This window comes from Lactuca virosa, chromosome 1, assembly GCF_052849685.1.
Source record: "Lactuca virosa cultivar CGN04683 chromosome 1, Lactuca_virosa_CGN04683_v6, whole genome shotgun sequence".
NCBI classification, from domain to species: domain Eukaryota; kingdom Viridiplantae; phylum Streptophyta; class Magnoliopsida; order Asterales; family Asteraceae; genus Lactuca; species Lactuca virosa.
This window is the reverse complement of record NC_136426.1, coordinates 119,105,902-119,177,990: the sequence shown is the minus strand read 5'-3', so window position 1 is coordinate 119,177,990 and position 72,089 is coordinate 119,105,902. Positions and strand designations below refer to the sequence as shown.

Here is a 72,089-nt window from a genome sequence, read left to right as displayed (position 1 = left end):
TACATGTTATATACACAAAAACCACATCAAGAATTGTTCACGTGGAAGATCGATTATTTATGTCTTGTACTGTTTATGAACCCTGGTAGAAGGTTTTTTTGGATGCCCTAATTTCAATGTTTGCATTTTAAATGTCTAGGTAGGAAGTGGAGCATAATAAAAAAATTCAACTACGTTTATATGATATTTTGACAGGAAGGACTGTATATATTTTCAGATGAATAGACGATGAATTAACTCTATAAGGATGTAAAAGCTTCTTAAAATTCATGGGGAGTTAAAGGATATAGCTGGAGTTAAATGATATATAATTAGAGTACAAGAAGAAAAAAATGATAGTATGGAGTTGGAAGAATATAAGTTTACAAATGTGATATAACTTAGAGTTGTTTGTCCGTTATAACTATTATTAACTTTTCACATTGTTCATTGTAATATGTATTTTGTTTGTGGAAATACATGTAATGACTTTGCCATAACCCACCACCCAATTTGGGAATTGGGATATGTCGAGATTTTCAATATATTTACTTAAATAAGTTAACCCGTTTAACTGTTTTAATTAAATGGGTTGCTTAGGCCGAAATAATCAACACAATACAACACGCCACCATGTTTAATAATTATTTTTATTAAATATTAATATATTAATTATTTTCTTATAGTGTCTGTGGGTATATTTAAAAAAAATGAACTTCTATGGTAAATTTGAGTATATACTAAAAAATCATGAAAATTTACCAAGATTCTTTAACATATAGAAAAAATAATATCGTATATCCACAATGTTTAATTCGCGTAATTATGTTACGGATCGTTTGAGAGTTGCTAACTGGGTTATAAGTTTTGACTGAGTTAACTTCTAACTGAAACTTGTTGTTTGATTTTGCATTTGACTAACTGTGCAAAATGAATATATTACCCTCAAACAACATTTTTTATAATAATTCCTTTACGATTTACCATTTAATTTATAACATTATATTTGTTATAACAACTTACATTATGTTTAAGTTGCTTAACAATATGTATGAGAGATATAAATATGAAATCCATGTTGAAGAGTCAACCTATCCATGCAACTAAAATCACTTAGATAGAACTGAAAATCAAAAAAATTTACCGTTGAAAAACGATCACCAAATTTTCAAATTTGCATATTAAAAATTATGTTCGAATAATTGAACTCATAATAATGTTGATTTATGATATTACTGTTTTGCCTTCAGTTTATCAGATCAATATAATCTCCCTCCATGTTCACATTTAAATATCATGTTCTTCACAAAGAAAGAGATACTCGTCAACAATGAATTATACCTATCAACTCTAAACTTCGTAATGCTCATATAAAAATCCCTAAATTTGAGAATAAATTCAATCAATTTGGAAAGCCGGTTAATGAACCAATTTCAGTTTTCTATTATGAGAATCAAGGCTACAAACCATTCGCCAGGTTTTATTAACTAATTTCAAGGGTATAAACCATTCAAATAAAATCATAATGGTTCAAGCAGGAAAACAAAAAATGGAAATATATAGCTTACCGGTGTTGGAGGAGGAAGACGATGCAAGAAATGACAGGGACGAGGGTGGGGACGACGACACTTCAGGGGGCGGTGATGAAGGTGGTGTCGCGGGAGAAAGTATGGAGAAAGGTGTGAGAAGCATTTTTGGGTAAAGAGAAGAAGGGAAAATAAGGGAGAAGGGGGTTTAGTTCTCGGTCAAGGATGTTCTTTTGAAGGATCGAGACAGACTATATGGACTGAGTAAGAGACAGTAATCGGTGTTATCAAACATGAGGACTGGACTGGGTCAGATAAAAAACTTCTAACCGGACCGAATAAAACTTAAATCAAACAGACCCTTAGTTTTCAGATATAATTAGGATTTTATATGCCTTGTGTTGGGGCGGTAGTAATAAATTTAAAAAGATGAATTCTTTTAGTAGCAATAGAAACTTAGGAGGACTTAAGTTGTCAAACCACAAAATTCATGAACCAAAGTCATGCATAGAAACTTAGGATGAATTAAGTTTCTAAAGCATAAAAGTCAAGGACCAAAGTCACCTAAAGAAAATCTATATCCTAATAAATAAAAATGTTTTTGCCACTTGTCATATTCTTATTTAATATGACACATGTAATTTTGTAGTATTTTTTAAATTAAATTAAATCCACATGTCAATTTATTGTTTTATTCAATTTTCATAAAAAACTAATTTATATATGAAATATATTCATTGTATTAAATGTGATAATAAATGCCAAAAACATATGTATCTTACTTTAGTTATTTTTATTACACAATGCTAAATTATAATATTAACATTTTTATGAATATCCAATAAATTTATGTTTGGTTCGAATTAGTTGTTATTCTTTATATATAATTTTAAACATTTATTAGTATAATATATTTTCTATTATATATATATATATATATATATATATATATATATATATATATATATATATATATAATAAACAATATATTTACTTTTGAGCACTTGTATTCTTTTGAATTTGAATAAGTCATATTTTTTTATTTATCCAATATCTTTATTACCAATGATTTATTACTTTTAGAAACCAAATTTTCGGTCCTTTATAAACCACTTAATTTTCGAAGATCTTAACAATGACATACAAATCGATTTGTAAGTGTAAGACGAAAATACAACAATTGAGTTTGAAATTTGTGATTTAGATGTCTATGAAAATTTGTGATTAAAAACAATTATTTAAAATATGTTAATAATTTTTTTATATTAATATAGATTTAATTATCTGTTCATCATTTCGTTTCTATTTATTTCTAAATTTTTATTTTAAAAAATGTTTTAACTTTTACATATTGATATTCTACACAATTATTTAAAATATGTCAATAATTTTTTTAATAGTATAGATTGAATTACTTACTTATTCATTATTGCGTTTGTATTTATTTCAAACTCTACTTGCAAAAAATATTTAATGTTTATACTTTTATATTTAATTTTTTTAATCAATATGTTTAATACACAGGTCTCACACCTAGTGTTTTAAAATAAGCATGAAAACGTAAAAAAAAAATAATGACGAAACGTAGACAGACCCGAATTTATACGACGCATACATAAAAAAGGAAGTTTTTTTTGAAAAAAAATTAACAAACGAAAATTTTAAATTTACGTCAAAACGTTGACCACCTCGAATTTATACCGACGCATATATAAAAATAAACACGTTATAAATTAGTTTTTTTAACTTAAAGAATTTTACAAAATTCAAAGTCGAGGAGTCAATGTGACATTTTACAAAGTCGAGGGGTGATATCAATAAGTGAATCAAACTATGTATACTACAGGGGTAGAACGAAAGTTTAGAAAATGGTGGGATGAAAGTGACATTTTGGAACGTTCAAAGTTGAAGGGGGGTAAAAACGACATTTTAAAAAAGGAGAGGGGTGAAAATGGAGACGATTAAATTTAGAAAGTTCAAAGTTAAGGGTAAAAATGACATTTTACAAAATATAGGGGTGAAAAATGTCATTTTACATAGTAGAAGGGTTAACCAAAATTGGTGAAAAACTTCATCGACTTTGGTCTTTAGAATAAACTAGTAATTGAGCTCATGTTTTTTCACGAGTTTTTACGTGTTTTTGTTGCGTATTAGAAAACATATAGGAGGGAAAATCATATATATATATATATATATATATATATATATATATATATATATATATATACACACTACTAGGACAGGGGATAAACACGAAAATTTAGAAAATACAAGGGTGAAAGTGATATTTTAAAAAGTAAATGGATGAAATATATCATTTTAAAAAACAGAGGGGTTGCAAGTGAAAGATTATACAAAGTTGATGGATAAAAGATGAAGGGTAAAAGTGAAATTTTACAAAGTTAAAGGTGGATGTGTGAAAGTGATATTTTTAAAAGTATAAGGATAAAAAATATTATTTTACATAATTCAGAGGTACCAAGTGATGGATTATACAAAGTTGAAGGACTAAAGTTACAATTTACGCATTGATATAGTTGTACCTTGTGCATTAAAAGTTGTATGATTAAGTGTAACTCCTCTCACAAACAAAAGGTTACATTTGTATATAGGGAAATTGAGTAATCTAACCCTTATAATCAACCATTTTAATAAAAAATAACCAACATTTTTTTTGTAAAATGACCACATGCTCCGGAACATAGCATTTTAGAGTGGTGGTCTTTGTTTCGGACTTCGGAGTTCCTGTTCTAGATTATAACCTCAATTTTCGTCTCATATATATATATATATATATATATATATATATATATATATATATATATATATGTGTGTTTGTGTGTGTGTGTGTGTGTCCGCATGTGCTTAGAACCTTACCGTCAACCAAGTAATTCGTAATTATCTCTTATAACTGCTTCAAAATGAGTTTCTCAGAGAGTGAGCACGAAGAAAGCTTTAACAACCTGAATGTTTACCTTCACAACCTTAGGTGAACCAACCAACATAGTTACACTCACATCAAAACTGATTTGATGTATCGTTTCGAATCTTGTTTTGTGGCTATTGGATGAGTGGTATATTTGTGTTTTGCACTTTTCTATTGTTTCTTTAAAACTGGTAATATTTTTATATATAAATTAATTCGTTTTTCTTCCCAAAAAAAATACAGGTCCATGAATTCATAGGTTGCTTCTTGCCTATCATCTTCATAGGTAGTGTCCCTCTTAGAGGGAACTACCTAAAACAATGTTTTGTAGCGGTTGCTATTGACGGGAACAACAAGACTCTCCCTATAGCATTTGGTCTGGCCGTGGAAAATAATCTCTATTGTTGTTGTCGGTTCCTCATGAGGTTAAAAGAAGCTCTCAGGCAGGGTATGGAAGTATCGTTCATAACAAATATGGACGATGTCGTTAGTTCTTACATAGAGCATGTATTCCCTGATTCTTTTCATGGGTATACTTCTAAAAGTGTGTTGAAGTATATGCACACAAGAGGAGTCTCTGGAAGAACATTACAACCTTTGTTCTAGATGATATCCAACTCATATACTGTGTCTTATTTTGAAGAAAACTTCCATCGGCTGACCCTTAATGCTCATGAAGTGCTTGCCAACATTAGTCATGCGAAATGGGAAATAGCTTATTTCCCTAACATCCGTTGAATTGTAGTCAACATTGATGTTCTCCATTTTTTTGGTGTTATCGGTAAATCAACGCAATGTACCGATAATAACGCTTACCGAGGCAATTCATGACTACATTCAACGGACTTTCGTTGAATGCAGTTTAATGGTAGGTAAAATACTAGGTGTAATATTAAATTATTTAATTACTTGTACAAGAACCTTATTTGATTATATTTACTTTTCAGGGAGGTTGACTAACGTACTCACCTCGTATGCTGAAATGGTGCTTCATAAAAGGATGCAAAAGTCTGTTCGGTGGCAAGAAACCAAGATCCAACCAGAGATCCCTTCCCCGCTCCCATCTGACATTTATCGAGTTTTTGATTTAAAAAAAACTTGTGTGGTTGATAGCCCGAGCTATGTGTTGTCATCCGGAACATTAATTGTCATATATTCCTGACATATGTGTAGTCATTCCCAACAGTAAAAGTCATCGATTCCTGACAGTATGTATTGTCATTCCGAACAGTAAATGTCATAGATTCCTGACAGTATTTCGGACCCTCATTCTGAAACCCCATTCCGAATCCACTTTCTGAATGGCTATTTCGGACACTTGTTCTGAACATTGCTTTTGGACCTTAAAATGCTCCTACCATGCATCCTCAACGTAGAAAAATATTTGGAATGAGTTCATCTCACCATGGTGTTTGGCATTCTGAAGAAGAAGATTGTTATTTTTATTCAGATAATAACCCGTTTCCGGAAGGCCAAGATTTCCTGCTCCTAGATAAAATGTCTGATGACGTTTTCCAAGCTATGAAGGCTGCTGGAGAAGCAAACGAAAGGGACTATGAAAGAAGTCACACACTAAATCAACGTGTTGACAATCTAGCGGAACAAGTAAATGAAAAAGAAAAATGGGTTGTTGAAGCTATGAAAGAAGTGAAACAAGCTAACAAGTTGACTGAAAATGCATATGTGGAGATCAATAAGCTTCGTGCAGAACGGTATCATCTAACAGATGTTGTTAGAACTAGAGGAGATTTTATTGAATTGGAACAAAATATGTATCCCTTACAAGTTCCAGTAATGTATTAGGATTTATAAAGCTCGTTGCAGTAATGTTAATGAAAAAAGGATAATTGTCATTTTGGATAATCATACCGTTCTTTTTACAAAATTCAGTTTCAAAAGACATTACAATATCCATATTTAAAATTAGATTACATTTCTGACCGATAATTGGGAAATTGCATCTGATGCAAACTAGCCGTGTCTACATGATTTTCAAACAATTCCATGTAGGTCTCAGTTAGTTTGAAACCATTATCAGACAATTCGACTTGATCTTCTATTGTTGGAGTTGTCCTACGTGTTTCTTTGATGATGTCCATTGTGTTTACAAATTGTCATATATCTTCAAACATGGTAATGATGAGCATTTTCATGTTATACAATGCTACTTTTCTCCGCTCCTCAGTCGGTGAAGGCGATAATGGTATTTCCAGTATTACCATTAATTGTTTCGCTCGTTGATAATCACGAATCATTTCTAATGCAGTCGTATCAAGAAGATGCCATTGCTCGTCTTCAAGACGTGATATAGCATACTCTATAGGAAACTCATCCTCATCGTTCGAGTCACTAGATGTTGGAGAATGAAAATAAAATATACCTAAATTATATTAATATACTATTTAAAAACAAACGTGCATAAAAATATTTAATAATAGTAAAAAACACTTGGTGAAACATATCCCTAACAAAAATAAATAAATAAATAAATAAATAAATAATTGCAACTAGTCTATCATAACAGGTTTGTCTGCACTTGCTCTGGTCTCATCTTTCGGAAATTCATCTGCTTTCAATTTAAGTTTTAACACCCTTTCTGATTTCTTTCTTAATTTTATAGGTGCCTTTGCTGGTTTATATTTTATCTTATTTTGAAACTCAACATCTTTGTTTTTTATCTACAAAAAAAAATTTTCAAGAGCATTTTAATACATTACTGTAAAAATAAATTAAAATTATAAATTATTGTTTTTCGATTTTACCTTTATCGGGCTCAATTTCGAAAGCTCCTGTAAGTGGAATACAACTTCGTCGTCCGTAAAACCCACTTTTTTTTAACAAAATCCACGCAAACTCGTCTTTGGACTAACATGGGTTATTAAACAAAACTTAGAAAAAAAAATTATAAGTACAGTTATTCTGGATTGATATTTCGTAACATCATTCTAGAATAGTTCATCGGGTTCTGGATCACGTTCTTCGTGTTCCGGACCTACATTACCATTCCGGAACCCCTACAATACCTAATTCCTGACTAAAACAAGCGATTCGAAACACACTACAAAGTACTTACATGAGATTGATACACGTACAATGAGAAAAACATAAAAAAAGGATAATCCAGTTTTGATCATAATATTCCGGAGTTGTTCCTCGTATTTCGGACCATTCCGGAATACGTAAATCATTTTATAAAATCAAATGCAAAGTAACTTAAAGTGTAGAACTTAATTGGATTGACGAATCTATGCTAAAAATCTAGTCCAAAATGCGTGTAGATCGTGCTTCGGATCTGCAAATTCCGGAACGCGTATTCCAGATTTTTTTTATGTGTGGGACCCATATATATATATATATATATATATATATATATATATATATATATATATATAGCATTGAGCTACAGTATTGGGCTTAGACCGGTTTCGGGTCTGGAATAACCCATTCCGGACCAAATGGTTAGTTTTCAAAAAAAAAGTTGGTTATATTTAAAAAAACCCAAAAAATGGTTAGATTACTCAATTTCCCTTATATATATTTATAATAAATTCATTTTCTTGAAAGGATTAATTATATAGAATACCTTATATACATTAAACCTAAATTTTATTTTGTTTAAAATTTCTTATATTTTTTAGATTTGACTATTTTAGTAAGTTTACTGATAATCTACCGAATTTACCCAATATTTTTTGCAAAAACACCTCAACTTTACTTTTTGAAAAAAGTCTTAACTTTTTTTTCTTCAAAAAAGATCTCACATTGTAACATTTGGTTTTGAAGAACTTCCATTGTTGATTCTTATAATGAGGTGTATTGCGTTTTGGTCCTTAAGTTCAAGAAAGTATGCAAATGAGCCCTAGTGGCATTGTTGTAATAAAAGGTCTTCGGAGTACGCCATGCTTACGTGTTGTACACTGAGCATACTAGGATGCGCCCTAGTACGCTGGGCGTACATCAGTATACGTGGGGCGTACCTGCTAAATGAGGAAACCCTGGTTTTTAGGGTTTGGTTGGTATTTAAGCACTCTTATGGCCTTATTTCACCCACCTTAGCTGCCTCCATCCCTCCCATACGATTGTTCAAAGCTTAGAAGTATGTTTTTGGTGCTTAGAAGAAGAAGGAAGGAAGCCAAGCTCATCTTGAAGGAGTGGAACACTTAGATCTGAGATTTCTACTTCATTTGTAACCATTAAAAGGTAAAAAAGCTTGTAACTTGATCCCTCTATATCATAGATCTAGTTTTGGTTGTTTTATGGATTTTTTGGGTCCTAAAATGTTAGATCTTGAATATGGCATGTTCATGAACTTTGAGTTGTCCTCTCAGACCCTAGGAGGGGTCTTAAGTCATAAAAATGGGTTCCGAGTGGTTAGTTTTGCTTCATACATCTTGTAAAATGTCTTAATGGAATAAGACATTGTGTTAAGCACTTATTGGACATGCTAGGTCATAAAGTTGGAGACTTAATGACTCCTACGGGTATTTTGTCCATGGATCTGAAGTTTGGACGTAAGAGCTTAAGCTATTAAGATCTTAAAATGGATTTTGGGCTTACGAGGGTACGCCCTGCATACGAGGTCAACGACCCCGATGGTGTTCAACCTGCGAGGCTTCGTATACGCCCAACGTACCTCCGGAGTACGCCCTGCGTACGCAGTATGGTTTCTCTCGGTTGAGTTTACTCGGTTGGGTTGACTCAGTTGACTTATGGACTTTGACCAAGTTTCACCTCAAGGGTAATTTGGGTATTTTGGGATTTTGGTTGTGATTGGTTGCTTGGAATGGATAGGTGTCAGTTGGAGCTGAGATTCGGAGTTGGGACCTCATCAGTTTTTTTCCGTTTTGAGAGGTGAGTTCTCCTTACTATACTTTGGGGTCGAAGGCACCAAGGTCGGCCCATTGGATTGTTATCCTGGTTTATCGTACGTTGGTACGCTATAGTGATCTGTTAGATCGGTATCATGGTATATAGGATGATGCTATGCTTTGTAATCTGTAAGATCTAGCTGATTGTCTGTTGACTGGTTATATGTCTATCTCTGCATATGTTGACGTAGTGTGGTTGGGTTGAGACTGTACTGCTTTGTGCTGCCAGTCAACAAACTCGGTAATGTTTATATCGATATGTTGTTATGTTATGATATGTGTGGATATGTTTTTGTTATTGGGTTGAGGTGGACTAGCTGGGACTGAAGGCCAAGAAACTGAGGGCGTCCCGGATAGACTGCAGGCCCGAGGGGCGTACCAGTCAGGACGAAGGCCCGGAGAACGTTCCAGATAGGCTGAAGGCCTGACGAGGTGTTCAAGTCATGTTGAAGGTTCTATGAGCGTTCCAGATAGTCTGTAGGCCTGGGAGGTGTTCCAGTCATGCTGAAGGCTTTGTGAGCGTTCCAGATAGTCTGTAGGCCGATGAGGCGTTCCATTCAGGCTGAAGGCTCTGTATACATGCTGTTGTTTGTTATTATGCTTATGTGGTGGTAATTTGGGGGAACTCACTAAGCTTCGTGCTTACAATTTTGGTTTATGGTTCCAGTTACTTTAGTGGACCGTGGCAAGGCGAAGGCGTGACCGTACACATCCTTGGTTTTACAACTTATTGGATCTTGGGAGACTCTAATTTTAAATAATGATTCGAAAACAATGGTTTTGTAACACTTCTAATAATAAAAGGGTTGTTTTGAAAAGTTTAAATTTGTTGAAATTTTTGGGATGTTACAAGTTGGTATCAGAGCCTTGGTTTGAGTGAATTTGAGGAACACTTCTGTGAAGCCAGTCTCAAACTAAGGAAAAAGGGTTTTAAAAATGATTTCAAATTGTTTTCAAAATTATCAAAGAGGATGAGATGTGTACGATCAGCCGGAACTAGTAAGATGACCCCAAGTTACCACACTATTATTTGATATTGCGATATGTTATAGCATCATACTAGTGATAGGCTAGGGATTTTCAAGTACTGCATGATAGAATTGTCTGATTATATGATGCCTAATAGCCTAGGATCTTCCTTTTTGAATTTGACATCATTATTGTAGATGCTTAGTGTATGCATCATAGTTGTACATAACTAAGATTCTATAGCCTGGGAATGTTTGGTTTGGTCTTATTTCTTGTTCTTGTTTGATGAAGGGCTTAGGGTAGGATCAGGTATTCGATTGTCTATAGGATCCAGTGTTCCATATGACTAGCATACACATGTGTTGCAGGGTTGGTGGAAGTTTCATGAGTAGGGTGCAGTGCATAGCGAGTCAGCGCAAGGAATGGTTAGCCACTCTTGAGAGAGTGAGGGCAGGTCGAAGGTGTATCTGAGATGCTGGGAGATGGAGGTCGAGAATTTGGTATGAGGATCTGTCTGATTTTATGGTGTCTTAGTGCCAGTGGACTCCACTGCTCGAATGTTGCTTGCTTTGTGATTTGTGGAACTCACATTGATGTGAGCTGACCATCAAATGAATACACTAAGTTACATGCTATGAAGGTTAAATAATCTTAGAGTGAAGGATTTGGCCCGATTGTACAGCTCTCGTTTGAGTCTAACCGTTGTAAGATTGGGTCCTTTAGTCAAAAGATTATTTAAGTTTTGTTGGATGTAATTGTATTCATGAAGTGGTTGGCTGACATTGATTGGAGCTCGTCAGCAGCTGATGGCAGGGGAGGCGGGGGAATCCTAGGAGAGCCTAGGAATTATTTTAGTGTGATTGTTTCGCTGTTGAGCGGGTATTGTAAGTATTATTATGAGTAGGTCTTGGAGGACTCGGGATGATCATTGAGGAAAGTATGGATAGGTGGGGAGGGTAGTATTGGGCCCATACTACTGGAAGCATAGGATCCATACTCGAATGAAGGAAAGTTTCAGGGATTCTTAAGGCTATCGGGGAGGATAGCCTGGTTGGATACCATGATTCGTGGCAGTAGCTCCGTATCTGTCGATCTTTAGTTATGTTTGCTCGGGCATGAGGTCGGTTCTGGTAATTGTTTTGGTCCCCAATGACGAGATAGATTTGGGTTGATTGGTGAAGGCATAGATGAGCTTGTTGGTTTTGAGGTCTCGAGGGTTTCGCTCGAGGCTGTGTATTCGATTCGCGGGACTCAATAATGGAAAGGCCATTATGATCGGCTTGGGAATTGCAGTTGGGAGTAGAATGGTTGATTGATGGTTTAGTATGTCGCTATCTATGGTGGGGATTTTTCCCTTTCAGTTTTCCGAGTTTGGGGAATGAGTGAGCAGGCTTGTGACCTTCAAGTTGGGATGTAATCCCAGCTTGGGTATGTTGGTCACAAGGTTTGGCAATAGTATGTCAGCGCAGGAGTGAGCTGGTGGTGTGATGTGTTATAGATGCTTTGTGATGTGATTAAGGGTCCGTGTTCTTGGGTCATAACAGGATAGGTATCGGATCGTCGGTTGGGATTGTAGGCAAGGAGGGTACGTTTTGGATCGTAAGTAGGTAGTTGCTTATGCTTTTGTGTGAAATCCTTAATGTTCAAGTGGTCATGATTGGAAAATTTTCAAAGGTCTCCAGTTGAAATTTAGGATTCTCTTAGGATTGGTTTGATCCCTATCTGGAAGGTCATCCTACGTGTGTTATACATTCCACGGTCAGGAATGGTTGTACCAGTTTGAGCCGGTTTGAGTTATGGTTTGGTTTTAACACCAGTGGAGGGGGGTAGTTTGAACCCTAAGTGGGGGAGAACTAGGTAATATGCTTGGAGGATCATCGATCTGTTCGGGTTCATGGTATTAGGAGAATGGCTTTAGGGATCGGCGGTGCGAGTTTATGGGATCTCGGTTCAGGGTTTGGGCTAGGAAGGGGTATATAGTAGGTGGTGATTGTGTGCATGGGACACATGGGTTTTCACTCATCAAGAAGTGGGTAATCAAGGAGCTCGTTGTAGCTATTGGTCCCTTTGGGGGGGGTGCCAATGAATAGATGCAGACTGAAATTGTCAGCTGGTGGTATGGATTTCTAATTATAATCTAGCTTGGGCAGAGATCGATCAAGGAATCAGTTTCAAAATTTGGTACGTTCAGCTACGCGAGGGTTTTGGTTCATTAGATTTAATGGCAATGCGTCCTCGATTATTGGTCGCATCGTTTGTCACTCAGCAAGGGTTCTCTGAAGGTTTTGAGTTGTGACAGTTGAAGTTCTATGGATGTGTCAACCTATCATCAAGTTTAATATGTTTTATGTTCTGTTGGTCTATGTGTATGGTCACCCTCAGTGGTGATGCGAAAGTTTGGTTCATAGCAGGTTTAGGATTTGGTGGCATTCAGGGTCACTTTGGAGGTTTTCTCGAACTAGTTATGCATGGGTCGAATCTATTCAGTCTCAATCAAGTATGTGAACTTGTTCCGATCGTTCATGAGGATGTCTTCTGATTATGTTTGAGAGTTGTCGTTTTGTTGGAACTCTGGTATTCTTTCCTTTTTGGGATGAGTTTATGGGCTCCCTATGGGTATTCATTGTGGTAAATTCATTATATATTGCCGAGAGGGAAGTATATGGTCTGGTCAAGATAGCTTTGGTAGCAGCTTGTTCTGTGAAAGGATTTGTGTGTGGTAAGATTTTGCTATTGTTGTGCTCAGTTCGTGTTGAGAGGAGAATTGATTAGGTCCCTGCCAGGCGAATGAGGTAATGTCGACAAGATCGAGGTAATATCGGGAGTATTCCATATATAGGTTGTGGGCTCGGTATTCATGATTGATTCATTTCTTTTGATTATGGTAATTTCGGTATTGGTCCATTGATGAAAGTCGGGAGGCTCACAAATCAGCGGGTTTGGATAGAAGGAATAGTTAAAGGTTGTTGGGAGTATGGGCCGTATAACAGAAAGTCTCTGCGGAATGGTTGCATTATAACTCCTGCTTGTTCGCAAGCTGTTTTAGGGGTTGATCATCAAGGTTGGGAGTTGGTCATGAAGTCTCGAATCAAAAGTTCTTCGTTGATGTCCCGGGTGTGTTGCCAAATGGGGGTACACCTGAGTTGTTAAGGATCGGAGGTAAATATGGAGTTCTTGGAATTCTCATCTTTACTCATAAGATCAGTGGTTGGAATGGCGTGACAGGGAGTCACAGGTTAATTAGAGGCTTTTGGGTGTATCTTATGGTTTTGGGGATTAGTGGAAAGTTCGTGATTTATGTGTTTGGGTTCTTTTCTAGCATGGTTGGTAGTGATCATTTTCTCAGGAAAAAGGGCGAATGCAATGAATGGGTAAATATCAGTCATGGATTATGGTTTCTCGGTCTCGGGACGCATATTGATAGAGTTGATTCGGTATTGTAGCCTTGAGAGTGTTTTCGGCTTTGTGGATCTCTCTCTAGACATTCGGTCTTAGCCAGGAGGTTGTGGGTTATGCTGGCATTGGTGATACCTCTTTGTAGAGGTTATCTAGTTGGGGCTCGTGTTTAGAGCCACCTTGTTTTCGGATGGAGGGTTAAACAACAGAGGATGGTCAAGGTTCCTGAATCCCTAGTGGATTTAGCAAGGTAAGTCATGATCGGAAGGGTTCCGTGTGGTTCGGATTGTGAGGGATATCATATCATATGCGTTCCGAGGTGGTTGTGTTTGCTTAAGAATCAGTTGAAGCAGTGTATGTCTGAATTGTATGAGGGTGGTGATAGTTCTCCAATAAGGAAAGTTAGCAAGTCAAAGATGGTATGAGTAGGCAGTCGCATGAATGAGCCGACCTTTAGTTCAGATCGGGTCCTGGGGGAGGACCATCTGACTAACTTGTGGTGGAGATGTGGAAGCACTACCCTGGGCTAGTTACTGCAGCAGACTTCGAGGACGAAGTCTAATTCAAGTGGGGGAGAATTGTAACATCTGGTTTTGAAGAACTTCCATTTTTGATTCTTATAATGAGGTGTATTGTTTTTTGGTCCTTAAGTTCAAGAAAATATGCAAAAGGAGCCCTGGTGGCATTGTTGTAATAAAGGGTATTCAGAGTACGCCATGCGTACGTGGTGTATGTTGAGCGTACTAGGGCGCATCCTAGTACGATGGGTGTACATCAGTGTACGCGGGGCGTACTTGCTAAATGAGGAAACCCTAATTTTTAGGGTTTGGCTGGTATTTAAGCACTCTTATGGCCTCATTTCACCCACCTTAGATGCGTCCATCCCTCCCATTCGATTGTGAAACCCTAGAACCAACTTGAGGAGCCTTTTCAAGATTATAAGTATGTTTTTGGTGCCTTAGAAGAAGAAGGAAGGAAGCCAAGCTCATCTTGAAGGAGTGGAACACTTAGATCTGGGATTTCTACTTCATTTGCAACCATTAAAAGGTAAAAAGCTTGTAACTTGATCCCTCTATCTCACAGATCTAGTTTTGGTTGTTTTATGAAGCTTTTTGGGTCCTAAAATGTTAGATCTTGAATATGGCATGTTCTTGAACTTTGAGTTGTCCTTTCAGACCCTATGAGGGGTCTTAAGTCATTAAAATGGGTTCCAAGTGGCTAGTTTTGCTTCATGCATCTTGTAGAATGTCTTAATGGAATAAGACCTTGTGTTAATGAAAGAACCCCTTTCTAAACTTTCATATTTCTGAAAGACCCAAACTTTCATACTTGACAATATAGTTACTCCAAAACATGCTACTTGCATATTCATAAAAACAATATTTTACATTGATAAAGTGATTACAAACGATTGGATACAAACCGACTATTACAAAATGTTATATATTACACAACTACACAGGATACTATATTTTTATACATACATGATCCCTAAATACAAAAGTAATATTACAACTATTCTAAACCTTCCAACAGTATACAACTATACTGGTTACTTATCTCCTGCAAATTTGTTAAACATTGAGAGGGTAAGCGGTGACGCTTAGTGAGTTCAATAATAGATACAATATAACGTTATGCCATATATATACTTCAATATGGCAGAAGCAAAGAGGAACAAAGAACAACAAAGACATGTGTGAATCATGTGACAAACTTTCCATATCAATCAATGAGACATAACAATTTCCATACTTGATATACATTAATAAAGCTTCGGCCCAAATGGTACAGAAGACATACACTTTCTGATTAAATATTTTGGTAGATTTCAGGCTTTCAACCCTGTCTAACCTTCTGCCAATGCCATAGAATAGAAGTCATTCTCTTACGGAGACATGCTCTACATGGCCAGAGGCTACATACCAGTACCAATGTGAATCTAAGTCCTTTCAGTGATCACATGGTCAAATGTATAACTTTGCTATTAAAAATAGCGAATAAAAATAACACGGGAAAATAACCCGGAATAATAACACTGAAAAGCACATAGCACATATAACACATAACATACAACTGTTCCTATATATTAAACTCACCTTAAAATAACCGGGGGTCAAAATAATAATTTGTGCAACATTTTGGCTCTAAATATGACTTTATTCGTTGAAAACCGGGAGATTTATTGAAAAACCAGGCCTTGCGAAGGTAGAGCTTCAAACCGAAAAGATAAATTTCTCGGGCTCTCCGGGCACTTCGGAACGTATCTCGGGCTTTAAAAATGATACTGAGGCTTCGGGGGATGTCAAAATAGTAAAAATATGAATTTAGGGGTGAAAAATGGCAAAAATCCCATTTTACCCTGGTGTCAGCAGCAGCGAAGGGCACGCGGCAGCAGCAGCGAAGGGCACGCGGCAGCAGCAGAGCGAAGTAGGTGGCGCGCATGCGAGGGGCCGGGTGCGAGGCTCGGAAGTGTGACACGGGGCGAGGAGCGTCGGATGCGCATTGGACCGAAGCTCTGGGCGAACCGGACTGCGACGCGTGTCGGACACGAGGTATGATCTCGCGAGGGTGACGTGGCCGACTCCAATCCATGCAAATTTCTCGGAAATTGCACCCAAACCTTCTAAAATCCATAACTTTCGCATACGGGCTCCGTTTTTGACGTTCTTTATATGCACGCGTAGGGAAAATTATGCTCTACCACTTTCGTTTAGACTTCATCGGCTAATTTTGACTTTATTTTTAATATTATTATTTTTAACAGACCGGGACAGGAAAAACCGTTAAAAATTCATAACTTCTTCATCCGACGTCCGTTTTCGTCAGACTTTTTACCGTTGTACAACTATTGACGAGACCTTCGATTCTCGTTTAGGTTGTGTCGGCTAAAAATCACTCGATCTAAAATTCGAGTTTTTAGCTGTCTACTGCTAAGTTGAAACTTAGAAAAATCATAACTTCCTCATACGAAGTCAGATTTTGGCGTTCTTTTTATGAAAATTCTCGATTTAACAAATACTACGACTTTCATTTAGATCACCAAGGCTAAAAAGTAGTTTATCAAAAACTCACTTTTTACGTCATTTGGTGTCGTGCCGGTTTTGTCGCGGATTTTCGATTGGTCATAACTTCTTCGTTATAACTCGGATTTCGACGAGGTTTCGCCTAAATGTTTCTAACGAGATTCTTTACAACTTTAAATAATAAAATTTTACTTATTTCAAATTTTATATTTTCGCTAAATTTCACTATTTGGCTTTTAATTGGAATCTCATAAGACTTCCAATATTTTATGAGTGATTCTAAACATAGTTTTACTTCATTTCTAGTAAAAACTATCTGTTAGAACTCAACACTAAATTTCACATAATATTTCATAATATTATTAACTTTTCAAATTACATAACACGATTTCAAAACGTGTATGTTACAAATACCTCCTCCTTTTGAGGATTTCGTCACCGAAATCACAACGATTTAGACAAATGAGGATATTTCGCTCTTATCTCATTCTTGTTTTCCCTAAGTATAATTTGGGCCTCGATGGTGTTTCCACTTGACAAGCACCAACTTCACTTCTTTATTACGTAGATTAGTCGTTCTTTCATTTACGATCTCTTCTACTTAATTTATTATCCTGTTTCACCTCGGATAATGGAACCGTTTCATCATATACGCTCAAGAATTTACGTAGATATATTACATGAAATACATCATGAATACCTGCCAAATCTTCAGGCAATTCCAAGCGGTATGCTTGTTGACCAATTCTCTAGATAATTTTGAAAAGTCCAACAAATCTAGGACTCAATCTCCTTTTCTTCTCAAATTTCATAATACCTTTCCACGGGGATACCTTCAGTATCACCCACTTGGAATTCTATGGGTCATCTTCTCTTTTCTGCATAGAACTTTTGTCGATCCTGGGTCACTTTCATTCTTTCTTATACCAATTGAATCTTATCAGTGGTATATTAAATCAATCCAGGGCCTCCAAGTATTTTCTGTCCTACATTATGCCAACATAATGGTGTTCACAGTTACTACCGAACTCTAAGACACATGCACGAAGCATATCTTTTACTGTTTGGATTGTTCTCTCCGTCTACCCATCTGTCTAGGGATGATAAGCTGTGTTGAGAGCAACTCGAGATCCCAATTCACATTTCATACTCGCCCAAAAGTGAGAAGTGAAGCGAGTATCACGATCGGAAATAATCTTTAGTGGCACACCGTGTCTCGCCACAATTTCGTCTAAGTAAACTTGTGCGTATTTCTCCATTAGAACCGTTGTACGTATGGCGAGAAAATATGCATTCTTAGTTAGTTGGTCGACAATTACCCAAATGTTATCATTTTATATAGCAGTCTTTGGCAATTAGAATAGCACCAGGCATAAGGTCAATTCGGAATTCTACTTGCCTATTCGGGGTAGTCCAGGCAATTTATCGGGAAGATCATCAAGATTTTCATTAATAATGGAAACATCATTTACAGTTTTCTTCCCCTCTTTTGAGATATCAACTGCATTAGCTGGATAAGTAGAATATCCCTTCGATATAAATTTACGAGTTTTTAAGAAAGAAGTTATTATTTCAACGTAGACATAAATAGAATCCTCTTCTTCGATAGGGATGCATACTATCTCTTTGTAGCACAAGAGTTTTGCGTGGTTCTTTGACAACCAATCCATGCCGAGAATAATATCAAAGTTGGGCAAGGAGATAGGAATTAGGTTAGCAAGAAGATTATAACCTTCAATTCCTATGACACTATCTCTATAGACTTTATCAGCAAGTAATGATATATTTCCTATGTTATCTATATGAAATGATTGGACAATTGCGTAACAAGCAATTTGAAAAGAATGTGCGAATTTATAAGGCACGAAAGAATCTGAGGCATCACAATCAAATAAGATGTGAGCAGATCTAAAGTTTATGAGAAAATTACTAGTCACAACATTCGATTCCTAACTTACTTCCTCTGTGGTAATCTAAAATGTACGATATTTAACTTTTGGTTTGCCAAACGATTGTCAAACTCTTCAAACTTCTTAATTACTAGCGGTGCTCAAACCTGCACCCGCTCATCATTCTCTATTGGGCCTTCAATCCTAATCTTTGAGTTAAAACTCAATTCTCATTGCAGACTCCTGCTCCTTCTTGGTTTATAGACTAAACCCAAGATAAGGTCTTTACTTTTGCTATAACAACAACTCGAATGGTCATATTCTAATGACATTTGATTTTATAATGCACAAGACACATAACGAACTAGACTCTTGTATTAGAATCAGATCGAATAAATCGAGCTGATGGAATAGAGAAAACAAAAAGAGTTTGATCAACACGTGGATGCTTCGAAACAGAAAGAATAGCACCACGTATCTCTAATTCGTGCTTTGGGACATACACATCAATTTTGTCAAATGACAGAATATTTCGATTGATTATGAAATCACGGATTTCATACTGTAATCCTTCCATGAATAACTAAATTCTTCATCGCCTTCATAACAGGTGACATCTCTAGTTAATGGTTGCTCAATTCTTTAATGAAGATCGTTATATTTCTATCGACCATCTCCTTCTTGACTGAAGTTTCGTCATTACTCAATACATGGCTTTCTAAACCAATCAACTTTATCTTTGTAGATTTATATTAATCGGACTCCACTCTTTATGACATTAAGATTTGAACGATAATTATCTTCTTATTCATTACCGAAACGAAGGTAACTACACACATGAATAAAATGGAATCATTTACTAGCTTCTTGGTAACCTTGTGACTTTCCCTGATCCAAGCGTGAGTCCTGTGCTTCTGATAGTATAGGCCTCTACTATCATTCACACCTACTCATACTCGTCCCAAGTATTGTCTCGCAGTTTTCCAAGTCACCATTCAAAATCACAAAACAATTTATTACACATGAATGTGTTCAAACAAATACATACAACAATTTCTCCTAGACTCAACTAGGGTTTTCGCGTTTCTATCAAACATATCTTGGATTACTTATACTCGCCTTCTAAGATTCTTCTCATGCATTTGCTCGATCTAGCATATTCTAATACTTTTTCATAGGTCGATAGAATTTTACTTCCAATTCTTCATATAAATTCTTTCTCGGGTAGTGTCTACTCTGCAAGACATACTACACCCAAAATTTACTCTAGCAGTGTAGAGACAAACGGTTTCCAACTACTTGCATCATCTTCTAACTTATGTAATTCACCATGCACATTTGTTCATTTCATTATCCTTCCATGACATCGTTATTCTTGTATCTGAGTAAGTCTAAGTCTACTTCATAGGAGTCTATCCTAGGAAGTCTACATTATAGTTGTATCTCAGCAAGCTCTACTAGCTTCAACTTGGTTCACTGTCATTGCTAACTACAACATTTCTTCTCATACAATACTATGGGTGTATTGCTTCTTCAACTAAGCATTCTACCTTACTTAGACAAGTAAGTTACTTAGCCTTTTCACAACCAAATAACCTATTTCACCATCCTAATTCTGTATGTTAAAGTCGGCTTAACACACAATGGAACTTCCATAAGGATGTGATAGAAGTCAACCGTCACTCAGTATTATTAAATACTAAGTCTGAGCATCCTGTATAGGGTTACTACTCGAACTACATACTACATCACAAAGTCTTGGCCTATTGAGTCTGAAAACTTCATTAGCCTTTCCTTTGATCTAATTTAATTCTTCTAAATCTTGTACCACATAAATTTCAATACTGTCGAAGTATTTATCACCAGCTTCGGTTCTTCCAACTCTATAAACAATCACTGCTTCAATCTGGACAGCGATGGAACAACTTCATGGATTTGTACCAACACATTTATCTCACCCAAACGTGTTTCAAACGCACATCTTTCTTCCAAAGATGTTATTATATATTAAGCATACTTTAAATGTATATTACCACTCTATTGGTATTAATACACTATTTACGATAACATTTCATATTTATTATTTTACGATATCCCGCGATCGTTTATTTATAAACTTATCGATGTCAACTATCATAAGTCTCTTTATCACTTCGAAAAGTTTCATGTAAATTCTATTACGAAAATTCTTAGAATTCTGAACATAAAATTTTCTAAACCAAGGTCGGCAACAGACCTTAAACTTTCTCAAATAATAGCAATATAGGTATGAAACCTAAAGCATGCTATATTTACTTATCATTTAGCACTTAATAGAATATAAGGCATATCTCCTCTTAATATTCTAGTGCTTGTCCCCATTAGGTATTAAACCTAAAGTATACTAGATACATATCGTATCATCTTTACTTAACAATCCATGTTTAAATCTAGAAATTCTCAAAATTCCTAGTTCACATAAACTAATTCTCTAAAATTTATGAAGTAACTTAATATCTTAGAATACTAGGGTTTATCACTACCCAATACCCCACTTAATGATTTCCTATGGTTTGTATCCATATATTTACAATGATTCGGTTCATATATTGAACTTCCAATAGTTTAAGTCTAAATACCAATCCATGGAATTTAGTTCACTTAAACCACCGCTCTGATACCATGATTGAAAGAACCCCTTTCTAAACTTTCATATTTCTGAAAGACCCAAACTTTCATACTTGACAATATAGTTACTCCAAAACATGCTACTTGCATATTCATAAAAACAATATTTTACATTGATAAAGTGATTACAAACGATTGGATACAAACCGACTATTACAAAATGTTATATATTACACAACTACACAGGATACTATATTTTTATACATACATGATCCCTAAATACAAAAGTAATATTACAACTATTCTAAACCTTCCAACAGTATATAACTATACTGGTTACTTATCTCCTGCAAATTTGTTAAACATTGAGAGGGTAAGCGGTGACGCTTAGTGAGTTCAATAATAGATACAATATAACGTTATGCCATATATATACTTCAATATGGCAGAAGCAAAGAGGAACAAAGAACAACAAAGACATGTGTGAATCATGTGTCAAACTTTCCATATCAATCAATGAGACATAACAATTTCCATACTTGATATACATTAATAAAGCTTCGGCCCAAATGGCACAGAAGACATACACTTTCTGATTAAATATTTTGGTAGATTTCAGGCTTTCAGCCCTGTCTAACCTTCTGCCAATGCCATAGAATAGAAGTCATTCTCTTACGGAGACATGCTCTACATGGCCAGAGGCTACATACCAGTACCAATGTGAATCTAAGTCCTTTCACTGATCACATGGTCAAAGGTATAACTTTGCTATTAAAAATAGCGAATAAAAATAACACGGGAAAATAACCCGGAATAATAACACTAAAAAGCACATAGCACATATAACACATAACATACAACTGTTCCTATATATTAAACTCACCTTAAAATAACCGGGGGTCAAAATAATAATTTGTGCAGCATTTCGGCTCTAAATATGACTTTATTCGTTGAAAACCGGGAGATTTATTGAAAAACCGGGCCTTGCGAAGGTAGAGCTTCAAACCGAAAAGATAAATTTATCGGGCTCTCCGGGCACTTCGGAACGTATCTCGGGCTTTAAAAATGATACTGAGGCTTCGGGGGATGTCAAAATAGTAAAAATATGAATTTAGGGGTGAAAAATGGCAAAAATCCCATTTTACCTGGGTAATCTCGCAACCCTTGTATTTATAGGGCGAGGGTGCGAAGGTCGGCCGAGAAGGAGCCAGGCGTCAGCAGCAGCGAAGGGCACACGGCAGCAGCAGAGCGAAGCAGGTGGCGCGCATGCGAGGGGCCGGGTACGAGGCTCGGAAGTGTGACACGGGGTGAGGCGCGTCGGACGCGCATTGGACCGAAGCTCTGGGCGAACCGGACTGCGACGCGTGTCGGACACGAGGCGTGATCTCGCGAGGGTGACGTGGTCGGCTCCAATCCATGCGAATTTCTCGGAAATTGCACCCAAACCTTCTAAAATCCATAACTTTCGCATACGGGCTCCGTTTTTGACGTTCTTTATATGCACGCGTAGGGAAAATTATGCTCTACGACTTTCGTTTAGACTTCGTCGGCTAACTTTGACTTTATTTTTAATATTATTATTTTTAACAGACCGGGACAGGAAAATCCGTTAAAAATTCATAACTTCTTCATCCGACGTCCGTTTTCGTCAGACTTTTTTACCGTTGTACTACTATTGACGAGACCTTCGATTCTCGTTTAGGTTGTGTCGGCTAAAAATCACTCGATCTAAAATTCGAGTTTTTAGCTGTCTACTGGTAAGTTGAAACTTAGAAAAATCACAACTTCCTCATACGAAGTCAGATTTTGGCTTTCTTTTTATGAAAATTCTCAGTTTAACAAATACTACGACTTTCATTTAGATCACCAAGGCTAAAAAGTAGTTTATCAAAAACTCACTTTTTACGTCATTCGGTGCCGTGCCGGTTTTGTCGCGGATCTTCGATTGGTCATAACTTCTTCGTTATAACTCGGATTTCGACGAGGTTTTCGCATAATTGTTTCTAACGAGATTCTTTACAACTTTAAATAATAAAATTTTACTTATTTCAAATTTTATATTTTTGCTAAATTTCATTATTTGGCTTTTAATTGGAATCTCATAAGACTTTCAATATTTTATGAGTGATTCTAAACATAGTTTTACTTCATTTCTAGTAAAAACTATCTGTTAGAACTCAACACTCAATTTCATATAATATTTCATAATATTATTAACTTTTCAAATTACATAACACGATTTCAAAACGTGTATGTTACAGTTAAGCGCTTATTGGACATGCCAGGTCATAAAGTTGGAGACTTTATGACTCCTAAGGGTATTTTGGCCATGGATCTGAAGTTTCGACGTAATAGTTTAAGCCATTAAGATCTTAAAATGAATTTTGGGGTCGCGAGGGTACGCCCCACGTACTTGAAGTACGCCCTGCATACGAGGTCAACCACCCCGATGGTGGTCAATCTGCGAGGTTTCGTGTACGCCCAGCGTACCTCCGGAGTACGCCCCACGTACGTAGTCTGGGTTGACTCGGTCGAGTTGACTCGGTTGGGTTGACTCGGCTGGGTTGACTCAGTTGACATATGGACTTTGACCAAGTTTGACCTCAAGGGTAATTTGGGTATTTTGGATTTTGGCTGTGATTGGTCGCTTGGAATTGATAGGTGTCGTTTGGAGCTGAGATTCAGAGTCGGGACCTCATCAGCTTTTGTCCGGTTTACGAGGTGAGTTCTCCTTACTATACTTTGGGGTCGAAGGCACCAAGGTCGACCCATTGGATTGTTATCTTGGTTTATCGTATGTTGGTACGCTGTAGTGATTTGTTAGATCTGTATCCTGGTATATAGGACGATGCTATGCTTAATAATCTGTAAGATCTGTCTGATTGTTTGTTGACTGGATATATGTCTATCTGTGCATATGTTGACGTTGTGTGGTTGGGTTTAGACCGTACTGCTTTGTGTTGCCACACAACAAACCCGGTAATGTTTATATCGATATGTTGTTATGTTATGGTATGTGTGGATATGTGTTGGTTATTGGGTTGAGGCGGACCGACTGGGACTGAAGGCCAAGAGACCCAGGGCGTCCCGGATAGACTGCAGGCCCGACGGGGGTACCAGTCAGGCTTAAGGTCCGGGGAACGTTCCAGATAGGCGGAAGGCCCGGCGAGGTGTTCCAGTCATGCTGAAGGTTCTATGAGCGTTCCAGATAGTCTCTAGGCCAAGGAGGCGTTCCAGTCATGCTGAAAGCTTTGTGAACGTTCCAGATAGCTTATAGGCTGATGCGGCGTTCCAGTCAGGCTGAAGGTTCTGTATACATGTTGTTGTTTGTTATTATGCTTATGTGGTGGTAATTTGGGGGAACTCACTAAGCTTCGTGCTTATAGTTTTGGTTTATGGTTTCAGGTACTTTAGTGGACCGCGACAAGGCGAAGGCGTGACTGTACACATCGTTGATTTTACAACTAATTGGGTATTGGGAGACTCTGATTTTAAATAATGATTCAAAAACAATGGTTTTTTAACACTTCTAATAATAATAGGGTTGTTTTGAATAGTTTAAATTTGTTGAAATTTTTGAGATGTTACACACATTTGACAAACTTTTCTATTTGGACCAACTTTTTTGTTTTAGCTCATAGTTCCTATGTTATTTATATTGTTAATGTTTATGAATTTCTTCATATTTTTCAACAATAAAATCTAAAGAAGACATTTTATTTTTTCAAAACAAAGAGAAATGATAACGTGTCCAATTCTTGTTGGCAAAAAAAATTACACGATGCTCAATGATTTGATCTTATGACTTAGGGCTTAGGGTTTTAGACTTAAGGCTTGAGTTTTATGGCTTAGAGATTATGACTTATAGCATATGACGTGTCGTCTTTGTGTTAAGACTTAGGGCTTATGGTTTATGGCTTAGAGATTATAAGCTTAAGATTTATATTTAGGATTTATAGTTTATGGTATATGGTTTAAGGCTTATTTTGCCAATATGAATTGGACAAGTATATTCTATTTTGTTTTGAAAAAAATTAAATGTCACTTTTAGATTTAATGTTTAAAACTATCAAAAACACCATAAACAAATACCAATATAAAAAACAAAGAAATAATGAGTTAAAATAAAAAGCTTGGTCGAAAAAATGTTTGGCAAATACGAGAGTTTTTAAAAAAAAAGTTGAGAGATTTTTTTACGGAAAACATCATATAAAACCGCAAGATTACTGATAAACATGCTAAAAAGGTTAAATAAAAAAATTAAAAAAAAATATAACAACTCTTTTAGAGAAAAATTAATTTGATTAAAAATAAAAATCCAATTTATAAGAACTTTTATGTAATTAACATCTAATCATCTTTATATATATATATATATATATATATATATATATATATATATATAATATCCTCCCACGTTAAATGTGACTCGAGCATTTGGATCATCTTCATGGAGCATTTGGATCATGTTCATGGAGTATTTTGAGCACCTGGAACTCAATGGAGAACTTAGGGTTCATGGAGCATGTGACAAAGGAACGGATCATCTGAGAAAGGAATGGATCGTCTGAAAAAGGAACGGATCAAGTGCCAAATGAACGGATCATACAGAAGGGGGTTTGGAGCACCTGGAAGAGGGTTGGAGCACTTGGGAGTGATATGGAGCAACAAGGAACCTTGTTGCGCCATATGTTGAAGAGATGGGCCAAGAAGGATGTTGTTGCGCCAAGGGCATTCCTTCTTGCTCCATTATGCTCCCTCTTGCGCCATGAGGATCCCTCTTGCGCCATGGGGTACTCCTGTTGAGCCATGAAGTATACTCTTGTGCCATGCATGGCCTTTTTGTGCCATTTATGTTCCTGTAGCGCTAATGTGGCGTTGTTGCTCCAATCTTGATGTTCTTGTGCCACACTTGAATCATGTTGCGCCATCCATACACTTCTTGTGCCATCATGGTGTAATTTGGACTATCTTGGTCCTTGATGAGCCAAGTATGCTATGAAGTCCTCTATGATGATCAAGAATGTTCCAGAAGATGTTGTATGGTGGAATATGATTGGTTGCCTCCTTGCATGGGCCTATGGGCCAATGGGCTTGGCCCATTAGGGTTTTAGGTCTGATCCCTCAAGTATAAATAGGTATGCATGATAGGTCATTTTGTATATTGTATTCTAGAGTGATAGGCAAATCTCTGTGAAATTATACTTTTAACCTCTGTTTGAGAGCTCTGAAATAATGAATATGCCCCTCCTGCCCGTGGACGTAGGTCAACTTGACTGAACCATGTAAATATTGTGTCTTGTGTGCTTATAGTTTTGCTAGTTATCCACTTTACTTCCTAACAAGTGGTATCAGAGTTGCGGTTTGTATTCATGTGATTGAAGATGTCTACTCACAAGTTTGATTTGGAGAAATTTAATGGTTCAAATGACTTCACCTTGTGGAAGGTGAAAATGAAAGCTCTTCTGGTTCAACAAGGGTGTGCAACGGAACTGGAAGGAGAGGCAAAACTGCCAAAGGACATGGCAGATGCAAAGAAGGTGGACATTAAGACAGAGGCACATAGTACCATTCTATTGAGTTTGACAGATGAAGTACAGAGGGAGGTCATGGATCAAACAACTGCTTCTGGGCTCTGGGATAAACTTTATGACAAGTACCAGAACAACTCACTGACGAATAGGTTATATTAGAAGAAAAGGTTGTACACTCTTAGAATGTCTGAAAGTACCCAAGTGAAAGATCATCTGGATAACTTCAATAACATCATCTTGGATCTACAAGGTGTTGACGTGAAGATTGAAGATGAAGATCAAGCGCTCATTCTCTTATGTTCTCTTCCTAAATTATATGAGAATTTCATTGATACAATGCTCTATGGTAGGAAAACGATCAATGTGAATGATGTGAAGGACTCTCTAATGTCCAAGTAACTGAAAAGAAAACTTTCAGTTGGAGAGGAGGTGTCCAGTTCTGGTTTGTTTGAAAGGAGAGGAAGGACATAAGAGAGGAAAGGGGAAAACAGATGGAGATCATGTTCTAAGTCGAAGTCTAAAGGTTCATCGAATGCCAAGTGTTATAACTATAAGGAGAAGGGACACTTCAAGAGAAATTGTCCACAGCTAAAGAATGGGAAGTCCATGAATGAATCAAGCAGCAATAATATTGTTGTTGTGGTCCAGGAAAGTTCTGATGAAGGGGACGATGGTGATGTACTGACTTTATGTACATCAAGTTCTGCTGATGCTTGGGTCTTGGATTATGGATCATCCTATCACATGGCGTATAATCATGACTGGTTCGACTCCTTCAAAGAGTGGGATTACATAGTCAAGATGGGTGATGATTGGGTGAGCAGTATCAAAGGTAGTGGCACAGTGTAGATCAAGATGCATGATGGCATGCTCAGGAAGTTAGATTGCTGGTACGCTCCAGAACTTTGGAAGAATCTAATTTCTCTTGGCACATTGGCTAAGAATGAGATGAGGTACGCTGGTGAAGGTGACTGGGTCAAAGTGACCAAAGGCTCTCTGATTATAATGAAAGTGAAGATGAATCTGATGGGTTTTGAGCATTCTAACACTCCTATGGTGTACATGCAACCCTAGAAACCTTGGATCTATGTTTGACTAAGATACATGCAAATAATTATTTTTCCAAGGTTCTTATCCTAACTAGCATGGCATGGGATACTAGAATCAAATAAAACTAGTAGAATTACTTACCTTGTAGTAGTAGTTGATTGCTTGGAGTTTGAGAGCCTAGCACCAATAATGTGGATGCCTCAAATGGAAGTCACAAATCACTACAAACTTGGAAACTTGAGAGAATAGTCACAAACTTCTTGAAATCGGCCCTCTTGGTTTACACACATCAACTAGTGCAATTTCAAGAACCAAAGCCTCCTTTATATAGTGTGGTGGATTAGGGTTACATCCATGTAAACCCTAATACCCATGTCTTTTCATTTCCATGAGATCCATGGGTTAAAGCTCCATGGAGTATCCATGGACTTTCCATGCAAGCCTAGCCCATTCCAAATAAGCATTAGCCCACACTATATAAATACAAGAGCCCATATTTAATTAGTCATACTTTTGATCTCTAAATTAATTCTAAATTAATTATAGATCAATACTAATTAAATAATATGATTTTATATTAATATATTAGGACTTATAATATATTAATAAATCATAACTTATACTATTCTCAAACTATTATCCATAAATTGTTCGGGTGAAGTGCAACCCAAATGGACCATGCCGGGTCGGGTCAAGTACATACCAAATATAGTTATGGACTTAGACACTATATCCAACAGTCTCCCACTTGGATAAGTCTAATAACTATAGTTGCAAGTATGACTTCAGGAACCGATCAGCAATCGTAGCTCTTTAAACTCTGTTGAACTATGAAGCGCCATTTTAGATAAGTGATCATATAATCCTTTGTTCTAGATATCAGCCGGACAAATACATGGAACATGGTCTTGCTTATTGTCCATCATTTGTTTCCCGATTTCCGATTTGTTTGACATAGAACTTAACTGAACACATCAATTTAGTTCTGACCGGGCCCGGTACATAGGTCAAAACAAAATCATCGAGGGGCCCAGATATCGCTTCTAATTCTAGAAGGAACAGATAAACTTCGACTCATATGTTTGCTCTACTACTTGTTGAATTACACACAAAAGCACGGTTTATAACATCGAGTTACCAATGCGTTTTCGTGCAATCAATGCATAACCAACTCATAGGCAACAAATCATATCTCTAGGTTTGAAGACTTATATGATATTACCGTCTCATGATCACTCGAGATAAATTCCATGAAGTGATACAAGTGAGCGTGGGTTGAATCCAATACTCAGAACTTATGAGCACTCATGAGTGCTGTAGCCCCGCTTTGTCTAACATCTTAGACCTCTACAAGCCAACCCATGACAGTCTTGATTCATATATACTTCCAACATATGACCGACTGTGGAGAGTTTGAATAATATGATATAAACCATAACATAATTATTCTGGAAGTCAAAACATGCAAAAAGACATAATAGTAAACGATTGACAAGAGATATCAAGACTTTACTCATAAATAACAGCTTTTATTTATCATCAAATGTCAATTACATTTTACAAATTTCAAGATTATCTAACTACTAAAACTAATATCATCCTTCAGCCCTATGCTCCGAGCATGCTGGAGATGCTTAGCCCGAGTCAGTCCCTTCGTGAGGGGATCTGCTGGGTTCTCATCCGATGATACCCTCTTTTCCACGAGGATTCCTTCTTCTATTCGATGTCTGATGAAGTGATATTTTCTGTCAATGTGTCTGGATCTCCCATGATCTCTTGGTTCCTTGGCTAAGGCAACCGCACTATTGTTGTCACAGAAAATCTCCATTGGCTCCTTTATAGCTGGTACAACTCCAATATCTTCGATGAAGTTCTTTAGCCATATAGCCTCTTTTGCTGCCTCGCTTGCTGCTATATACTCTGATTCACAAGTGGAATCAGCCACTGTCTCCTGCTTGGAACTTTTCCAAGTAATTGCCCCTCCGTTTAGAGTAAAGACCCAGCCCGACTGAGAGCGGAAATTATCCCTGTCAGTCTGAAAGCTAGCATCACTGTACCCTACAACTCTCAAATCCTCACTGCCACCGAGGGTAAGGACCCAGTCCTTAGTCCTCCGTAGGTACTTGAGGAAATTCTTTACCGCAGTCCAGTGTGCCTTGCCAGGGTTCCCCTGATACCTGCTAACCATGCTCAAAGCAAAGGCTACATCAGGTCGAGTACACGTCATAGCATACATGATCGATCCTACAGTTGAAGCATAAGGTATTCGACTCATTTATGCTATCTCAGCCTCAGTACTAGGGCTTTGTGTCTTACTCAATCTGGTGTTACTCTGGATGGGTAACTCTCCTTTCTTGGAGTTATGCATGTTGAACCTTTTCAACACTTTGTCCACATAGGTGCTTTGACTAAGTCCAATTAGTCTTTTACTCATGTTTCTCAAAATCCTTATCCCTAGGATATAGGCAGCTTCTCCAAGGTCCTTCATAGCGAAACACTTCCCAAGCCAGGACTTTACTTCCTGCAGGGTTGGGATGTCATTTCCTATGAGTAGTATGTCATCCACATACAGTACCAAAAAGCTGACTATACTCCCACTAGCCTTGATATAGACACAAGATTCATCTTCACTCCTTGAAAAGCCAAATTCTTTGACTTCCTCATCAAAGCAAAGATTCCATCTACGAGGTGCCTGTTTTAATCCATAAATGGATTTCTCGAGCTTACACACTCTACTGGGGTACTCTGTACTGACAAAACCCTCTGGCTGAACCATGTAAACATCTTCAGCCAACTTTCCATTAAGGAAAGCGGTTTTGACATCCATTTGCCATATTTCATAATCATGAAATGCAGCAATGGCTAACAGAACCCTAATAGACTTAATCTTGGCCACTGGTGAAAAGGTCTCATCATAATCAACTCCCGGAGTTTGAGAATAACCCTTTGCAACCAGTCGTTCCTTATAAGTGTGTACATTACCATCCATGTCGGTCTTCTTCTTGAAGATCCATTTGCACCCAACTATCTTACGATCAGGTACATTGTCAACCAAGTTCCAAACTTGATTGTCATACATGGACTGTATCTCGCTATCCATAGCCTCTTTCCATTTAGCAGCCTCAGGGCCTGCCATGGCTTCCGTGTAGCTGTTAGGCTCATCCAGATTTACCAGTGTGTTATCACTGATAAGTGTCTCACCTTCTGCAGTAATATGAAAACCATAATAATGCTCAGGTGCATTCCTAACTCTGGTGGAATGCCTTAGAGGTATAGATTCTTCAGTTGGCTCAACAGGAGTTTCCTCCTCAGGTTGAGGGCTAGGGTTTGAGGTTCCTTCACCACTTGACTCTTGAATTTCCTCAAGGTCAATTTGCCTCCCACTGTCTCCTTGGCTCATGAATTCTCTCTCTCGAAAGAATCCTCTTCTTGCTACAAAGACCACATTATCACTGGGTCTGTAGAAGATGTAACCAAAGGATTTCTGTAGGTAGCCGATGAAAATACACCTTTCGCTTCGGGGTTCGAGCTTATCGTGAGTCTCGCGTCTTACGAAAGCCTCGCAACCCCAAATCTTGATGTGGTCTAGATTGGGAACTTTTCCAGTCCACACCTCGTGAGGTGTTTTGGCAACCTTCTTTGTAGGGACTAGATTAAGGATATGGGCGGCAGTCTCTAAGGCATACCCCCAAAATGAGATTGGTAGCGAAGCTCGACTCATCATGGAACGAACCATGTCCAACAAGGTCCGATTGCGCCTCTCAGCTACACCATTCAACTGTGGTGTCCTAGGAGGTGTCAATTGTGAGACAATCCCACATTCCTTAAGATTGTCAAGGAACTCAGTACTAAGATACTCACCACCACGATCGGATCGAAGCATCTTAATGTTCCTGCCCAACTGATTCTCCACTTCTTGCTTAAACTCTTTGAATTTCTCAAAGGTTTCTGACTTATGCTTGATTAGGTAGACATATCCATATCTACTAAAATCATCAGTAAAAGTCACATAGAACCGATTAGCATCTCTTGTGGCGGTTCTGAAGGGTCCACACACATCCGTGTGTATGAGGTCCAACAAACCTTCACCCCTAGCACAAGTGCCAGTAAAAGGTGACTTTGTCATTTTACCAAGCAAACAAGATTCACAACTATCATCTGACTTTAGGTCAAATGACTCCAAGACTCCATCCTTTTGGAGTTGGCCTATGCGTTTCTTGCTTACATGTCCAAGACGACAATGCCATAAGGATGCTTTATCTAAGCTAGTGGAAGAGTTAATACACAATACATTATTTCCTAGATTATCTACAACAGATACAGTTTCATACACGCCATCACAAGGTAATGCTTTAAAATAAAGAACATTATTAAAGAAAGCATCAATACTACCATTATTATTATCAAAATAAAAGGTAAAACCTTTTTTATACAATGCATGAAAGGAAATAACATTTCTTGCCATTTCTGGCGAATAATAACATTTATTCAAATCTAATGTAAACCCACTATTTAGCACTAAGGAATAAACTCCTATCTTGGTGACAGGTGAAGCTTTCCTATTTCCCATGATCAAGTTTATCTTTCCCTGCTCCACATTCTCACTTCTTTTTAGTCCCTGCAAATCACAACATATGTGAATACCACAACCTGTATCAAGGACCCAAGACTTATAATGAGGTGAGTTATTAGACAATATAGTGTATATACCTGCATGGTTGGGTTTTACTTTCCCATCCTTCAAATCTTGCTGGTACTTTGGGCAGTTTCGCTTCCAGTGCGACTTTTCATGGCAATAGAAGCATTCAGCCTCATTAGGGTTAGCAGAAGGAGTGACAAAACCTTTCTTGGTTTTGCTTGAAGAGGAGCCTTCAAGGGTCTTACCCTTGGTACCCTTAGAAGGGTTCTTTCTCTTCTTCCCTTTGCCATGCCCGATTGCCAAGACATTGGCCGCAGTTGGAGTAGGAGTAGGAGTAGTAACAACCGACTTACCCTTTAGACCACTTTCGGCAGTCTTCAAGAGTCCTTGAAGTTTGCTGAGGGTGACTTCTTCCTTGTTCATGTGATATGGCATGCGGAATTGATCATAACACGATGGCAAGGAGTGCAAAATGATGTCTATTGCTAACTCCTCAGGGAAGTTCACATTCAGCTTCAGTAAACGGTCCACATACCTTTGCATTTTCTGCATGTGGCCCATGATGGGTTCACCATCCTTCATTCGGGTTGTTATCATGGAGGAGATTATTTCATATCGCTCTTGACGAGCACTTTGATGGTAGCGGTCCATCAAGTCCTGGTGTATCTCAAAAGGATAATAGTCCTCATAGGACTTTTGGAGCTCGGCTGTCATGGTGGCCATCATGATGCATGCCACTTTTGTAGCATCTCTTTCATGTACCTCATATTCAGCAAGCTCTTCAGGAGTAGCAGTTGGCTCGGGTACCTTCAGCTCCTTGTCGAGAACATATTCTTTGTTATCATACCGAGTGACCATCCTGATGTTTCTGATCCAATCTGTAAAGTTGGACCCATCAAAGATGACTCTCCCACAAAGATTCATGAGAGAGAAGGAGCTAGTAGGGTTTGAGCCAGAAGCATTGTTATTGGAAGACATCTGAAAAGAAGAGGGAATATATTAGATTAGATATAGAGATAGTCCTTAACAAAACACCCAAATGTAATATTAAGGCTAGGACCCAACACAATATTTTATAACTTAGAAGAGGGATGCCGTAATCTAAGCTATAAGATATTTGAAGGTAGGTGAATGACGATTCACCAATTTCCACCATGAAAAACGAAATATTTAATTAGGTTTTAATTGGTTTAGAAACTCCTAGATTCTTTGAGATTCATTGAACTTTCTTCAATGACATGTTTCAATCTCGAGTGTGCCCTTCAAGTTTTGTGACTGGGATGCCGAGGATCACAAAACAAGGTGTGAAGTAACCATGCAAATTACTTGGTACCCTTAATGTATTACCCCTCAATCGATGTGCCGGTTAACCACACACGCTCCATCGATACTATGATAAACATTAAGTCACCCTTTACCTACCTTGTTAAGTTCAAGTTAGTGTGCCGGTTAACCACACACGCTCCACTAACGACTTAAACAAAGTGTAAAGTGTAATTTCATGGATTAGCACCTTATTCATATTTTCCTAAAATAACTAAGATTGGGAATTCAATAAAGTTTAGTTACTTTAGTATTATCATTATACTTTTAATGAGAATTTATAAGTCTTTGTCCTACCCGTTCGGCTAACGACCCTCCACCGATCAAGGAAGCGGTGGGTGAGAGTGGACACCCATTAAATTGCCATTTTATAGGCAACAACCTTATACCCCCCTTATAGACCGGCTTCGTGAATGAGGCGTACTAGCGGTAAGACGACTTGATCTTATACATATATAAATATTATTAAACTTATAATATTATAAAGTATAAGGGTTGAATTTTAACTTTTAAAATTCTAGGGGTTGGAACTAAAGTTTTTAATATGACTTTACATGTTCCAAAACTTGAGGGCAAGTTTTGTAAACTTTCAAAACTTTTCATTTCTCATAACTTATGAGTTAATGGTTATTAAAAATGAAGACTCTTCATTTTTTGTAACCTATGTGTTCTTTTAATGGTTATTTATAAATGTGACTTTTGGTTATCCATAACTTAAGAACTAGTTATGGACTCCATTAAAACACATAAAGATCAAGAATTAATCTAATCAATTATTAGCACATAATTTCTATGATCTTCTAAACTCATATGTTTATGAATGTTCATATCAAAAAATTCAAGAATCGTAAGTACATATACAAAACTTGAAATTTTGATACGAGCTTTTGAACAAAACTTTGATTTTCAAGTTTTTTTTTTTTTTTTTTTTTGCATCAAGTATCAAATAAACAAACTAGGCTTTGATACCACTGATGGGTTTTGAGCATTCTAACACTCCTATGGTGTACATGCAACCCTAGAAACCTTGGATCTATGTTTGACTAAGATACATGCAAATAATTATTTTTCCAAGGTTCTTATCCTAACTAGCATGACATGGGATACTTGAATCAAATAAAACTAGTAGAATTACTTACCTTGTAGTAGTAGTTGATTGCTTGGAGTTTGAGAGCCTAGCACCAATAATGTGGATGCCTCAAATGGAAGTCACAAATCACCACAAACTTGGAAACTTGAGAGAATAGTCACAAACTTCTTGAAATCGGCCCTCTTGGTTTACACACATCAACTAGTGCAATTTCAAGAACCAAAGCCTCCTTTATATAGTGTGGTGGATTAGGGTTACATCCATGTAAACCCTAATACCCATGTCTTTTCATTTCCATGAGATCCATGGGTTAAAGCTCCATGGAGTATCCATGGACTTTCCATGCAAGCCTAGCCCATTCCAAATAAGCATTAGCCCACACTATATAAATACAAGAGCCCATATTTAATTAGTCATACTTTTGATCTCTAAATTAATTCTAAATTAATTATAGATCAATACTAATTAAATAATATGATTTTATATTAATATATTAGGACTTATAATATATTAATAAATCATAACTTATACTATTCTCAAACTATTATCCATAAATTGTTCGGGTGAAGTGCAACCCAAATGGACCATGCCGGGTCGGGTCAAGTACATACCAAATATAGTTATGGACTTAGACACTATATCCAACAAAATCGTGGAGGGATCTATATCCTAGAAGGCAGTACGGTAATGGGATTGGTGGTTATCTCCCAATCCTTGAATGAAGGTGATGACAAGACAGAGTTGTGGCATTGTAGGTTGGGGCACATGAATGAGAAGGGCATGTCGGTTCTAAGTAAACAAGCACTGCTTGGTGGAGAGGCTACCGGAAAGATAAAGTTTTGTGAAGCTTGCGTTAAGGGAGAGAATATCAAAGTGAAGTTCGGTACCGGTCAACCCACAAGCAAGGATATCCTGGAGTATGTTCCACTCAAATATGTGGGGCCCTGCACCAGTGAAGTCTCAAGGAGAATTCTCATACTTTGTGACGTTCATTGATGATTATTCAATGAAGGTTTGGTTGTACTTTATGAAGACCAAATATGAGGTGTTTGGGAAGTTCAAGGAGTGGAAGACCATGGTTGAGAAAAGGACTGGAAAACAGGTCAAGACTCTGAGGACTGACAATGGGTTGGATTTCTGCAATGCTTCATTTGACAATTTCTGCAAGACAGAAGGTATAGTGAGGAACCGCACTGTACGACACACACCACAAAAAAATGGAGTGGCATAACGGATGAACCAAACTCTCATGCAACGTGAAAGGTGCATGCGGATATTTGCTAACTTATCCAAGCAATTATGGGCGGAAGCAGTTAACATTGCTTGCTATTTGGTGAACAGATCACCATCAACTGCAATAGACTTGAAGACTCCTCAAGAGGTGTGGTCCGGGAAACCCTTTGACTGTTCTGCTTTACATATATTTGGATGGTCGCATATGCTCATGTGAATGATGGTAAACTTGATCCAAGGGCAATGAAGTGCATATTTCTAGGATATGTGACAGGAGTAAAAGGTTATCGAATGTGGTGTACAAAAGAAGGAAGAACTCCTAAATTTATCATGAGCAGAGATATGACCTTTGATGAATCTGCCATGGGTAACCATGGAGGAGGTGAAACAAGTCAAGCAGGGAACAAAGATCAGGGTGCTAGCCAGAAGGTGGAGTTTGCAACTCAAACTCCAGATAGAGTTGTTATAAGTGACATACAGCAAGGCGGTAGTGAACAGCCTGGGCAAGATGAAACCCGTGAGCAACCCATGGGATCTTCGTCCAATGGTGCTAATGTAGGGAAGGATGATGTGTCTGAATCTATAGCAAAGAGAAGATCAAGGAAGGTCATTCAACAACCTGATAGATATGTGGGATGTGTGAATTCTGGTGAACTTGACTCCATTGCTTTTGCTTTAGTAACTGGAGAAGACATTGACACCGAGGAGCCTCAATCGTATAAAGAGGTTGTGGCGAGTAAAGAAGCAAATGATTGGTTGATGGCCATGAATGAAGAAATGCAATCTTTAGAGAAGAATGAAACATGGCATCTTGTTCCATTACCAAAGGGAGCAAAGCCAATGGGATGCAAATAGATATTTAAGAAGAAGGAAGGGATACCAGGAGTTGAACCAGCTAGGTTCAAGGCAAGGTTGGTGGCGAAATGGTTTTCTCGGAAAAAAGGAATTGATTATCACGAGGTGTTCTCAACGGTCGTGAAGCACAAGACAATTCGGGTTCTTTTGGCCATGGTGAGTGCATTTGATCTGGAGCTTGAACAACTTGATGTGAAAACTGCATGTCTTCATTTCAACTTAGAAGAGAAAATTTATATGTCCCGACCAGAAGGGTTCCTTGATTCTAAGAAGGATCATGTATGTTTGCTGAAGAAATCCCTGCATGGGTTGAAGCAGTCTCCAAGACAATGGTACAAGAGATTTGGTTCATTCATGATCTTCAATGGCTACACTCAGAACCAGTTTGACAATTGTGTTTACTCAAAGGAATTGTCACCAGATTCCTACATATATCTTTTGCTATATGTTGATGATGTGCTCATCACAGCCAAAGACATGGCTGGAATAAATGACTTGAAGGCGACCCTGAAGAATGAGTTTGAGATGAAGGATTGGGGAGCAGCAAAGAAGATACTGGGGATGGAGATTCAAAAGGACAGAAGTTCATGGTAGCTATGTGTTTCTCAACAAAAGTACTTTGAGAAAGTTCTATAGTCCTTCAATTGTGATCATTCCAAGCTAGTTGAAACTCCTTTGGCGGCTCACTTTAAACTTGGTACAAGCACTATTCCCACTACTAATGAAGAAAGGAAGTACATGCGCAGGGTTCCATACTCAAGTGCTGTTGGAAGTCTCATGTACGCTATGGGTTGTACCAGACCTGATTTGGCTCATGCAGTTAGTGTGGTTAGCAGGTTTATGAGCAATCTAGGGAAGTCTCATTGGGAAGCTGTAAAGTGGATCTTGCGATACTTGAAGGGAACAACGGATGTTTGCTTGGTGTATGGAGCTAATATGAAGAGTGACTTGGTGGGATATGCTAACTCTGATTATGGTGGTGATTTGTTGAAGCGCAGGTCACGGACGTGCTATATATTGACTTTGTTTAGACGTGCCATCAGTTGGAAGTCAACGTTACAAGATACCGTTGCTTTGTCTACAACTGAATCCGAGTACATGTCCATGACTGAAGGAATAAAGGAGGAGATATGGTTACAAGGGCTTATTCAGACTCTTGGTCTGAAGGTGGAGAAGCCTGTCTGGTATTGTGACAGTCAAAGTGTTTTAAGTCTTGCTAAGAACCCTGTGTACCAAGAGAAGACAAAGCAAATTGATGTCAAGCCGAATTTCATTCGGGATATTCTGAAAGGAGACAAGTTTTCAATACTAAATATTGATACCAAGATCAACCCAACAGATATGTTGACAAAGTTGTTGCCCGCGGAGAAGTTCAAGCTTTGCTTGGACTTGGTTGATGTTCGCAGGAGGTTGGTCCCTTCGGGGACGAACGACAGGAAGGGAGAGGAAGTTCTTGTTCTAGGTGGAGTTTAGAGGATGCTCAAGTCAAGGTGGAGATTGTTAAATGTGGCTTGAGCATTTGGATCATGTTTATGGAGCATTTGGAGCTCGATGGAGCACTTAGGGTTCATGGAACATGTGACAAAGAAACGAATCATCTGAGAAAGGAATGGATCGTTTGACAAAGGAACAGATCAAGTGCCAAAGGAAAGGATCATACAGAAGGGGGTATGGAGCACCTGGAAGAGGTTTAGAGCACGTGGGAGTGATATGGAGCAACAAAGGAACCTTGTTGCGCCATATGTTGAAGGGATGGGCCAAGAAGGATGCTGTTGCGCCAAGGGCATTCCTTCTTGCATCATTATGCTCCCTCTTACGCCATGAGGGGTTCCTCTTGCGCCATGCATGGCCTTGTTGTGCCATGTATGTTCCTGTTGCGCCAAGGTGGTGCAAGTTGGACCATCTTGGTCCTTGATGAGCCAAGTATGCCATGAAGTCCTCTATGATGCTCAAGAATATTTCAGAAAATGCTGCATGACGGTATATGATTGGTTGCCTCCTTTCATGGGCCTATGGGCCAATGGGTTTGGCCCATTAGGGTTTTGGGTCTGATCCCTCAAGTATAAATAGGGATGCATGCTAGGTCATTTTGTATCTTGTATTCTAGAGTGATAGGAAAATCTCTGTGAAATTGTACTTGTAACCTCTGTTTGAGAGCTCTGAAATAAAGAATACTCCCCTCATGCCCGTGGACGTAGATCACCTTGACCGAACCACGTAAATACCGTGTCTTGTGTGCTTATAGTTTTGCTAGTTATCCGCTTTACTTCCTAACATCCCACTTTTTGTTACTGTTTATCTTCCTATTTGTTAGATCAAGACAAGTGTCAAACGAGATTAAAAGAGAATTAGTGGATTCTACATATCATTGTTTTATATGAATACGAAGATAAATAAGAATAAAAGGTGGAATAATATTTAACTTTTCATATTTTAACGAATAACTTTAAATAAATAATAATAATTATACTATATATCATTTACCAACGTCTGTGGATGTTTCCATCAACGATTGACATCCTCCTATTTTGTATTATAGTATTTTTCACCATCTATTTTATAAAATCACTTTCATCACATTAACTTTGAACAATGATATTTTTTCATTCATTTATTTTGTAAAATGGTACTACAAAATGTTGTAATACTCCCATTTACTTTGTAAAATCACATTTTTCATCATCTACTATTTAAATACTTTGTAAAGTGATATTTTTCATCCCTCTATGTTTTAAAATGTTATTTTTCATCCATCAACTTTGAACATTATAAAATATTTTTTCACCCCCTCTATTTTCTAAACTTTCGTGTTTATTCCTGATAGTATATATCATATAGTTTTCTTAATAACTTTCGTTTGTTATCTTAAAAAAAACTAAGTTTTTACGTTCTTATTTTATGTATGTCTGGTATAAATTCAAAGTGATTAACGTTTCTACGTAAATTTAGAATTTTCGTTCATTAATTTAAAAAGAAAAACTTACTTGCATTTTTTTATGTACGTATCGATATAAATTTGAGTTTGTTCACGTTTCCTACATATGATTCTGATCACATATATTACGTTTTTTTTATTAGAACTTCTGTTCGTTAACTTAAAACAACTTATTTACTTATTTTTATATATGTTTCGGTATAAATTTGAGTTTTTGACATTTTGATCATACTTATTTTATTTATTTTTCTTATGTATGATTTTTGTCACATATAATAATTTTTAACTTGAAGTTATAAATTGATACTAGTGTTATATATTTATTTACCAACAAATATTACCGTACTTTAATTTTATCAATTCAATAGAAAAAAAAACTAACTTACAAAATACATTAAAACACCCAAATTTAAAGTCCTGGTTTATAATTAAGATCAAAATTATGAGTTTGGCAACATCAATCGGTTGGACATTGTGTCGAAAACGACCCCCTATAAATACATTATTGATTTACGAATGGAAAACCGTCAAATAGATCTCCGATAAAGTCAACAATTCTAGAGAGAGAAAGCAAAGTGTCGGAGAGAGAGGAATCGTGGACTGCTGAAGGCGGTGATGCGTGGAAGCAGGTGGCAGAACAATGAAGAGATCACGGTGGAAACTTTCTTCGTCTTATAAACAAGTTATTAAAATGGCAACTCGCCGCTCCATCCGAACCCTAGCGCCCAATCCCTCTTTTCAGTTAATTTTATAGCAGAAGCTTCCACGTAAGGGATCTATGCTCTTTCGCCCATTGTTTTTCTTCTTCTAATCGCGTTTTTGTTGTATTTCGTTGAGAAGTTTGAAACGTCTTTGGATTATTCTTTTCTTGTCTTGTATATAATGTTACGATGGATGAACAGTTCGTTACGGATACCGGAGGAATTAAGGAAATGACGGAGGTAGCGAAATTGTTGTACATAGTGGTGGAGGAGGACGAAGAAACGAAAGGGAATGAAGAATCGTCATTTAGATACACGCGTCCTGTTCTCCAGAGCACTTTGCAGTTGATGGGCTGTAAAGCACGTCACGCCTTCAAGGTTAGTAACTCAATTTCTCATCATACTCTCAATTTATTTGTGGCGTGGTTTCCGTTGAAATTGAATCACAGTTCATGATCATGTCGCTGCAATCGAATGTTAGCGAAAATAATTCCAGATTTGGATGTTAGCTTTTTCTCATTTCTGTAAAAGATTAGTTAGATCTTCATAAATCTTACTGTTGCACCGAAAGTGATGTTTCTTTTTCCACTTTAACTTTTACCAGAAAGCGACTTCTCTAAAATTTGACTTCTTGTCCCAATTCGAATTAGATCCTACAGAGTTTTGCTTACAACTGATGATGTACAAATTCCAATTTCATTTACTTGCATAGATTCATCTATCGTTTGTATTTTTAGCTACTTTTATCCGGAATCTCTCTCTTGACCTTAAGATCTGTATAATATACTCGTATACAGCTATCACCATAGTTTAAACCTTTTAATATATGAGGTCTAGTAATCACTGAATATGATCTTACTTTCATACAGATAAGCCAAAGGGTATTTGAAATCATGAGAAATAAATGCTTAGAGGAAAGTTTGGCAGACATAGGTGTAATTCAATGGGGAAAAGATTTCTTGAAAGTTCATCCTCTGTCTGATAAGATGAATGGAAGCAATCATGTGGTTTCAGAGAAAGATGGCACAACTAAGAGCAAGCCTTTTGAATCATACAAAAAGCGCACTACAATTGTCATCAAAAGAAAGAGGTTCATAGATGTTGTATGTGATGCTCTTTCTGAATACAAGTATATTGGTCCCAATCAAAGGGCTGACTTTATTTTAGCCTGCAGGTATTCCTAAATTTAACATAATCATTCATACTATACATTGATATTTCTTACATTTATCCTTAAAAATTCAAATTTTTCTGCCTTCTTTTTTTTCAGAATTCGGGAAAGAAAGGAATCTGTGACTGTTCTACTCTGTGGTACAAGTGGATGTGGCAAATCTACATTGTCAGCTTTACTGGTATGTCATAAATTTTCCATTTTTCATGTGTCAATGAATTACTTGAATCAAAGTCTCAATCTTTTATCATCATATAATGTTCTTGATCTTATAATTTCAAGAATGCTCAACTTATTCTTGTAATTTGATACAATAAACAAAATCAATGAAAGTACATTGCTATTTCAGGCTAGCAGATTAGGGATCACAACTGTTATATCTACAGATTCAATACGCCATATGATGAGAAGCTTTGTTGATGAAAAACAAAATCCACTCCTATGGTCTTCTACTTACCATGCAGGGGAACATCTAGATCCAGTAGCTGTTTCAGAAGCCAAAGCCAAAAAAAAAGCCACAAAAGAATTTGATTCTACTTCCAAAACTGAACCTGTTCCTAAAGAAGGTTCTAGTTTGACCACAGTTGACTTAATTAGCCCTAAACAAATGGCCATTGAAGGTTTCAAAGCACAAAGTGAAATGGTCATTGATAGTCTTGACAGACTTATAACTGCATGGGAAGATCGAAAAGAATCAGTCATCGTGGAGGGTGTCCACCTCAGCCTTAATTTTGTGGTACGTACTACAAAATTGAATGAGGGGTATTTTAGTCATTTTACCTCTTCGTGCATATAAGCACTTTATATGGACAGCTAACATGGTTGTTTAATAACCCTTTACCTATTTGCCCTTCTTCTTTTTTCCTCTATATTCCTTTCTTGTTAAAACTGATGAATGTTTTGAAATTTGTTTCTTTTTGACTTGATCTGGATAGAAAGATTTAATAAGTTAATCATTCCATTACATATGAAGCTAAAGTTTGAATCTTTTTATAATCTTGTAGATGGGTTTAATGAAAAAACATCCATCAATCATCCCATTCATGATCTACATCACAAACGAGGACAAACACATGGAAAGATTTGCAGTTCGTGCAAAATACATGACATTAGACCCTGCAAAAAACAAATACATAAAATACATAAAAAACATAAGAACAATTCAAGAATACCTCTGCAATCGAGCAGACAAACACCTAGTCCCAAAAATAAACAACACAAATGTCGACAAAAGTGTCGCAGCAATCCACGCGACAGTTTTCAGCTGTTTAAGAAGACGTGATTCCGGAGAACCACTTTACGATTCCGCCACCAACACCGTATTTGTGATTGATGAGGAGTATCGGAATCAGTGTGTGGCTAATTCCATCGGGTCGAAAGGAATGTTTCAGTTGATTCAAAGACAAGGTTCTTCGAGGCATTTGATGGCTCTTTTGAATAACGATGGGTCGGTTGCAAAGGCGTGGAATGCCGAGGACGGAATGGGGATTCCGATGTATGGAGCGGTGCGGATTGGGAAGTCGGAATCGGTGAATCTGCAGTTTGGTAACTTCGGAATCAGTGCTTGGCCGAATGAACTTGGGTGCACTAGTCATGCTAGCAGTGTTGATGAAGTTATGGAGAATGGTAGTAGACATTATTCTTCATGTTGTAGCTCACCAAAGTTCTCAGAAGGACATGCTAAAGAGGTATATTTAATGTTTTTGTATGAGTAAATTACATTTTTGGTCCCTGGGTATAGCTGATTTTTGTAATTTTGGTCCCTAAAATATAATCATGTTATTTGGAACAGAGATAAAAAAAACGTTGCAAAAACCTCAAATAAGGACCAAAATTTCAAGAAAAAACCTTTTCGGGGACAAAATTGAAAAAATCAGCTATTCTTAGCAACCAATAAGTGTAAAAAAAAACCTCAAAGAAGGACCAAAATTGCAAGCAAAAACTTTTTGGGACCAAAATTGCAAGAATAAACGTTGTGGGACCAAACTTGAAAAAATCAGATATACTTGGGGACCAAAAATGTAATTTACTGTTCTAATAATTTTACGACTAAGTTACTAAATTGGTCACTTTGCTTTTTGAAATTTACCATGTTTAGTCCAAAATTGAGACATGTTTCAGTTTTGGTCCCTTTTTCAAGGTTTTATATCAGTTTTGGTCCTTTTTTCAAGGTTTTATATCAATTTTGGTCCTTATTTCAAGGTTCCATGGACCAAAATCGATATGGAACTTCGAAGTAGGGATGAAAATTGAATAATGTTTTAATTTTGGACTAAATATAGTAAAAATAGAAAGCGTAAGGACCATTTTGTAATTTACTTTTTTATAATTTGGTTTAATATCCAAGTGGATGGACCATATCCGCAAAAAACTAGAAACTTGGACTAACCCTGTCATTTTGAGCATATCACAGGGACCAAAAGTGTAACTTACTCTAATTCCAACTTTCAGTTGAAAGAAGATTTATCAGTTAATGGAAGCGATGAAGAGGTGGACGATACCCACGCATTAGATACCGATGAGGATCTTAGTGATGATGCCAAAGAAAATATGCACGAAGAGGTAAAATGACTAAAATACCCACATTCATTTTTTTTTTTCATTGTAATTATGCTGCTCACAAATTGAGTTATTTAGATGGAAGGGTCAGTTGATGAGGAGTCGACTAAATCAGATGAAGAATACGATGATCTTGCAATGCAAGATATTCAAGAAAATGGATATTTAAATGCAGAATTCGAATCTAAAATTAACGTTTCTGGAGTCAAACAGAATGTTGACTGTGTTTTGAGAACAAAAAGCGAGCCATTGATGGATAAAAGATTGGCATCTAGAGTCAGAGGACGATCTTATAGCATTTCAGGTGGCTCCCAGGGTTAGTATTATGTAGAAAGTTGTCCTAAAAAGTGATATATTGAGTAATGAGTGTGTAGAAAGTTGATATAGCATGCAACAATGTTTCCTTTTCTTTGTTTCGAATGAAATTAATATTATATGCTAGGTAGTTGGAAGCTTAACTATTCACATGATTGTACTTGTCCCAATATGTCTTATCTCTTATGTTATTCGCATGATGAGCCTTTATCAATCAAATCACAGTCTAGATCACTGAAAGCTACGAATAATGTTTTGTGATATTTACATGAAACTAATAATTACAACCTTCTTTATGAAACTAATAATTACAAACTTTATAAAAGAAAAAGAGAGTGAGAGACCTTCTTCATGAGTTTTTTTTTACCATGGTGTTTTTTAAAAACTTAATTACCAAACAAGTATAGTTTTAAACATATTTACCATTTAGGGTTATATCAAGTCAAAAAAAAAAACAAAAAAAAAAAACGTAAGAACGTGACCCCAATACCCAGTTGACGTTCCGATACCCAGTCCCCAAAGTCGACGTCTTCAATCAATCGCGTCTATCGTCGTCGTCTTCGATTTCGGCCATAGCCGATGCGGACGGCTCCGATTCCGGCTATAAACGGATGCCGGCTGGTCCGCCTCCATCACAGAAGATTCCGGCGAGTACTCCACCGCAGAAGACACGACGGCGACCTGATTCTACTTCGATTCTGGCCATAGACGACCTCGACTGTAACTTGATTTCTTGTAAGTCCGACTCCTCTTTTGATTTTCAATTTGAGCTAGTTAACTATGGATTGATTCCTATTATTATTTGCTACTGCATTCCACTGTTATTTGCTTATTTGCAAACTGTTATTCCACTTGATTCCTACTCTGATTTACAATTGTAATTTGCTTATTTGCAATTGTTATTCCACATTTGATTCCTACTTTGATTTACAATTGTTATTTGCTTCAACATTCATATTTTGGAGCAATTTTATGATTGAATTTATGTTTTGTACTCATTTATTAGATGGAGGTTGTTACAATGCTTTGTTATTGGGGTGGGACAGCCTGTGATGGACCAGATGATATAAATTATAGCCAAGTTCCAAAAAAAGCAATCAATGTTAACCGTAGAATACAATTTGATGAATTGGTCGAGCGTATATATCTTGCTACATCTTTTGATAAACAACTCCACCACATTAACTTAATCTGTAGATATCCATCGGTTGGTATTGGAAATGTTGTAAAATACATTCCTCTTCCCATCAAAGATAATGATGATGTTGGCAACCTTCTATTGGTGTTCCTTCTCTGAGAGCCGAAATAGTTGATAAATTAGGCTATACTCCTTCATACAAAAAGCTTTGGACTGGAAAGCAAAAGGCAATTGAACAAGTGTTTGGCAATTGGGAAGAGCCGTATGCTGCTTTACCAAAAATTTTGGGCGCACTTTAGAAGTTCAATCCAGCGACTATAGTCGAGTGGTGTGTTTCAAGATCAACCAATGCGGAACAGGTGGAGTTTAGACGTGTTTTCTGGGCTTTTGCTCCTTCTATTAACGGGTTTGCACATTGTTGACCTGTGATTATTATTGATGACACACACTTGTATGGTAAGTACACGGGAAAGATGTTGATTGCAATGAGAGTTGATGGTAATAATCAGATTTTGCCACTTGCATTTGCTATTGTAGAAAATGAATCATATGATATAGTTGGAATTGGTTTCTTTCTTATATCAAGAGTCATGTGGTGAAAGAGCGTGAAGGCATTTGTTTAATATCTGATCGTCATTTGGGAATCCTAAAGGTAGTCAATGAGCATGGATCTCCATGGTTAGAGCCACGTGGTTTTCATAGGTATTATTACAATTTTTTGTATACCTTTTTTCATAGTTATTGTTTATAAGTAACATTATTTTTTTTACTCTATAGGCATTGTTTACGACATTTTATCAACAACGTTAATGACAAGTTTCGTAATTCAGAATTGAAAGCTTTAGCTTATCGTGCCGGGAGTCAAAATCAAGTTCCAAAATTCAACTCCATCATGGAAGAAATTGGGAAGCTAAATCCACAAGCTCGACAGTGGCTAGAGAGGCATCCACCTGATAGATGGACACTTGCACATGATGGTGGGAGGAAATATGGGCTTCTCACAACAAATTTGTCAGAGATTTTTAACAGTGTACTTAAAGGTGCTCGTTTTTTTACCAATCACAGCTTGTGTCCAACTTACTTTCTATAGATTGGTACATTATTTTGAAGTGAGGCGTCCTTTAGGATCTAGTTCCCGAGCTAATGGAGATGCATATACTCCTCAAGTTGTTGTAAAACAAGTGGCTTTGATGTCAAAAGCAAGTGCACACTCATTGAGATTTTTTAATCGAGAGAAAGGTATATTTGAGTTGATAACTCGAAGAGGAAAAAATGTGCAAGTAGTTAATTTGGACAAAAAAACTTGCACATGTGGTAAGTGGGAGATATTTAAATATCCTTGTTCTCATATTTTGAGTGTATCTTCCAAACTATCCTTGAATAGTTGGCAATATGTTCATAAATGTTACTCCATTGCAGAGTATTGTTCTACTTGGGCATCCGAGTTTTCCGCACTTCCTCATGAAGCGTATTGGCCACAATCTTCATTTAGACAATTGCTTCCAAATTTAGAGCTTTTACGGAATAAAAAAGGTCGTCCTTGCTCAACAAGACTATGAAATGGAATAAACATCAAAGAAGAGAAAAATGGGTACCTTTGTGGGATTTGTAGGCAAAGTGGTCATAATCGGAAAAAATGTCCCTCTAAGCCAAGGTGAATGCAGAGACATTAAAGCTAATCGATTCAATCAATAGAAATATTTATTTTTTCATTCCATTTTTGTAAGAAGTCGTTATTGGATTTGTACCCAAAAAATATATCGTACGCTTGATGTTGGCTTTAATCTACGATGTCTAACATTATTGTTTATCAATTAATCTTATTTACAATTAAGGACATTTATTGAGATTTCATTAATTCTATGATGATTAAATGAGATATAATATATTTGTAATTTTTTTTATATAAGTTAATATCAAAGAGTTAAAAAAAGGTCAAAAATTATATTAAAAACACTAAAATTTAAAACAATAGCTGAAAATATTAAAAAAGTTAAAAAAAAATACTGTTTTGGTAAATATTTTGACTACTATACTGTTTTGGTAAATATATTTGAAACTACACCTATTTGGTAAATATTTTTTTCAAACACACCCATTTGGTCAAAAACTCCCTTCTTCGTAGCTTTACATGAGACTATCAGTAAAAGAATTGATATTTTGGAAGTGATATTTACATGAGACTTTCAGTCGACCAATATAATGGAAGCCTTATAAGAAAACTCGATGAATATGTCAACTATGATGGTGAATACGCTATCATATATAATTCAACTTGACATGAAATGTTCAGAAATTTAAAGACTTATTAATATAAATTTCATTTTAAGGCTGTTAAAAGATTTTTTTTTATTGCTATAACTTTGTCTTTGTAAGTTTTTTCACTAGCAACAATTAAGGTGGAATGAGGCTTTAACTCGATACAAAACAATTGTTCATATGGAAACGAGTGTAGGAGAATAATATTTTTATCGAGCACATCAACACTAATAATGTGCTAGCGGATCCAATTACAAAATCTCTAGCACCCAAAGCATTTTAACATGTCGTTAGTTTGGGTTTAAGGCTAGACCTAATATAATGTAATTCTAGCATAGTGTTTAATTGAAACTTTTAATTTTAATTATTTAAGTACTTGATTATTATTACTCCATAATATGTAATTTGTCTATATTAATAAGTTCTGCGCACTTACTTTCTGTATAGACAAATATATTGCATTACCTCCTAACTATAACGTCATTTGACTTAAATTAATCGTAAGTTCATATAAAACACTAAAGTATGATCGGTGGCGGTCCCATGTCTAAAAACGACATGTTATGTTGTGTTTTTATGCTTTTAGTGTTAATATGAAACAAGATGAATTTCATTTGGCCAAAATAATAAATACATACATATAGATAGTCACTCGGCCAAGTGAGAATGTTGAATATAAACCGGTAATGTGACCGTCAGACTATTTGATAATGATTTTTTGTGTTAGGTACAATTATAGTACTTACCATAACATTTTTCATAATGACATATCAGATCCCTACGATTAATTATAGTATGATGAATAAGACATTTATCCATAATTTGAGGGACCAATTTTATATGGTTCTATTACTTTCCCATAAGGTGTAATTGATCAACTAAATACATATTTAAGATAGGCATACATTTCATAGAGAGATTAATGTTTCTTCTCTTCCAACTTCTAAAGCCTCTCTACAAAAACACCATAACTATGTGTGTAATTCTATCCATCACAATCAATCACTTAGAGACCATTATGGAGACCATTATGGAAAATGCAAGAATCATAATATGAAGTAAGACATCTTTAACACCAATATCAAATTCTCCAAATAAATGTTTCTCAACTGGTTTGATGGTCCTTCAAGTTTATGTATAAATTGATTTTGATTTATACCTATTAATCAACAATTTAGTGTGCCTACGAACTAAGCAAGTGAAAAAATATGTATTATCCTTTTTTTTATAAACATCTTTTTCTCTACATTTTTTGACATGGATGGTTTTTATGAAAAAAGAAAAACGAGCAACACTTATTCATAGATTTTTATTACTTGATAGAAAATATATAAAAATCAAACCACAAAAAGGTAGAGAAAGAGAAAGATAGCAATATATAAAAAGGACCACATGGTACAAAATGGACCATGTCAATTCATTGTAGGAAAAAAATTATATTATAGGATCAAATTTTTTTTTTTGAAAATCAAAGATCCAAGCCCCCCCCCCCCCCTTCTTCTTCTTCTTCTTTTCTCTCTCTCTCTCTCTCTCTCTCTCTCAAAAAAAAATGATTCAAAATTTGGCCTATGGAGTGACTCTCTCATTTGAGAGATCATATGTTCATGTCTCGTTTAAGATATAGATGGTTCAAGTTTCGTTCAAGTCCCTCCCAAAAAACAAAAATCATTCAAAATTTGGCCTATGGAGTGACTCTCTCATTTGAGAGATCATGGGTTCAAGTCTCATTTAAGGCATAGATGGTGATAGTTAAAAATAAATTAGTTTGCTGTTCCAAAAAAAAAAAACAATACCAACAATATGTGTTACTAGCACTTAGAACATTCATTTAATATTAATATATTTTAGCTTTAATACCAAATAAATGACCAAGTAAGTTTGTAAAAATGTTGTAATCGATCAAATACTAGTAAGCAAATAAAAATAAATACAAGGACACATAGATGTACGAGGAAAACCTTTGATCCTTTTGGATCTCAGACATAAAACATCGGGAGGTGATAATATCACCTGCCTTAGAACTTAAATTAATCAAAATTGTATTACAAGTGCTAGTTGGTCGTGTTGTAAGTGTAATCGAGTAATCAGAGAGTAGAAGCAAGAACATGTTTGTGTGTAGTGGATCAACTAGGCTTTATATATGTATACGTAACAAACTTTCCTAAATTCTAGGTATCTTCCTTGATTCATGCTTGACCTGACATTCTTGAAGGACTTCAACATTATTATGCATTGACCACGTGTCTTTAACATGTATGTTCTGTTCTAATCAAGGCTTCAAGTACTATATAAGAGATAACAAAAAACACGATGACAATCCTAATATATTAACTAAATCCAAGATCTTGGGCTATCCATGATGTTAGTATAAGTTCAAGATATTGAAAATAAATAGGAGTAATTTTTTGTACCGATAACAATTGCCCCCCAAAATCTTCAATTATGGAATCCTAGGAGTTGGAGATTTCTAGGCGCGAAATTCATCCGATAGATGATGATGTGACGTGGAACGTTTTTCCAAGATTGATCCTATCCATCCATGTCTATAGGGCTTTTGAACTTTTAATGGTTGAGACTTCAACGTTTAAATCATCTTATAATTTCAATGCATTCCCTCTTTGTAACGCCCCGATTCTCGAATACCAATTTATGGTTATAAATTCTCATGAATTCAAGATCTACTCGACGAGTTGGTTGCCTGACTCGTCGAGTAGCAGCGGGTTTGGGTCATGTGTTTAAGTGACAAACTCGCCAAGTCGGAAGAGTGACTCGACGAGTTGGAGCTGGAGGGTGAAACCCTAATTTCCGGGGTTTGACACCCTATTTAAGGGATCATTAGCCTCCCTTAGTCCCTTTGCAGCCTCTTGAGAGTCCAGAAACCCTAATTTGTGTGTGTGATCCATATTAGTGTAAATTTCAAGCTTGGAAAGAAGACCTTGATGCAAGAAGCGAAGATCAAGAAGTTGGAGGCAAGAACGTTTGTGGGTCTGAAGTCTATCTCAGCTAGCTTCATTTGAGGTATCAATTCATGATCTTGGCCTCATTCCTTTCTAGATCTCTTTGGATGAAGTTTAGGGCTTCTTGGCTTGGTTATGAAGCTATTCTTGGGTATGAGCTCAGATCTGAAGTTGTAACTTCAGATCTGAACTCTCTTTGATTTGTAAGTCCATAAAGCTTTCAGCTTTGGCAAGTATGAACCCCCCCCCTTAAGTGTAAAACCCCATTTCAAGCTTGGACTTGGCATTATGAGTCATTAGAGCTTTGCATGCATGTAAAGTTTGCAACTTTACGTGATAAGCATGCCGTGGGAAGTTGGATCTGCACTATGGAGTCTTAGCATGACGTAAACAACATCTGTATGGATGAAGGACTGAAGGTACTCGACGAGTCGCATGGTAGACTCGGCGAGTCATATGAAGATGGTCTTGAACTCGACGGGTTGGATGAACAAATCGGCGAGTCTGATGAAGATTGCCTTGGGCTCGGCAAGTGGCATGGTGACTCGGTGAGTTGGCAAGTTATGCAAGGAACTCGGCGAGTAACTGAGGGTACTCGACGAGTTGAGGTCAACATGGACTGTTGACCTTGATAGTTGACTTTGACTTTGGCCAAGGGTTGACCGTTTTGACTTTTGAGAATAATTGGTAAGCGGGTATTTATGAATTGGATCATTGATGGTTATAGGCGTTGGAGCTTGGGGGCAGTGTTTCGGGAGCGTGATTTCATGGTTCAGTCCGACATTGCAATGTGAGTTATCCTCACTATATCAATAGGGTCTAAGGCACCAAAGCCGACCCTATGGATTGTTATTCTGGTTATATTATGCTTGTATGCTGTTGTGATCTGTTAGATCGGTATCCTGGTAGATAAGATGTTGTATGCTATTATGATTGGTTAGATCGGTATCCTGGTAGATAGGATGTTGTTATGCTATTACGATCTGTTAGATTGGTATCCTGGTATATAGGATGATGCTATGTTAGTGACCTGGTTAGGTCAGTATCCTAGTTATAGGATGTTGCTATGATTGATGATTTGTTAGATCGGTATGACTGTTATATATATGCAAGAGTATGATATTTATGTACACATGTTTGTTTGATTTGGAGTTGGGTTGAGGCGGTCCTGCTTTGTGCTGAAGGCCAACATACCCAGGGCGGCCCGGATAGACTGAAGGCCCTGCAAAGGGATTCAGTCAGACCGAAGGCCCGTCGAGCGGTCTGGATAGGCTGTAGGCGCTGCGAAGCGGTCCAAACGTGCTGAAGGCTCGGAGAGCGGTCCAGATAGACTGAAGGCCTGCGAGGCGGTCCAGTCAGGTTGAAGGCTCAGTATGCATGTTGTTATGTATTTGTTGATATGATATGATTATGGTTCTATGAGGTTGGTATTTTGGGGGTAACTCACTAAGCTTTCGGGCTTACAGTTTCAGTTTATTATTTCAGGTTCAGCGGATGGCCGCGGGTAAGCGAAGGCGTGACCGTACACTTCCCCGATTGACGATTATGATTTCTGGGAACTCAGATGTATAAACCATTTTGAAAACAAATTTTATTAATTGAATGGTTTCAAATGATTTAAAAAGTTTTAAATTGGCTCGAATTTTATGGGTGTTACAAGTTGGTATCAGAGCCTTGGTTTGAGTGAATTGGAGGAACAGTCGTGTGAATCCAGTCTCAAATCAAGGAAAGATTTTCAAAATGATTTTAAATGGTTTTCAAAATAAGTAAAAGAGGATGCGAAGTGTACGATGAGTCGGAGCCAGTAAGTAGACCCCAAAATACCATACGGTTATTTGATATTGTGATATGTTAGAACAACATGCTAGTACTAGGCTAGGGATCTTCAGGATATGCATGATAGAATTGCCTGATTACATGATGCCTGTTAGCTTAGGGTTTTCCTTATATGAGATTGACATCATTACTGTAGTTACTTGTGTATGCATCACAACTGTATATAATTAAGATCTTATAGCCTGAGAATGTTTGATCTGGCCTTATGTTCTGTTCTTATTGATTAGGGCTTAGGGTAGGATTGGATATTCGAAAGTCTATAGGGTCCAACGTTATGTATGGCTAGCGTACACTGGTGCTGCAGGGGTTGGTGGAAGTTTCATGGATGGGTGGGTAGTGAGAGGCCGGGAGGCCAGTTATGAGATATTTAGCATTCCTCTAGGAGTGAGGATTTATCGCTCACTATGTATATGTATATTGTAGGGTGTTGTGGTGATACTTGAGACAAATATGGGTAGGTGTGGAAGGTAGTATGGGCCCGTACTACTGAAAGCACAGGACCCATACGCGTATCAAGGAAGTCACAACCCATAGGGTTGGGTTGGAAGTCCGTTCCCTGTTATTATATGGGTTATCAGAGATCTTTCTGGTATTTTACCAGAATGGTGGTTACGAGACGTCTTGAGACCGGATCCAGGTTAGGATCGGGAGCGGGCAGCCAAGATAGGCCAGCATTTTCAGGGGATCGTTTTAGTGAGATCATCCGGGAGAAGGTGATCAAGATTGCCCGGGGGCAGTTTCCGGAGATGTCGGGTCTATTAAGACCGCCATGGGTGAGTATTTCGACGAGCGCTATGCAGCCATTGCCGAGACGGTTGCCGCGACAGCTTTAACAGCTGTAACGACGACAAGGGGAGGAGCTGGTCGAGCTTCCTAGTTTTGGGACATATTCTGATGAGCAGAGGGCTGCAGTTATTTGGGATCGGGAAGATGATCTGTACTCGTTATATTTCCGCGGGTGGAGTGGGAGAGGTTAGCACGCGAGTTTCTAGATTTGAGGCTTGGGGGTTTGCTCAAGGCCGGAATATGGGTCGCGGGAACTCCGGAAAGGAGTGATGATTATGTTCAGCTGAGGTTTTGCAGCTGGAAGTGGAATGGTTAATTGATGGATTGGACCGTCGTTTTGTGGGGAAAGGATTGCGCCCTCTCAGTTTTCCGAGCTCGAAGGAGTGAGCAGGCTTGTGACCCCAGGATCAGGTTGTATTCCAGCTTGGGGTCAGTTGGTTGTAGGAATAGGCAACATTATTTCAGCGCCGGTGAGCGCAGGACGGTCGACGTGGCATAAGTATTTGTGAGGTCTGGTTTGCCTTGGATCTCTTATATAGGACGGAAAGGATTGATTGTGCGATCTAATGCACTTTTGGGATTGTAGACTATGTCTTGGGAGTAGTTTGTAGCCCGGTTTAGGGCATAGGTTGTTTCAGCTGCTGCAGTTCAGCTGTGGGCGTTGAGCTGGTAAGTGAGCCAGGGTGCGAACCCTAAAGAGAATGATTTCTAGAGATCGAGGGCGGGAAGCTTGTTTGGAACACCTTTGGAAAAGGGGTATTATGTGGGAGGCCTGCGGATAGGGTCCCACAGAAGGGTTATTCAGCATTGTCAGGATTCAGTGGTTAGCAACCGTTAGTGATTGACGGACTAAAGCGCCAAGAGAAGTAACTCGTTGCCGAGGTATTAGTTGGAGCATCTATCTTGTGGTCTTCAGGACGTGAGTGTGGGTTCATTCAAGCTTTAGTGGCTGTCGGTTTCACTGGGATTCAGGAAGTGTTCATCTGGTTCTTAGAAGTGTGTGATCAATTGGGACTAACTAGCAGTGGAGCACTAGTGGGAAAGAGTTGGTTTTCATCGGATCGATCGTTGGGAAGTGAGAAGGATTGAGAATCCTCTAATCTTCATGTATTATGAAGGCTTAGTCGAATCTAAGTGGGGGAGAGTTACCTCGGGATGCAGAGCAGGAGAGGTTTTGAAACGGGGATAAGTTTCACAACCTGACGGGAGAATGGAGGCCCTAGTTGTTGGATTAGTGTCTAAGCTCATAACTATTTTGGTATGTACTTGACCCGATTGCAAGCATGGTCCTTTTGGTTTGCCTTCACCAAAGCAACTTGATAAGATGATTTATGGAGAAAGAGATTAATTATGATTTATTAATATATTATATGAATAATATATTAAAGGAGAAATCATATTGTTTAATTAATATTAGTCAAGAATTAATTAAGAAATTAATTTTGTGGCTAAAAGACTTTAATTAAACTTGGGGGGACTAATATTGTAATTATAAGATAGGTGCAATTGGGCTATGGATCACCTTGGAACATAGGTTGGACGAATTGTATGGGAAGCCCATAAGAAATTCGTCCAAGGGGTGTTCTAAAGGGAGTCCATGGGCAGCTTAGGGCCTAAGCAGTCAGATTAGGGTTTCCTAGTTCAAAACCCTAATAGCCTCACATATATAATGACCCCTAGAGCACCAAAAACGTGGTGAACTGATTCCTTAGGGTTTCTAGACGAATTTTGGTGCCTCCTTCTCTTCTCCTAAGTCATCCTCTTGCTCTTGGTGTTTGTGAGCCATTAGAGGTGTGACACTTGTGACACTAAGCTTTCAGAAGCCAATTACAAGAAGGAAATGAGATTGTTATTACTACATAACAATTAAAGGTAAGATCTAAACCCTATTCTTATGTTAATATAGATTATCACATGCTAGATCTAGGGTTTATGAGCTTTGGATGATTATTGCATGTTCATTAGACAAACTAGATCCAAAGCTTTAGGGTTTGCATGTACACCATAGGAATGATGTAGTGCTCAAAACCCATCACTAGTGGCTGCTTGGTTTGAGGGTTGTGTTGATTGGGTGTTCGGCAAAACTCCCCAGCATAAGAACACGTCTTCTGGGTGCTTGATAGCAGAAGTTGGGGAACCAGGTTGGAGTTCTAGTCAATAATCGAGTTCAGAGTATTCGGTCGAGGGGGTGCTCGATTCTGAGGGTTTTTGGATTGATAGATTGAGGGTTTTGTTAGCTGCCAGGGCTCATCAGTGCATTCAGCACGAGAGTGCGGGTTATTTAGCGTGTGTGGTAGACACGCGGGGTCAGGGAACAGACCACGGATTTCTGAGAGGGTGGATGATAGACATGAGGCCTAGGGTTAGGCTGGGGGTATAGTCCACAGAGTAGATCAGGAGTTCGAAGCCCCAAGTGGGTAAGAACAGGATGCATGGGAGAGAGCATCAGGAGGGGCGGTCCAGGGAGATGCTCAATAGTTTAGAGTGGTCCGGATAGACTGAAGGCCAGTGGGGCGTACCAGTCAGACCGAAGGCTCGAAGAACGGTCCAGACATGCTGAAGGCCTAGAGAGGCGGTCCAGACATGCTGAAGGTTCTGAGAGTGGTCCAGATTGACTAAAGGCTTGTTAGCGCGGTCCAGTCATGCTGAAGACTCTGTATATGTTTGTAGATCTATGTTCAGGTATTGAGTAGGCTGCTATGCTATAGAAATCAATAGGTTTGTTCCAAGTATTGAACATGCTGCTGGAGTAGGATGAGGACTCCGGTGTATTTCGGTTGATCGGAAGTTGTTATTAGTGGTCGGATGGAGTTCAAAGGATCTTGGTGATCTCATCAGTTCGGAGTGTCTCCGAGGTTTCATCTTCTTGGATCGGGTAATACTCCAGTTGGTGACTGAGAGTGGATCCGAATGGGTATTCGTCAGTTTTGGGATTAGAATATCCTGTCATTCAGGTTCTGGGAACCGGGTTAAATCTTTCTCATGATCGTCTATGGCATTTGGATAGGGTTGAGGCGGTCCTGCTCTATGCAGTAGGCCAAGATACCCGGTGCGGGCCGACTGTAAGTCGTAGGCACGGAGGCTCGAAGGGAGCGGTAGGGTTGAGGCGATAGGCCAACAAACCTTGAGAATTTCAACTCGATAATTGAATTGATTAGACATATTGGTATTCTAACCCGAAGGGGGTGATATGGGTTAGATTTGAGTGCCGTACTGGTTGGCCGGTAGTGGTAGGTATGTTGATGATGGTTTGAGTTATTGTGATGTGTCTTGGATCGGTTTCATATGTGATAGAGCCATAGCGTGTCGGAAGTAAGGAGGAGATGGGTCACTAAAGACCAGGTAGGATGTGAGGCTGGTGTGGGTCATGTAACGTTCATTATGTTGGTAGGAGATGGTGGCAGGGCGTTGAAGCAAGTCCAGCCAGTCGGTTTCTTTTCGGGAAGACGCGTGTGACTGCTGTTTGTGTGTGTGTTTTGGTTCAGTAATCCGTGAGGTGTCCGATGTTCGGGTTGTGGGCAGACAAGTTGGGACCAAGGGGTTTCGACTTCGCTTGAAAAATGTCATGTGGTAGCAGAAAGAGTTGAAGTGGGTTTATGACTTGGGATTCATGTGTGTTAGTAGTTTTTTTTATCGTTATGTTGTTCGTTGATGAGAGGAGCGTCGATTAGGCCCTTCGAGTGGCAGAGGAAAGTGGATATCTGCAGGGTCGGAGTGTTGGGCAACTGAAGTGACGACAGTAGTGTCGATCGGTCATCGGGAGCATTCCAGTCATGAGCTGAGTGCCGGGGATGGCATACCAGACTCATGCTGTGGGCTCAGAGGCAATCCAGACATATGTTGAGGACCACGTAAGGGCATTCCAGTCATAGGCTGTGGGTATAGAGATTGTGTTGGTTATGTCTGTTGTAGGAGCGTGTTCGGATTGGGTGTATTGTTGAAGATTCGGGGGAGTTGTGCTCAATTGTGATGAATCTGAGGATGACCGGACCCTATGATTGACTGGATTTGATATGTTTGGTATTCCAACCCGAGGGTTAATTGGGCCAAACATGTGAGGGATACGAGGGTATTCCATCCTAGGGATGATTGGAGCTGTCGTAGGCTCGTCTGGTATTCCAACCCGAGGCTGATTGGGCCAGGCATGAGTGTTGTATTCATTAGTGGATTGATTATGTATGATATTCTGAGAGCTGAAGGATGCATTATCATGTCAGCAAAAAAGTTGGGTTTGTGATACTTTGAATCATCAAGATTTTTTTTAAGTTGGCAAGTGGCATGAAGGATAGACCTTACGAAAAGGTTCGATTAGGATTCACATCACCTTTCACGATTCGCACTTGCGAAGGTGCGTCATGGATTAAGAGGCGGTAGTATCGTTGGATGACATTCAGGTCGGTGAGTGCCTGGATTATGTGGAGAGGCCTGTGGCCATTCTGGAGAGAGGGGTGAAGGTTCTGCGGGAAAAGGAGGTACCTTTGGTAAAGGTACAGTGGGAACACCAAAGAGGGTCCGAGTGGACGTGGGAGCCGGAGGTAGAGATGCGGGAGCACTATCCGAGGATGTTCACCGCAGCAGACTTCGAGGACGAAGTCTAGTTCAAGTGGGGGAGAATTGTAACGCCCCAATTCTTGAATACCAATTTATGGTTATAAATTCTCGTGAATTCAAGATCTACTCGACGAGTTGGTTTCCTGACTCGTCGAGTAGCAGCGGGTTTGGGCCACGTGTTTAAGTGACCAACTCGCCGAGTCGGAAGAGTGACTTGACGAGTTGGAGTTGGAGGGTGAAACCCTAATTTCCGGGGTTTGGCACCCTATTAAGGGAGCATTAGCCTCCCTTAGTCCCTTTGCAGCCTCTTGAGAGTCCAGAAACCCTAATTCGTGTGTGTGCTCCATATTAGTGTAAATTTCAAGCTTGGAAAGAAGACCTTGATGCAAGAAGCTTGAAGATCAAGAAGTTGGAGGCAAGAACGTTTGTGGGTCTGAAGTCTATCTCAACTAGCTTCATTTGAGGTATCAATTCATGATCTTGGCCTCATTCCTTTCTAGATCTCTTTGGATGAAGTTTAGGGCTTCTTGGCTTGGATATGAAGCTATTATTGGGTATGAGCTCAGATCTGAAGTTGTAACTGAACTTTCTTTGATTTGTATGTCCATAAAGCTATCAGCTTTGGCAAGTATGAACCCCCCCATAAGTGTAAAACCCCATTTCAAGCTTGGATTTGGCATTATGAGTCATTAGAGCCTTGCATGCACGTAAAGTTTGCAACTTTACGTGATAAGCATGCCGTGGGAAGTTGGATCTGCACTATGGAGTCTTAGCATGGCGTAAAAAGCATCTGTATGGATAAAGGACTGAAGGTACTCGGCGAGTCGCATGGTAGACTCGGCGAGTCATATGAAGATGGTCTTGAACTCGACGGGTTGGATGAACAACTCGGCGAGTCCGATGAAGATTGCCTTGGGCTCGACGAGTGGCATGGTGACTCGGTGAGTTGGGAAGTTATGCAAGGAACTCGGCGAGTAGCTGAGGGTACTCGACGAGTTGAGGTCAACATGGACTGTTGACCTTGATAGTTGACTTTGACTTTGGCCAAGGGTTGACCGTTTTGACTTTTGAGAATAATTGGTAAGCGGGTATTTATGAATTGGATCATTGATGGTTATAGGTGTTGGAGCTTGGGGGCAGTGTTTCGGGAGCGTGATTTCATGGTTCAGTCCGACATTGCAAGGTGAGTTATCCTCACTATATCAATAGGGTGTAAGGCACCAAGGCCGGCCCTTTGGATTGTTATTCTGGTTATATTATGCTTGCATGCTGTTGTGATCTGTTAGATCGGTATCCTGGTAGATAAGATGTTGTATGCTGTTATGATTGGTTAGATCGGTATCCTGGTAGATAGGATGTTGTTATGCTATTATGGTCTGTTAGATTGGTATCCTGGTATATAGGATGATGCTATGTTAGTGACCTGGTTAGGTCAGTATCCTAGTTATAGGATGTTGCTATGATTGATGATTTGTTAGATCGGTATGACTGTTATATATATGCAAGAGTATGATATTTATGTACACATGTTTGTTTGATTTGGGGTTGGCTTGAGGCGGTCCTGCTTTGTGCTGAAGGCCAACATACCCAGGGCGGCCCGGATAGACTGAAGGCCCTACAAAGGGATTCAGTCAGACCGAAGGCCCGACGAGCGGTCCGGATAGGCTGTAGGCCCTGCGAGGCGGTCCAGACGTGCCGAAGGCTCGGAGAGCGGTCCAGATAGACCGAAGGCCTGCGAGGCGGTCCAGTCAGGCTGAAGGCTCAGTATGCATGTTGTTCTGTATTTGTTGATATGATATGATTATGGTTCTATGAGGTTGGTATTTTGGGGGTAACTCACTAAGCTTTCGGGCTTACAGTTTCAGTTTATTGTTTCAGGTTCAGCGGATGGCCGCAGGTAAGATAAGGCGTGACCGTACACTTCCCCGATTGACGATTATGATTTCTGGGAACTCAGATGTATAAACCATTTTGAAAACAAATTGTAGTAATTGAATGGTTTCAAACGATTTAAAAAGTTTTAAATTGGCTCGAACTTTATGGGTGTTACACTCTTTCTGCATCCAGTTTACCATGAAGGAGTTTATTATATTCATCCAAAAAACTTACCCGGTCGAGGGCTAGATCAAAGGAACCCATTGTCGAGGATTTCAATAATTTGGGATTGCTACCTAGTAATGATAGTGACATCAGTAGCTAATCGAATGTTGATATCGATTTACTTCGGTCATCAGACAAAAAAACACCATATTTAGAGTTTTGAAGTCAAAGTTGAGGCCAAATTATCTTTCCAAATTTGACTTGTTTCCATGAGTTTCTGTTTGTCATTGGCTTGTCATTCCCTTTTCGTCCTTTCATTCATAAATTCTTCGAAGTCACCAGATTTGCTTATGCTTAGATCATGTCGGTCACCTGACACATCCTTTATTTGATTTCATTCTTGAATGAATAGGAGGGTACATATCTTGGGTTACCCGAGATCGAAAGTGTTTAAAATCGTGAAACCTTTGGGTATTCTCAAATCATACTTAAGATTAAGACTGGAAAACCCTATTTGCCCTTGAAAAGTTCTCATACTGATCACAACTAGAAAAAGAGATATTACTTCGTTAAAACTTATTCTCTTGGTCAGGATCTTTCCTCTTAATGTATAATCTTCCACTCGTTTTTGATGTAAGTACAATAATATACTTTGAAATACATCCGAAATATCATTTAAATAATCAATTTGTGTACAACATGGATGAACAAACATTTCTTATTATACATAAGTAATGATTTGATACATAGTATTGAAAGAGATATATGTACACGTAACTACTAATCTGTGGATATAGAGAACGTCGAGAACGGAGTTCGTATGCAAAAGTTATGGCAATATGAAGAAAACGGACAATTTAGCGACAGTCTGTGGCCTGTAATCGTAAAAACGAAGCTTCAGACGTTTTGTTAGGTATCTTAAACTATGAATTTGTAATTTCAAACAATTTCCCCTTGATCATCATCATATCTAGTATTTGATTATGAAGCTAACTCATTTTTGCCCAAAAAGCTCGACACTGTTGTGGATAATATCTAGGCAAAGCTATACCAACTATCCCGACAACGAACTTTCAAACGATTCGTCCACATAGCTACACAAATCGTTTGACGAACCTGTTGACATTTTATGAATTAGGATATAATCTATTATTTGATTCAATTGCTAACTTTTATGTTTCATGAAAATATGACGCTTTCACGAATATAGTCGAATCTCAACAAACGAGAATCCACCGCTACCGTACTTTCATAATCTTTGTTTGCCTAGTTTTAGGATTCGTTATGTGAATATTTTTACGTTTTACAAGAGGTAAAATTAAATTGTAAAAACCAGTTAACTCGGAAAATTCGTGAAAAGTCGGAATCGGGTTGCCGGGTCACGAGAATGTGCCACACGACACGTTCTCGTCCAAGAACGCTTTTTGAGGAATGGGACTATAAATATATGCATATATTAGCAATATTTCTTCATCAACTCACCTCTCTCTCTGTCACACCCCCAAACCGGAACGGCGGAAACGTTCGGGGGTGGATGACGTCATATGTAGTATCACAACAATTGTGTCATAGTAATCAAGTAAACACAACCAATACATTGAATATATATAAAAAGGTATTTACATCTGTTTGATTCATAGATATATACATCAAAAGTAGCAAAAATAAAGACGAGACTCTATATGCTCCGTCTTCTCAAAAGTCTGCCGAGGTACATGTCTACTGATTTCCTGAGAATACAAGCGGTTTTGAAAAGAGAGTATCAGCATAAAAGCTGGTGAGTTCATAAGCATGTTTTTGTAATGAAAATCCTGTCAATAAATCTGTAAAATGTTGTATGCTTCCCAAGAAAATCCAATATTTTCTAACATATATGTTTATTACTTTGTTCCGTAGTAGTGTATAATGTATTAGTTTGTATATCTGGTTACCACCGGCTGTATTGTATAATGTTGTTTTGAATGAAAATCCTTTGTATGAAAACCTTAGCTATCACCAGTAATGCATAAAATGTTCTGTTTGAAAACCCTGGTTGCTACCAGTATGTATAGTAGTTTCATATCTTAAAATAAAACTATGAGTTGAAATCCCTGGAATCCTCCAGTTGTATTATGAACTAGTTTTGTTAGTGAAAATAAAACTAAAGAATAATGAAATCTCGTAAAAAATAAGGTTAGTTTATACTATTGTAAGTCGTATAACCATGCTTGATATGACCTAGTGACCTTTACGACGTTCTTCAAGTGTCGGATAAATGACATTTGTCACCCCAAGCATGCCTGCCTAACTGTAGCTAGCAGTTCAGGTGTGGGATTGTCAGTCACGAATAGATCTATTCACAAATCTCACGCTCTCCCTCCAGGAGACTCTGGTTATACTATGATAGGATTTAACCTGGCCCCGAAAGGTACAATTGAAGAGTTGTCTCACAATCCTGTATTAACTAGTTTACGTGTAGTTCTGTATTGATTTACTGTATTTAAAGCCGTGTGTATACTTTATAGGGTAATAATTATACTTAAATAATTATTTAATGTTGTGCTCTTGAAGTCAAAATGTAGTAATATATATCATAAACTAGATCTGTCATAGTTTATATGTTTTGCTATGTATAACTCAGAATTCATAAAACTGTGTATTGAAAACCCAAACTATACCTCTTATAGTTTGCATGTATGTTGTGTACTTGGTTTACGTATTGTTCTGAAAACTATGCAATTTTGACTGTAGATTGGAAAAGTGCCTTATGCTCAGCATGTTGCAAAAAGGGATAAAATATCTAAATATTTTATAAGCATGTGGAAACTGTAAGATTGTATCAATTGCATCAGTTTAAATGTGTTGAAATCCTTTTGTATCAATGCACAAAATCATTTGTGTTTGGCTTGTACTCTCCCCCTGAAAACATTTAAAATCATAAAAGCATAGGGGTATGAACTCACTGTTGGTCGCGTGAAAGTGTTGGACAACAAAACTGGGAATGAGGACCCTTGAGTTGATGTACACGGCACTCAACAGGATCCTAATGACAATTAATACATATATGTATACTTATTATAGAAACCATTATTTATAGTGTTGGAAAAACACTTGCTTTTAGTTTAGGAATGTTACCGAGACTCGATTGAATCGGAAAAGTGGGTTTGCAGCCAAGATTCACAGTGTGAACGAGTTTGCGGCCGTGAAGGGTTTCCGGCCGTGATCAGCCCCTTGAAGGGTTTACGGCCGTGAACGGTGTTCTTGAAGGATTTATGAATATTTGAAGGGTGTATGGCCGTAAACGGTTTGCGGCCTTTGAAGATTTGGAGATTTGAAGGGTGTACGGCCGTAAACTCAAGAACAATGATGTTGGATTCGATGAAAAACGCATTTTAGCTGCTCCAAAACAACCTCCAAAGGTGATTCTAGATGATTTTCAGAAGAAAAGAGGGTGTTTTGGTGTTTACGGTTGAGGGGTTAGAGAGAGAACGAGGGAGTTTTCAGCCAGAAAAGTGTAAATGAGGGGTAGATGCTCATATTTATTGGGGGTTCCATGGTCGGTGGTGGAGGCCACCTGTCGCTGACCGTAAACGGGTTTACGGCCGTGAACATCACTCATGCCGAAAACTATTGATTTTTCAAAGGAAACTCGGGTCTTTCGCGTGATTTTGGTTCTGACTCTTATATAAAATTCAATTATATAACTAAACGATTTTCCAAACCAAAGGAATTTGAGGGAACTCAATAAAATTCAAAAATTATTAACGGAAATCGGCTAATAGTAACGGAAAAAGGTCCGGGTTGTCACACTCTCCCTCTCGGGATCTCTCCATCTCTCTACCGTTTTCCGGCCGAGCACGACCGTAAACCACTTCGAGCCACCACTGCCGTTGACGAACAACTCCCTTTGCCCCCCTGTCCGACTTGACCTCTGGCGAATCTCCCCTATCTCCAACGCTTATTGCCTAGACTCTGGAAGCCCTATTTTTCCGGTGCCAACATAACACCATCAATTTTTCCGGCGAGCAGACCTTTTTCCAGCAGAAAAGTTCCAGCAGCCACCCCCTCGGTTCTGATCACTTTTTAACTTTTTTTACGGTGAAGCGCTGCCCATTTAAAATCCGACACAATCCGATGTTTCGACAAAAAAATGCGACATTTTAAAGCACGCTTTGAAAGTGAGTTCAGGATCCCATTTTAAATCTTTTACAATTTTCGGGGGGGGGGGGGGGGGGGGGAGAATACATGTTTAAAAATATCATTTATTGTTTATGTAAACTAAAATCATTAATTACTGTTTATATAAACTGAAACTGTCATTTATCCGTTATTAAACTGTCGTTATGTAAAATGGATAAATTACACTATCGCTATTCTGCTCACGTAACTTGGATATTGGTTATGCACTATGGTTACCATGTTCACATAACTGAAATAATTGTTATGCATTCTCGTTACTCTGCCCACATAACTTATATAATATTTATGCACGTTTAAAACATTGGTTATAAAGCATATATAATAGTTATACACTATTAAATATTTTCCTGGTAACTCGACATTTATGTTAAGGCTACATTCTTTTAGAACTACTTACTCAATGGTTTACATTAGACATTTCATCACACTAAGTGTAATACTTAGCAAGACCCATGACTTATAACCGGTAAATCTTAAGTAAACGAGAGAGTTATGTATAAATCTATGCGAGTTGACACTCCCACCTACAGTTTCTAGCTACAACCTCGACGGTCAAGTCACGATTTATAACTGTCTAAAATTTGTGATGTCCGATGAAGCGTCGTGAGGGACAACAAGTAGTCAGCAGCTCCGTTATAGGGAGTCATTGTAACATTAAGATCAATCTAAATACATTTAATATATAAATTGAAATAGTAATTATATACAACAAAACACATGCTTTTTGGGGTTAAAAGTATATATATATATATATATATATATATATATATATATATATATATATATATATATATATATATATATATATATATATATATATATATATATATATGTGTGTGTGTGTGTGCGCGCGTGCGTGTGTGTTTGGAAGCACTTATATATATATATATATATATATATATATATATATATATATATATATATATATATATGGTAAAACACATAGTTTTTGGTTTCAAAAGTACGTACGATTCAAATATTATAAACTTGTGAACTCACCAAATTTATGTTGACACTCTTTCAAATCACATGTATTCTCAGGGGATTAAGAGTCAGACGCGTTCAAACTTTTGGAACAAAGATAGTCTACCAAGAATAGTTATTATTGTTATTATTTGGCCTATTGTTTAGGCATGGTTATGTATTTAGATTTCCAATGTTTTAAAACTTTATATCAAATGTAATATTATTCAGTAATGCAAGATGTACTTTATGTTATACTATTGTGTTTTGTTTAATGTTTTCAATGACTGTGATCCATGATGTCGTCTCATCGCCCGATGTTTTTTCTGTCGGCTAGGGGTGTGACAGATTTATCTCAGAGTCACTGGCTATAAAGACCTACTATCTTTTTAGGATATTAAGGCTATAAATTAGGGCTTAAACACTCAAATTAGGTTTATGATGGGTTTTATATGTTACAATAAACTATTTTTAGGGGAAAAACATAAACCCTAACTTTGCATGCACCCTAAAGGATCTATGTTCTCACTATGATTTGCAAATAACTATTGAATATTAATAACCCTAGAACTACATTGCTATTTTTCGAAAAATACCAAAGGGTATTAGAAAATACATACCTTTTGTTTATTGTAGTAAATAAACATTGATTCCTTCTTGATCTAGTTTTAGAAAGCAAGCACCAGAAGTCTTGTGCCTCTAATCGCTCACATCTAAACCCTAGCAAGTTGGAGGCTAAAGATGAGAGAGGAGGAAAGGAAGGATTTACTGGATTAGGTGTCTGTACCACTCATAAAAAATTCAAGCCAATTTTAAACTTTTTCAAGCACTTAAAACCATTTCAAATTACATAGTTTGTTTTCAAAATAATAATTATCAGAGTATCCCAGTATCGAATCATAAGATCATAACAGCAGGAGGAGCGGTACGATCATGCCTTCGCCTTCCCACGATCACCAGAAGTACCTGAAACAACAAACTGAAACTGTAAGCCCGAAAGCTTAGTGAGCTCCCCCAAAATACTAACTCTATACCGAAATAACCACAACAAATAACAAGTACATATTAGCATGCATAATGAGCCTTTAGCCTGACTGGACCGCCTCACAGGGCCTACAGCCTCTCTGGACTGCTCCCGAGCCTTCGTCATGACTGGACCGCCTTGCCGAGCCTACAGCCTATCCGGACCGCTCCCCGGGTATATGGCCTACCGCACAAAGCATGACCGCCTCAACCCAACCCCCAATCAACAAACATGTGCACATGATTACCATACGCTAGCTCATATCATATAACAGTCAAACCGATCTAACAGATCACTAATCATAGCAACATTCCAATAACCGGGATACAGACCTAACCGGTCACTAACAAAGCATCATCCTATAACCAAGACACTTACCTAACCAGGTCACTAAGCATACGCATACCATCATCCTAACTACCAGGATGGACTCAATAAACATATCATGCCATAAACCAGATACAAATATATAAAGGGTCGGCCTTGGTGCCTTAGACCCTGTTGATATAGTGAGGATAACTCACCTCGTACTGTCGACTCGAAGATAAAATCAAGCTCTTGGATTGCCGGTACTACTCCACCACCTAAATGCACCATAAAACCATGCTTGTAAATTCCCAATTTTCCAAAATGTCCCAGAAGTCCAAAAGTCAACCCTTCTTGGACTCGGCGAGTAGGTCACTAAAACACACAGACCAACCCGCTGCTACTCGACGAGTAGGGCAACCAACTCGTCGAGTAGACCTTGAAATCAAGAAAATTCTTATATAAAATCGATACCTGAGAATCGGGGCGTTACAATTCTCCCCACTTGAACTAGACTTCGTCCTCGAAGTCTGCCTCAACGAACAACTCCGGATAGTGCTCCCGCATCTCTGCCTTTGGCTCCCACGTCCACTCGGACCCCCTCCGATGTTCCCATTGTACCTTCACCAAAGGTATCTCCTTGTTCTGTAGAATCTTCACCTTCCTTTCTAATATGGCCACAGACTTCTCAACATAGTTCAGACGCTCATCAACCTAAATATCATCCGGTGACACCACCGCCTCTTGATCCATAATGCACTTCCGCAACTGCGACACGTGGAAAGTGCTGTGGATCCGACTAAGCTCCTCCGGTAGCTCTAGCCTGTAAGCCACCTTGGCGACTCTGGCAATGATCCTGAACGACCCGATGTAACGGGGACCCAATTTCCCCCTCTTCCTGAAGCGAATCACACCCTTACAGGGTGAGACCTTCAGGAGTACCATATCACCCACCCAGAATTCTAACTCAGATCGCCGTCTGTCGGCGTAACTCTTCTGCCGACTCTGAGCGGTCTGCAATCGCTGCCTAATCTGCTGAATTTTCTCGGTAGTTTGCAAGACTACTTCCATCCGCCCCATCACCCCGTGTCCGACCTCACCCCAACAAACCAGGGTGCGACATCTCCGTTCATACAACAGCTCGAAAGGCGGGGATCCAATGCTGGAATGATAGCTGTTGTTGTAGGCGAACTCTGCAAGCGGTAGGTGGGAATCCCAACTCCCACCGAAGTCAATGACACACGCCCTCAACATCTCCTCGAGGGTCTGAATGGTCCGCTCGCTCTGACCGTCAGTTTGCGGATGGAATGTTGTGCTAAAGTGCAACCGCGTGCCCAGTTCCTCGTGGAACTTCTGCCAGAAACAGGAGGTAAACCTAACATCTCGGTCGGAGAAAATGGAGACGGGAACCCCATGGCGAGATACGATCTCGCGAACGTACATGTCGGCCAACTGCTTGGCCGACGAACTCTCCCGAATAGCCAAGAAATGGGCACTCTTGGTCAATCGATCTACGATGACCCATGTAGCATCAAATCCCTTCGACGTCCTCGGCAACTTGGTAATGAAATCCATCGTGATCTGTTCCCATTTCCACATGGGAATCTCTAGAGGCTGCAACTTTCCATGTAGCCTCTGATGTTCGGCCTTGACCATCCTGCAGGTCAAGCACCTCTCGACATACCAAGCGATTTCTCGCTTCATACATGGCCACTGGTAACTCAAACTCAGGTCTCTATACATCTTGGTGGCCCCCGGGTGAATAGAAAAGTGAGACTTATGAGCCTCCTCCATGACCGTCTGCCTGACCCCACCAGTCATCAGAACCCAAACCCGACCGCATCGGGTCAATAATCCCTGACTATCCTGTACGAACCGGGTATTCTCACCCTTGATCCTCTCCAACTTCCAGTTCTCCGATCGCATGCCCTCAACCTCGACATCTATGATCAAACTCACAAGCGGAGAATCCACCGCTATCCTCATACATACCGCTGGGGTGGAAGACCCAACTAACTTGCGGCTCAAAGCGTCTGCAACCACATTCGCTTTACCGGGGTGGTAAAGGATCTCGCAGTCGTAGTCTTTGACTACATCTAACCACCTGCGCTGCCGCATGTTCAGGTTCGGCTGATCCATGATATATCTCAAGCTCTTGTGATCCGTGTAAATGGTACAACGGACCCCATACAGGTAGTGTCTCCATATCTTGAGAGCGAACACCATCGCTCCCAACTTTAAATCATGCGTAGGGTATCTCGTCTCATGCATCTTCAGCTGCCGCGATGCGTAGGCTATCACTCGTCCTCTCTGCATGAGGACCGCCCCTAAACCTATGATTGACACATCACAGAATACCACAAAATCCTCGACTCCGTCCGGAAGAGTCAAAACTGGAGCCTCACACAAACGCTGACAGAGGGTCTCAAATGCCCTCTGCTGCTCAGGGCCCCACCAGAAATCCACCCCCTTCCTTGTCAGACGAGAGAGGGGTACTGCAATCTTGGAGAAATCCTGTATGAATCTCCGGTAGTACCCTGCCAGTCCTAGAAAACTCCTGATATCTGAGGGAGATTTCAGAACCTCCCACTGCATGACTGCCTCGATTTGGGTCGGATCGACTAAAATCCCATCCTGGTTAAAGAGGTGCCCGAGGAACTGGACCTCCCGTAACCAAAACTCGCACTTCGAGAACTTGGCATATAGCCGCTCTCGTCTCAGAACTCCCAACAACTCCCTGAGATGCTCCTCATGCTGCTCTCAGGTCTTGGAATACACCAAGATATCGTCGATAAACACTATGACCGGGCGATCAAGCATCGATCTACAGACCCGATTCATCAGGTCCATGAATACTGCTGGCGCGTTGGTGAGCCCAAACGACATCACCACGAACTCATAATGTCCGTAATGAGTTCGGAACGCGGTCTTCTCCACGTCCTCCTCTCTGACCCTGACCTGATGATATACCGACCTCAAATCTATCTTGGAGAACCAAGATGCACCCTGCAATTGATCAAAAAGATCATCTATCCTCGGGAGTGGATAACGGTTTTTCACCGTTAACTTGTTTAACTCCCGGTAGTCAATGCACATCCGGTGCGAGCCGTCCTTCTTCCTGACGAAGAGGATCGGCGCTCCCCATGGAGAACTGCTCGGACGAATGAACTGCTTTCCCAGAAGCTCATGCAGCTGTGATGACAACTCCTACATCTGTGGTGGTGCCAACCGGTACGACGCCTTGGCGATAGGGGCCGCACCTGGCACTAGATCGATCCTGAACTCGACCTGCCTCTCCGGAGGCACTCCGAGCAATTCCTCCAGAAACACATCAGCAAACTCTCTAACCACTGGAACCTCTGAAACTGGAGTCTGATCCCTGACCTGCATATCCACCACATATGCTAAATAACCCGCACACCCGTGCTGAATGTACTGCCGAGCCCTGGCAGCTGAACAAAACCCTAAACCCACTCTGGTGCCCTCGCCATAAACAATTAGTTCTCCCCTACTTGGGGTTCGAACTACCACTCTCTGACCCTCACAATCTATCATGACACCTAAACGGATAAGCCAATCAATCCCTACGATCACGCACACCTCCCTCATGGTAATCGGTATCAAATCTATCGGAAATGACACTCCGAAGATCTCCAACTCGCACCCTCGATAAACCGAGGAAGCAAAAACTCCGTGTTCGTTGGCGATAGAGACTCGCAGCGGACACTCTATCTCGCCCACTGGCATACTGAACTACCTACTGAATGACTGTGATACAAATGACCGACTCGCCCCTGAGTCAAATAAAACCAATGCAGGCAAGGAGTTCACTAAAAACGTACCTAAACACAAGTATAGACAGATAAGCATAACATAATTATAATAAATGAAATAAGGAGAGAAGCATACCAGCCACCACATCTGGTGCTACCCTGGCCTCCTTTGCGGTCAACTAGAAAGCACGCCCCTGAGCCTTCAGAGGCTCTGTCTTGACTGGCCTCCCATCTGGTATCCTCAATGTAGCCGACGCTGGAGCCTGCGCCGGCCTGGCTGCGAGCTGTGGACAGTTGGTCTTCACGTGACCAACCTGATGACAGTGATAGCATAACCTCAAATCCGATGCAGGGGCTGTCTGGAGACAATCCCTAGCATAGTGTCCCTCCTTGCCACACTTGTGGCACCCACTACGCGTCCGACAAACTCCGGGATGACTCTTGCCGCACTTTCCACAAGTGCGGCTCTGCTGGCCCCCGATCCTAGCATCAGCGGTCTTAGACCGCTTAGGTGCCGGCTGCGACTGCGTCAGGGCCTGCCGCTGCTCCCTCATATGTAGCTCAATCTCCAACTCACACCGCCTAGCGGCCTCCTGAAACTCCAAAAGAGTATCACATCGCTGGGTAGACAAAAACTGACGGATGTCAGTCTTAAGCATGCTCAGATAACGGGTCATCTGAGCCTGCTCAGAAGTAAACTCTAGGCAGAACATCTCCCTCTCCATGAACATGCGGGTGATCTCCGTCACCGACTCCCCCTCCTGTCTCAAACTCAAACACTCCTATGACAAACGTTCCCGCTCGACCCGCGGATTGTATCGGGCGCGGAACATATCCCAGAACTGCTCCCAAGTAACAGCAGCTCTCTGATCATCAGTGTACGACCCAGTCGCCAATCTCCACCAGTCCTTTGCCCCGGACCTTAGCAGGTTTAGAGCACACCAGACCTTTTAGTCAGTAGGACACGAGAAGGTAAAGAAACATCCCTCCACATCAGAAATCCAACTCATGGCTTTGATGGGATCCTGAGTCCCATCAAAAGTAGGGGGCTTCGTGTTATCGAAGTCCCTGTACTGGAAACCCCGAGTGGCTCCTCCTCCTCCCCCTGCCGCTGTTACAGCTGATGCAGCTGCAGCGGCAGCCGTCTCCGCAAGGGCTGCATATCGCTCGTCGAAGTACTCGACCATGGCGGTCTTAATAGACCCAAAAATCTCCGGCAGCTGTGCCTGGAAAGCAGCAGCAACCTCATCGTGTAGGATCTCCCGAATCATGGCATCCAACTCCTCCGTACCCATCTGCACCACGGGCTCAGATGCTGTTGGCCCCTCCTGGCCCCCATCTCCTGATCCTGATCCTGAACCGGATCCAGTCACAACGCGCCTCGTCATCACCATTCTAAAACATACCACAAGATATCAGATAATCCACATAGATAACTGGAAACAAATTCTTGACTAAACCCTAGGGGTTGTGACTTCCTTGATACGCGTATGGGTCCTGTGCTTTCAGTAGTACGAGCCCATACTACCTTCCACACCTACCCATATTTGTCTCAAGTACCACCACAACGCCCTAACAATATACATAAGCATAGCGAGCACTCAATCCTCACTCCTAGAGGAATGCTAAATATCTCATAACCCATGCATCCATGAAACTTCCACCAACCCTATAGCACTAGTGTAT

General features: G+C 38.8%; 1 protein-coding gene across 1 annotated transcript; it reads left to right on the top strand.

Annotated features, from left to right (window-relative positions):
• The first annotated feature begins 40,354 nt into the window (after window positions 1-40,354).
• LOC145157261 (P-loop NTPase domain-containing protein LPA1 homolog 1-like) lies at window positions 40,355-44,741 on the top strand. The gene is made up of 8 exons (XM_079076324.1): window positions 40,355-40,612; window positions 40,748-40,924; window positions 41,416-41,720; window positions 41,817-41,898; window positions 42,067-42,453; window positions 42,722-43,405; window positions 44,169-44,279; window positions 44,355-44,741. Exons 2-8 carry the CDS (start codon window positions 40,778-40,780, stop codon window positions 44,595-44,597), a joined length of 1,959 nt encoding a protein of 652 aa, XP_078932450.1. The 5' UTR covers window positions 40,355-40,612; window positions 40,748-40,777; the 3' UTR covers window positions 44,598-44,741.
• The last annotated feature ends 27,348 nt before the right edge of the window (window positions 44,742-72,089 follow it).

Coding starts and splice junctions, on each gene's coding strand:
- LOC145157261 (XM_079076324.1), top strand. CDS start 40,778: ATGACGGAGGTAGCGAAATTGTTGTACATAGTGGTGGAGGAGGACGAA. Junction 41,721..41,816: donor GACTTTATTTTAGCCTGCAG/GTATTCCTAAAT, acceptor CTTTTTTTTCAG/AATTCGGGAAAGAAAGGAAT. Junction 42,454..42,721: donor ACCTCAGCCTTAATTTTGTG/GTACGTACTACA, acceptor ATAATCTTGTAG/ATGGGTTTAATGAAAAAACA.